The 72,089-nt window shown below is 33.9% G+C and overlaps 4 protein-coding genes across 7 annotated transcripts in view; 1 reads left to right on the top strand and 3 right to left on the bottom strand.

The window, feature by feature from the left end:
• Positions 1-335, bottom strand: part of LOC111365349 — a 9,641-nt gene extending 9,306 nt beyond the window's left edge. For both annotated transcript variants that reach the window (XM_022985828.1, XM_022985829.1), the window contains exon 1: positions 1-335. This exon is cut by the window's left edge and continues 426 nt beyond it. In XM_022985828.1, the coding sequence (XP_022841596.1) occupies positions 1-6 (6 nt within the window). In that variant the 5' untranslated portion in view covers positions 7-335.
• Positions 336-13,705: 13,370 nt separating this feature from the next.
• On the bottom strand, positions 13,706-29,159 carry LOC111365348 (testis-expressed protein 2-like). The gene is made up of 7 exons (XM_022985827.1): positions 28,645-29,159; positions 24,573-24,799; positions 23,397-24,072; positions 21,773-22,133; positions 16,150-16,244; positions 14,715-14,909; positions 13,706-14,439 (listed from the first exon to the last, which is right to left on the bottom strand). The coding sequence occupies exons 1-7, from the start codon at positions 28,819-28,821 to the stop codon at positions 13,879-13,881; spliced, it is 2,292 nt and encodes a 763-aa protein (XP_022841595.1). The 5' UTR covers positions 28,822-29,159; the 3' UTR covers positions 13,706-13,878.
• An 8,959-nt stretch (positions 29,160-38,118) lies between these two features.
• On the bottom strand, positions 38,119-41,777 carry LOC111365347 (probable methyltransferase PMT18). 3 transcript variants are annotated; one of them, XM_022985825.1, is made up of 7 exons: positions 41,634-41,777; positions 41,504-41,560; positions 39,903-40,613; positions 39,595-39,805; positions 39,222-39,519; positions 38,663-39,130; positions 38,119-38,577 (listed from the first exon to the last, which is right to left on the bottom strand). In XM_022985825.1, exons 3-7 carry the CDS (start codon positions 40,605-40,607, stop codon positions 38,349-38,351), a joined length of 1,911 nt encoding a protein of 636 aa, XP_022841593.1. In that variant the 5' UTR covers positions 40,608-40,613; positions 41,504-41,560; positions 41,634-41,777; the 3' UTR covers positions 38,119-38,348. The 3 variants fall into 3 exon arrangements, with proteins under 3 accessions (XP_022841593.1, XP_022841594.1, XP_022841592.1); XM_022985826.1 differs by having other exon boundaries at positions 41,668-41,754; XM_022985824.1 differs by having other exon boundaries at positions 41,504-41,761.
• Positions 41,778-69,834: 28,057 nt separating this feature from the next.
• Positions 69,835-70,436, top strand: LOC111365687. Its single transcript, XM_022986221.1, has 2 exons — positions 69,835-69,951; positions 70,056-70,436. The coding sequence occupies exons 1-2, from the start codon at positions 69,835-69,837 to the stop codon at positions 70,434-70,436; spliced, it is 498 nt and encodes a 165-aa protein (XP_022841989.1).
• Positions 70,437-72,089: the final 1,653 nt, after the last annotated feature.

The following is a 72,089-nucleotide window of genomic DNA, read 5'->3' as shown; positions in this document are numbered from 1 at the left end:
AGCCATTTGTACCCAAAAAAAGACCTATATCAATGCAAATATTGATGTATAAGATGCAATTATACAGACCTATTGTTTCAACGGAATTGGATATATGTTCATCACTTCATTATCAGCAGATCCAAAATCCCTAATACTATGAACTGAAAATTCGCAAACTCTGGCTCTCCTTCTCTCACTCTATGAACACACATTGTGCACTGTCACCTGTGTGGAATTGAATCATTCCGGTTGAAGAGGCCAGGCGGCCCACGGGATAGCCACGTGCCTCCGCGGCTTGCTGACCAACTACTGTTTTTTTGGTTGTTTGCATCGACCCTTGATGAAATGCCAGATTTTTTGGTTGAGGTGACAACTTTAAATTGGCCGGTTTAATTTATTATTATTATTATTTTAATAATCAAGCCCCTGTTAGTTCCATTATTTAAAATTATAATGAAAGAAATAATATTTTTTTTTTTGTAGAATATGTAGTTAAAAATGAATGAAATTTTTTTAATTTACATGTAATATTACTTTATTAAAGAATATATGATTGATAAGTAGGGAGAAAATTAAATTTTAATTTAATGAAGGGTCAAACAAGGGCACGTGTCAATTAGCAATTTGTCAAATTGTTGGACTAAATTTCATGTACATATAACTTGTTTGAACAATTCCCCGTTGTCAGCACCTATTGGGCCTTTTTTTTTTTTTTTTTTTTTGAGTGAAATTCTGCCTTATGTCCACCAATAAACAAATTATGTCAAACCTATCTGTACGTGTAGCATGATTCCACTTGTTTTGGGGTCAAAAAAGTTTTTTTCACTGCTCACTATACCTTTCACAGTCTTGTTGAGCTTTAAAATTTTTAACAGTCGAAACTTCAAATTTTAGAGCTATTGAGAAATAATGTTTAAACTAAAATCCATCCTCTTGGATCATCAGTCACTTAAGAAAATAAATCAATCCACACTACTGGACTCGACAAGAACTAGGGATGACAATTGAATGAGTCGGGATTGAGTCAAGTCTATCATTCACATCCCACACTCCATCAAATATTTTTGTCTCTTACCCTGCCCCTATAATTGCTTAAGGTGGGGGCAGGGCGGGACGAGCAAATCTCCTGCCCAGTTTTACACCCCGTTTATTTATTTTATAATTGTTTTAGGTGGTGAAAATCGATACTTTTATGAAATTGTAGAAAATTGATAATTCCTCTAGAAAAAATAATAATTCTTTTTTTTTTTTTTTGAATGATACAAAACTTAGATTTTGAAATAAGCTTTAAATGGAGCGAGTAATAGGAACGGGGATGGGGATGGGGATGGGAAGGGCATGAATTCTCTATCTAATTGAATACATGGGATGGGGACGAGTATGAGAACGAGGACAGGGGTCTAGATTGTTGTGGCGGGGCTGGTAATAGGGATGAGGACCATGTTTCCTGTATCTGTCACATCCTATCTCAGGGCAATGGCCCCACCCCATCCTCGCCCTAAATCTTGAGTGTCCAATATAAAGGGTATGGTCAATCACTATAGAACTCATGGACCCGTTGAATTTGTAATCATACCTAACCAAATTGTAGATTTTCGACAATAACAAACTCTAGACATCTCCAGTGTCACCAAGCAAGTAAATATTTCAAATGTTGTAATTGGTAAAGACAACTCCGTGGAATCCTCCTTGAGCTATCCGGAAGCAATTGCTACTACCATTCCTCTTTTACATCAATATAAATTTCAATCCACTCTCCAAAGCATATGAAAGGAAGAGAAAAATATAATTTGTATAATCCAATAATTAAATCAATATAAGCATAAGATTGGCTTATTGAAAAATGTGTTATAGAAAACAAACATCAATGCAGGTTTCGTTTATTGAAAAATATGTCAGTAATCTCTCTTACAAATATTTTGAAAGATAATATGAAAGGACAAAAATTATATAAAATTATTTGGCCGAAGAAAGATTGTCATCAACGTGGCCTCATTGTTGGAAGAACAATGCTATATAACACGTATTTAGCACTAGTTTATGTGGCAACATAATGATATTTAATGATAAGTCTGATAAAATATAGGAATACAAAAAACCATTTTATTGAAAAGAAACAAAAACTTTTGCCAAATCCTTTCACAAAAGTACAAAAATCCTCCATGTTGAAGTCGAAGAGAAGATTAGAAGCAGAAGCGTACCTTGATCCATAGATGTGAGTGTTTTGAATGGGTTATGATCTTTCAATTGATACGTAATTCCTTAGAATATTCTTCTTTATTGATGGGGATGCAGAGAAAATGAAATCGCGTATAATTGGGGACCATGACCCCATGATAAATAACTGCATTATACAATTATCAATTTTATATTATTTCAAATTGGCCATTCATCAATTTAAATTAACCTCTTCCGGTCTTTGCACTTTATTCTCATGACATTTAATGCCCATTAGTCCAAAAATTGACTTTAATGAATTACTTTATTGACTAAGTCTTAAAGTAGCACCACACATTTTAATATATATATGTGTGGCCCCGTCGTTGGATTTTTTCCAACATGGATTTCTCTCATAATGGATAAATCATGTTTGCCAAATATTTATTCCATTTCTTAGGTTAGAGATGCTTGAACAGTGCTATGATATACTTAGGGTCTCTTTGATATGACTTTTACTTTTGTTTTTGCTTCCTGAAATGAAACTTCGGGTGAAAGCTACTTAATTTTTGTTTGAAAACTAATTTTCAAAAGAATTTCATATTCTGATAGTGCTTTTAGCCCCTGTTCGGTGGTCTTAAAATTTAAAAAACATAGTTTTGAATAGTATTTTTTTAAAAACATGTGTGATTTAAAAATAAGCAAAAGATTTTGATTTAACTGTAAAATATTTTATTGTATAAATATGTTGTTAAAAATGAATATGAGAAATAAGTTAAATGAAATGGAAGGAAATCAAATAGGAGCTTAGAGGAAGCCAAATTTGACTAACTTCCTCTAAAAGCTCATTTAATTAGAAAGACTTTCATTAAATTAGTCAAAAGTTTCAAAATAATTTTTGAATCTCAAAAATCATTTTTGACTTTTCAAAAGTCATGTGAAACTAACCCTTAAGTATTATTTGTTCTTTGTATGATTTTATGTTTCACAGCATGCCATATAGCAACCAATCTATGTGAGTACCACATAGATCGATGCTAACATTGGCGGATCTAGGGAGACTGGGCTGTGCTACAACCCAATTCATAATAAAAAAAATATTTTTATTTGTGATTTTTTTTGGCGTATTAGCCCGTCTTAAAATTTTCTCTGGATCCGCCCCGGTACTAAGCACCATTAGTATTCCATAGGATTATTCTTTGTTGAAATTACATCTACCCAGAATTTTTAAATGCACAATTCAAAAATCAATTTTGAAAGTGTTTTCTTTTTAATATTATACTAAAAGTACTTTTCAATTAAATTAATCTATATATCCTACCTACCTCTATCCACCCAAACCCTAATTATTTTCCTTTCCTTCCCTTTACAGCTCTCCCTTCTCTCTCTTTGAACGCTGGTGACCCATTCAAACTCTGACGATCGATGATGAAGCAACTGCACTAATCGATGCTGCTGGAATCGATGGTGCTAATGTTCACCGTCATGCTACTGCAAACGACAATGTTGTTGACCTAATGGTTGACTTCTCGTTTTGATTATCACAAACAAATTGCGCTTAATTTTAATAAATTAAATTTAAGTGTTGTTAGTAATTATTGAAGAATGAAAACACGAGAATCGAGATCAAGAATCATGCACATGGACGAACAACCTTTGGCGCCAAATGATGAATGCATAAGCAAGATTGAAGATTGACAAACATGGAAATGAAAATCGAGTCTCCTCAAACATTGAATTGGAAGAAAAGATTGAAGACCTTAGAGATATATGCATTTTTGTACTCAAATGTAAAGGTATAACTCTTCAATGTTTCACATCAACTATAGCTCAAACGATTTTTGTGCATGACACTTTTTCACAACAAACCATACTTGCATAAAAATCATTTTCAAAAGATAAGTATTCAATTTTTGTGATTAAATCTCTACATAAATACTTATCTACACAAAATAAATAACAATATCCTTCAAGCACGTTAGAGAAAATTCATTACGAATGAGGAAAAATAGAAGGGGCAAAAATTTGCCCATTCGAACTTCCGGATAGTTCCAACGATCGAATTTATGACCGTTTTTCAAATGGTTAGTTACCCTTTCGGATCCCAAGCAGGCGTCCAGATCTCGTGTCCGGATTGGCATATTTTTTGACCGTTTGATGGCTATAAATATCCCTTTCTCTACCTCATTTCAAACAACCATTATTGAGCATTTAAGAGAGTTATTTATTGATCTTTTCCACCTTGTTTCCAATCATTTATTTCTTAAAAAACTTTTTGAGTAATCGAACTTTACAAAAATCATATATCTCAACTAAAGTTTTTCATATAACACTTGAGCTATATTTTTTGTGAGTTATTGAAATGTTAAACCTAACTTTCTCTTGATTTTTAATTAAGTTCATGTCATTAATTAAGAGAGAAGCTTTTAATTGTAATTTCATTTTATTTTTTTTGGATTGTGGGTCGGTTGAGGTCCCGAAAAGTTCAATGGTGTAAAAGGATTGGTGCTCCTTTTTGTAAGTTACTGAAAGCGTTGTAAGAGTTATATTGCGCCACAAGTCAATCAAATTTAGTGAAAAAGGTATTGCTCATGATAGAGAACTTGGCAACAGAGGACGTAGATCGTGATTTGGATTGAACCCGTTTATTACATTGTTTTCGCCTTCCTTTCACTTCTACTTATTTGACTTGCGTTATTTTGTTTACATTTTGATTACTTGGTAATTGCTTAAATTTACATCTTATTTCGAAAAATATTTAAATAACCAATTCACCCTTCCTTTTGGTTAGTCGTTATTGGGCTTTCAAGTGTCACGATGCAGTTCGAACAACAGCGTCAACTGCTGCTACAACATCAACGACATCGGTGTCAATACTAGGGGATTTGGAGCTTTTAGGTGTTAATTTTTCCTTTTCCAGTAGCTATGGCACCACCGACTTCGGCGCCAGCACTATGGGTTTTGGGGTGTTATTTTCTTCCTCTTCTCGATTTGATCCGCTTAGTCAGAGTTTTTGCAATGGTTTTGATGTTGGTTGTTGGTGGTTACTTGTTTTCAACTATGCAAATGGTTGTTTTTAGTGGTGGTGGTGGTGATGGTGAGGTGGTAGTGGCGTTGGTGGTTTTTTTTTTTTTATTAATGGTGGTACAGGTTGTTGGTGGTGGGTTGCAAAATGGTGACGGTGGCGGTGCATTTCTGTTGGAGTGGATCGACGTTTGTGTCAGGATAGAATGAAGAGTGTTTGTAACCAAGTATTGGTAGTGGATTGGAATTGAAGGTAAGGTGAAATATTTAGTGCATGTGACCATATGCTTATCCGTGGTCAACTATTTAATTGTGAACTAAAAAATCGGTAATTTGTTACTGAAAATAATTTGTAACCGACTAATTTGAAAATTTGTGAGTTGCGACCTATAAAAATTGTGATTTGACCAATAAATAAATTTTTTGATAGAAGAATAATTTGTGACAAATTAATTATGTATGTGATCAATAAATAAGTTAAGGCTTCTAAGTATGTAACTGTGACCATTAATTGTATAACCGAGATCTTGAAATTTGAAAATTTAAACTTATTATCCGAATTTTGAATTTGCCTATACTTTACAACCGAAATATAAATTTTTCCCTTATTCTTTTATATTAGAATTTTAAGGTTAATGAATTCCCATATGCAGGCCGTGTTACACTGTCTGCCATAATGGGCCACCACAAAGGTTTGTTTAGATGGAAAAAATCATATTTGTCATATTATAAAAAACTATTTCATAAATTACTATAGCATGTTTTATCTAAGATATATTAAAAATTAGAATTGAGAAGAAACTTTTGATTACTAATTTTATACTTTACATTTTGTTCTAGGTTCAATATACCTTCATTTATCCTTATATTTTTAATTTTACATCTTTATGTTTATGGTCAATAATACTCTTAAAATTAAATTTATTTAAACAAAATTCAATTATCATTAAAATTAATATTACTTATTTTTTAAAATTAAGTCAATTAATATCCACCAAACACTATTATTACTAATTATCACTATATGATTAATAAAAACTTATATAAAAATAAAATAAAAATCATAACGATACATGTATAATCAACGTGAAATGGAATAGACTATTAAGTCAATTAATATTAATATATAGAATTTATAAAAATAATAAAATTATACATACAATTTAATTTTTTAAACCTAATACTACATATTAAAAGAATATTGCATTCCTAAAAGATTCCATTGAAAATAAAACATAATCATTAAAAAATTTCGCTAACTAACATTCATTTTTTAAGTATTAGATGAAAAATCGTTTTCTAATAACCCATCAACTCTTTAATCACCATTAATTTACATTAATTTGATAAACTATGAGACAAAAAGTCAATTTTTCAATAACTTGTATGTATAGATGATAAACATTTGATTTCACATTTTACTTTTACATGTTTATATTTATGATGAACAATACCCTAATATTCAATTTATTTCAATTATTACTAATTATTAGTACATAATTAATAAAAACATTATTACATACAATTAAAAGAAATTATAATAATAATATTTGTACATTTATTAATATTAATAAATAGAATTTCTAAAAAAATAAAATTACTTACACAATTAAACTTTTTTCAAACATAATAATACATATTAAAAATAATATTGCATTTCTAAAAAATTCTATTGATAATAATAAATTCAATACATAATTACAATCTTTAAATCTTTTATTAATCAAATACATAATTATAGAACATTTCATAGTCAATAATATATATATTTTTTATTTATATTTTGCTTTAAATTGATATTTTTGGATAAGAGTTTTATACTAAATGAAGGAGATAAATGAGAAAAACTATATGAGAACTTCCTCACTCTTCAAGTCTCAATTATGAATTTATCATCCATAATCCATCACTCACAGATCACATGTTGAGATGTGTTTATCAATTATTTTCTTTCCTATCTTACTTTCTCTAAGCAATTATTGATGTGTAACATGTTAGTAACTAATTATCAATTTATTAATCAAAATTAGTAACTAATTATCAATTTATTAATCAAAATTATATTAATTTTACAATGATAGGAAATCCAAATGTCATCTCGCTTGATCGAAACGATGAACAATCTTTTTTATAGGACACAACAACCAATCATAGATTTTTTATTTGTAATTTTTGTTTATGATCGATGAACTTTTCAATAGTGTAAATTATGTGAAGATTTATGATATTAGATAGTTAGTTTAGAATTTATTTTCTACAAATACTCTATTTTCTAATTGAAATTTGCGTGCATCCGGTTATTAATTCAATACAAAAATTTTCTTTGTTTGCTCAACTTGAATTTTGTATATTTTATCCTTGTGATATTCATTGATTAATGATCATGCTTTTCTCCTTATTGTTATAATTGTATAGTGCATGAATATTAGTTTTGAAGAGGCGGAAATTCTAATACCACATTTCACGTGCAAGGAATTTATATAAATATTATTAATTAGTCTGAAAAGCAACTTGATGCTTATTGAAATTTGCATTTTTTTCACTTAAACAGTGGAAAATTATCGAAATCTAAAATTAGATTCTTCCAAATTTCAAGCAATCATATTCTAAGAATTTTGAATGCTTACAAGTTTGATTCGATACACATTTTTAAAGTATATTTAATAATTTTTGAGCTATTAATCTTATTGATTATAGCCATTTCCGTAATTTACAATCACTTAGTATTGTTACCATTAATTTGTAGGAAAAATCTAAATTTTTTTTAACTAAATTATGACTACTACTTATTAAGAATGCTCTTGAATGCATAGCCTCCCAACCTTTTTTTTTTTTTTTTGGAATATTTGGTTTTGACATAAATTGTGTTAAAAATTAGTTAAGTAAATCATTTAATTGCATAATGAAATAGTTAAAGTTTTATGTCCTTTATAGAATTAAAATTATTAACATTTTTAAGCATGAAGATCTTAAATTTGACTTAATAACTTTTTTAATTTATAAATTCTTTTTTTCATATTATATTATGTGCAAAGCACGTTTAGAAAACTACTTTTAATTTTACGTTCTTAACAATTATTTTATATTTTTTATTATCATCCCCTTTTGGCTTTCACAAGACTATTTGAAAAGAATTGTATGTCTCCAATGATAGAGAATCTAATCGAATCGAAATGAATCAAATATATTTACTTGAATTTAGCAAACCAAAGAAAGAGACTAAATGTGTCACTACTTTTGACAAATTAAATGAGGTCTAACTTTTTATATTTTGTGATTTTGGATATATTTAATGAATATAAATTATGTATCAATTTTTGCACTTTAATATTCACATTAAATTTGACATACTTATTTTCAAACGGATCATATAAGAACTTTGTTACGTTAGAGTAAGAGATTTATAATATATTTAAAGTTATCATTTAAAATAAAGTAGAAATGATAAAAAATCAATTTTATGAATTTAAGTATGTCAATTATTTGTAGAAGTGGTAGAATTTAATAATTTATTGACATGTCTACGTATTGTCAATTCAATTCAATATTTGATAATTTGATAATTTTAGTTCTTCATTCTCGAGGTATGTTCTTTTTTGTTTTTTGTAATTTCATTTCATATTTGATTCTCATTTTTTATCTTTTGTATGGAATCTAAATACAAGTCAATTTTATCAAAAGGAGTTCCTAAATACATTGTTGTCGATATCCTACCACATAAATTATATTGAAAAGAAATCGTACAGTGATGCCCTTAAAGAATATATACACATCCAATGATCTTTTACAATTGAACAAGAATGATTTGTCGTGATTTTAAACAACATATTATCCATTTAAAAATAAACATTGGACAACATGTTGGTAAATAAGTTTTACTTCTTCGTATCACATTAACTCCAACAAATAATGAAGGCTATCCATTCAAAGTCAAAAGAAAATAATTTCGAATACATCTATGCTTGTGATTACCACTAACAATACTCAAGGACAAACAATGTCTACTATTGGAATATAAATTTCTAAACATGTATTATCTCATGAACAACTATATCTCGCACTTTTTGTGGATTTTCAATGCAAGCAACAAAAGTCTTGGTAAAAGGCTCAAAACAAAAAATAAAAAGAAAAGAAGTTGCAGGACATTGACAAAAAATATTGTATACAAAGAAATGTCACTCTAATAAAAATATTACATTTCAATTTTTTTTTTTTTAACTTTTCACATTATATACATAATTTCATAAAAAAATATTATTCATATATATTATTTTTAACAATTTTAATTTTTTCTTTAGCAATATCAATTACATCAACTACTTTCAAAAACATTGTTAGTACTTAAAAAATATTATGCATATCATTCATCTGATACATAAGACGTGTAACGTACGTGCTTACTATTCGCATATTTAAAATACTGCGAAATAAGCAAATGTTAACTAAATCTACTACCTTCTACAAATATATCCATTTTCTATTTTTGTAACTGATGATTTTTAAATATCTCGACATTACACTTTACATTCAATGTTCTTTCCCCAAGTAAAAATCAAATTTAATGTGTAACCTATGTAGCATCATCGATGTTGGAATTCATACACGGATTTCTCTTCCCCATTATCTATCTAATCGATTTCATCTTTTGCTTTTTCTGTTGAGTAGTCATTTTGAATCAATTTTTGGGATTATTGGGTATTTTATGTCTTGTTTCGTCTGAAGCAGATTCACACATACAAGTTCATAATGTGTGTGATTATGAATTGGTAATATTTATTTGTTACTAAAATCCATGTATTTCCAAATTTAATATATGTTTTTTTATGTAATTGAAGCGACTTCAAAGTCTGATAATTTACTGGAATGTGAAGAAAATAAAGAATTCCCATCCAGAATTTTTGCCAACTGAAGCATTTTACAATGAAAGTAGGGTGGAATTTGAAAAGGAAAATAATCAAGCTGTCAACCTGAAATTCCCACAGAGCCGCAATCAAATATGCCAGAATATAATCCTAAGTTGGATCAAGCTTTCAATCAAAGACATGTCTGAAAACCTAATATGCAAGGAGGTCTTTGATAAAGTGTATGAAAACTTCTAACATACTGAGGCAACCTCCTAAATCTAAAGTAGTTGTAATTCCCTTGATGTATGACTTTTGCAATGTGAAGACTCACCCAACTTCAAAAATCGAATACTCCGCACAAATTCATAGCATTGCCAGTTTCTGAAAAAGATTTACTCGGAGGTTTACATTAGACAATAGCCAGAGTAGCAAAAGTTCCATTCATATATACATATATGGAAGAGGCATCAAAAAGCAAGATACGGCCATTGCATTGCGTTAACAAGTACATAGGATTTTTTTGGATGTATCAAAAACATTATCAGATAATAAAACCCAGAAAATATAGACCCAATACGTCCACCTAACTACTCTTTCTGTCCCATTTATATAGACTAATTTTGTTTTTCACACGGATTAAGAAATCTTATTTAATGTTATTGAAAGAGTAGTTTTTGTCAAAAACTTTCTTCATTTACCCTTATTCAATTATCAACAGCCAGTAACAAATTATTGTTGATGGTAGTAAAGAAATTGAATGATTCGTTATAATTAGACAAATTAAGTAAGGGTATATTAGTAAACGAATAAAAACAAAACATTCTCAATAAAAAAAAAAAAAACTATATAATTGAGACAAGAAAATAAGGAAAATCAACCTATATAAATGGGAAACACTACGCCATTCAAAAAACCATTAAACTGTTTGAACTACACTAGGGAAACACAACGCCATTCAACTTCCTATCTCGTGGACGCCTGATAAGTGTGTTTTTACATGATTATTAGGTACTTTAACGAGCTAATTATTAATAAATTGAGCGGATTGCTATTCGTGATTGTGTAATTATGATGTTTGTAAGCCAAAATCCATATTGGAGGAGATAAGAGCTAAAGGAAGGAATAGAGGACTAAAAATGCAAAAAAAAAAGGGACTTTGAGACCAAAGTGTACAAGTGCTGAAAGTTTAGGGACCTATGGCTACAATTTTGGAGGGGAAAAGTGATATGAAAATCAAATTTTGAAGACCAATTTGTACATGATCCAAGTTGAGGGCTTTGTGTGCAATTAAATTGAATGACTAAGTTGGAAAAAGAAATAAAGAAAGCCTGCGCTCGCGCACAGGCTGACTATGGCACGCGCGAAGGAGACTCTTTGTGATCTCTCGAGGCCAAAAGCATATAACGGTGTGCGTGCGCCGCTTTTCGACTAGCCGAATTTTGCCTTTTTCACGCAAATTTCGAGATCTCCTCTACAATTTCACTTGAGACAATTTTCGATCATTTAAATACCGATTTGTTGGTCATATCTAGGACAACACCCATAGGAGAGCACTTAGAAAAGCACTCAAGGAGAGAAGAAGGAAGAATATCTAGCAAAATTTGGAAGTTTCAAGGAATATTCAAGATTTCAGTCTCTTATTTCTTCAGGGGGAAAGTGTTATATATACATAATTGTTTACATAATGGTGTCCATAATTATACGTGGCACTAGATCGAGCCTTTAATTCAAATCTCATACTTGCACATCAACGAACGGATGATTGCCACATCATATTATGAACACCATTATGTACAATAATTATGTACATGTAGAATTTTTCTTCTTCAAGAATATATTCAAGGGACGATCTTCTTCCACTATCTTGTATTTTTCTATTATCTCCATTTTGTGATGGATTCTCTCTTTATTTCCTTTTTGTGCTTCTATTTTACTATGGGCTAAGTGTTTAATGTTGGAATTTATAATGTAACTTGACCTAAATTTCTTTAATGTCAATATTCATCATTTAATGCTTTAATTACTATGTTATTGTGCATTTATTATTGTGCTTAAATTTTCGTCATGTATGCTGTCAATATATGATTGAATTAAGTGGTTAGTGCAACTATTGAGAAATTGTTGTGCATTCCTAACCAAAATAATTAATGCCCTAGGCTGTTTTAGGAGATAGAGATATATTCCAAAACCCTAGGTGATCCATTGAGTTATTTAATGCAATTGGTTGGATTTTTATCAATATAGAGATATAGTAGGTAAAACCAATCGATTAGGGTTAATTTCGCTCAAGAGAGATAATTAACTAAATTTGAAAAATCGAGTCTAACAATGTAATGATGTAATTTGCATTTTCGGATTGTTGCGATGTTAAAGAAACGACGTTTAAGTGACATCGTAAATTCCAACTCCTTTATAAGTCAAATTTCCTCCTCTTTCATAATTGTTATTTTAATTGATCTTCAAATTCATTTTCATTTCCTTTCCACATATAAAATCTTACTGTGTGTTTTCAATTGTTAAAATTGAGTCAACAATTGTATAATAAAAAAAAAAATTCTCCTCGAGGGATCGATACTCGGACTCATAAGTCCACTTTATTGCTTGAACACACCCGTGCCCTTGTAGTATATAATTTTAGCGAAGCCATAATCACAGTAAATATTGAGCTTAGAAATTGTACTAAAATAGTTTTTCCCTAATTTCAGTGGCGGCTTGTAGTGATGATAGCTCCGATTAGTGTTTATATGAAAGATTTAGCCCTATTCATGCCAAAACAAAGATCCTGAAATGGATTTTGAAATAAAAATATGCGTTACAGATTGCGCTAAATTTGTAATCGAAAATCTTTGGGATGGTTTTGTGATTTTGATCAATCAGGAATCATGTTGGAATCGATATTGAGATACTATGAAAGAACCAAGATTGGGGATTTTTGAACGACCCCTTCGTACCAAGGACCTACTATTATTAAAGGAAGAGGAGGAGCACACACATATACATATGGAAAGGACGGTTTGATGGGTTACATTTAAACATAGAAATAGGGATATGGCATGTTTAGTGGAGTAAAATCAGTTACCATAATTAATTCCTTTGGGAGACGGGTAATATTTACATTTCATTTTTACTTCATTATTGCAATAAATACTGAATATTCATATGTTAAAAAGTAATTTTAAAATATGTATTAGATAATAGGTAGATGGTGCAATTTCCTCTTGTTCTCAACCACTACATTTTTCAGAGGACAGGGTTAAAAACAGGCCCGATTGGAGAGGTGTCGGCAAGGGCAGGCGCCCCTCCAATGTGGCGCCCCTGTTTTTAACCCTGTTGGGTGGCTGACACCTCTCCAATAGGGCCTGTTTTTAACTCTGTCCCCAACCCGAGACAGGGAGCATCACTATTCAGAGACGTACTCAAATCTGTATACAAAACAAATCGTTCGTGTACAGAAGGAAGTAGATTTAGAGACAGGAATATAACAAAAAGAAAAATTCTACTCGTACATAATTATTGCATATAATGGTGTCCATAATGTGATGTGGCAATCATCCGATTGCTGATGTGCAAGTGTATGATTTGAATTAAAGGTTGGATCCAGTGCCACGTATAATTATGGACACCATTATGTAAACAATTATGTACATGTAGCACTTCTCTAACAAAAAATTCTATGGTTTCTAGATTAAGGAAGACAATGACCGAATATTCAACTTGATAATGTCTAATATGTAAGGTAATTTGAAGATTCATCACTTCTTTCCTGTTATTACACAATTTACGAAAGTGTCAAAGTATAAACTCTAGAGATTATAAAACCTTGTCACCCAAAAAAAAATAAAAATTGAAACCCGGTGAAACCATTCATTTTCTACGTTCCCCTCATCTTGTCAACAAAACTTCTTCCTTTCTCTTCAATGTGACGCCTCTTGACTTCAAGCTTTTCTCCCATCTTCTTCCCCAACCCAAGCATTCGTTCTCTGGTCCCAATTCTTCTAGGTTTACTAGAATCATCTTCATCTGAAGTATCATTCTGTCCCTCTACCAAGATAAGCGATTGAGATGGCAGCGGGTGAATATCTTTTTTGCCCTCTGTACTTATCGGCACAATGTCTTGTGGAGTGTCCTTGTCTAACAAAGGGGCTCTGAGTTGTTCTTGGGAAGAGTGGTTATTCAAAGTTGATGAATCTATGTGTCTTGGGTCCAATGATTGACTTGTTAATTCTGTAGCACGGTCAACACTCACTGATTTCTCATCCCCAGGTTTGAAACTGGGTGCTTCTTGTTTTGTGGTCGAGCCACCAGCATTATCTTGATTATACCACATAAATGGAGCGAGTTTCCTTGGGACCCAGTCATCCTTCTCTGCTAACATCCAAGGAATGCAAGCACTTTCACAATTTGGAAGTACCAAAGTTTCACGAATTGCTGCCTGCAAGAAAAATTTTAGTTTCAATGACCACAAACTTTGAGTACTTCCAAGTCAAGCTTCATAATAATATTACAGCCACGTCAGCTTAGGCTCCTAACAAGTTTGTGAACTGTTTACTGAAATACACATCCATATCTAAGTCTGAACCAACCAGGTTCTTTTTCAAAGAAGAATCCAGTAAATGAACCAATGCTACATCAACTGCTGGACACTTTCATAACAACAAATAGCTTAAATGTTGAAAATGTGTACCTGTCATGAATAAATGATCTCACCTTGAATCTACTGATCAAGAACAAAGCAACACGTCCACTTGTAATTTTGTGGTCCCCAACAAAAGACTCCAAGTTAAATTCAATATTGGGCATGGATGTGAACCCAAACCATATCCGATCAGAAGGTGGAGCCTTCACGTAGATCCGCATTGTCCCACGAAGAGAAGAAACCCTCACCCCTAATGAGATAGGAACCTTCAAAAATTAAATATTAACTAGGTTAGAAGAAAGATAAGCATTTCAACAATATCCTCCGCTTTAACTGCTCCTAAAAACAAGCTGCATATTTACTACGATTACTGCATGTATGGAGTTCTAGGAAACTCAGAGACTAAAGTATCTTATGATATACTATCATCTATCAATCTCTCTCTCAACTCCTATCACCTCCTTCCCATTCTCAGCTATGTGCACAAACACATATTCTTGGTTACAATTCCCACTTGTTTTAAATATGAAATTTAGTGCAGAGATAAGTGTTCAACTTTCGCATTTCAACCCCACCCATAGGTAATCCAAACATGCATAGTGGTTTGATTTGAAGTTAAACTTACAAGTTTTTAGCTGTTTTGACTTCCACAAATCCAAAATATTCTTATCTAATTCCAAACTACATATAATATTTCATAACTAACCCACACATAAAACAAGATTTTCAGATCCAATTTTCTATTTTTCTCTTTCTTCACGTCTATCTAAAAATGTGACAGCTGAGGTACCTACCCATCAAAATAGGGCCCTATCCAGTTTAGATTTGAAAATATGTGGTTAAGTCATAGAAGTTTAGATAGGAATTTCCAAAATGGTGATGTGAGGAAGTTAAAGACGGATGGGAAGGTTTTAAATTTATGGAGAAACCGAAGATACTGAAAAATAAATTTGAGATTGGGACAAGTCTTAAAGCTTGTTTGGCACAGATTTTTCCAAGGGAAAAATGATTTTTTTTGGAGAATTTGTGGTTAAAGAGAGGAAAAGTTATTGGTCCCATAGAATATGTGGTTGAAAATGATTTTGGGGAAAGATAATTTTAAAAAAATCTTTGACAAACAAGCCTTCAGGGGATCTAAGAATAGGAAAAGACAGAATTTTGGTTAGATTGAAGAGTTGGACAAATTAGGGGAAGAGGGTGATTTAGATGAGACCCTAAAATCAGAACGGATTCATTCGGAAAATAAAATTGAAGCGGTTTTTACTTGTAAAATTACATGCCAGTGCAGAAGAAACTGGTGAGATTCCCAGCTGATTATTAAAGCACCTTCAGAATAACATAAAATCAAAAAACATTAACATTTAAAGTAGAAAAATAAACAAAGATGCTGACTAGGTACTTCGTGAGAATGACCTCAATAGCAAACTTCTGGATGATAATCCTAGTCTTGTAAACTGAATATGCCACAATCAAAATAGCTAATCAAGTAAGAATGAAGTTACAAACCTGTTGAACCTGGTTGGTTATAGAACGTACTATAGACTTCCATCTAGACACTTGAGATGATGCATGTGTAGTGCTTTTGGAGTTTCTAATCTCATCTGCAAAGTTAGAGTTGAGATTATGGTACCACATTATAAGGGAGATTGATATATCATCTTTGGATGAAACACAAGTTTCTGGTGTATACAGAAATCAGAATAAAATGAAACATTAGAATCAAGTCAGTGGATCTAATCACAGTAGATATACATAGGAAAGTAGGAAACTTTTTTTAGGCTGATAGCAACAGCAGTATTTTATTTTCTGAATCAAACAAAATTAAACAGAATAGTAAGATTTATGAAGCACTAAAACTTTCTCAGGCCTGACATATTAGGGTTGGACACTTGTCCGCTATTTGTAGCCATTTCTTTTATAACTTTCTGATGTGCCAACACACACGGACACAGTTGTGAGACTTTCTCACTTCTGAGACATTTCCAACATGCTTCCACAGGTGTCTCCTTTTGTTTCTAATTATTTTACTGCAAATTTTATTAATGAACATTTACACTACTTCATTAAGATGCTGAGGAATTGGTTTGGTTTTCATTTTCAGATACCTTAGTGTTATATCAAGAGCAGCTCCTTGATACAAGGAAGACCAAAGTAAGAGGAGGAATATTTGTGGAGAAGCTATTGGTTCATTTAAAGATGTAGGAGATATTGAGATCACGAATGAACCATCCCTCCAGGTGTGCTTTTCAGAGATGATAGTGTAAATGAAGTTGAAGTTAGTGATGACGAGGCAGTTGAAATTGAGTCTAGTGGCAGACGATGTTCTTGGTTGGCACAGGAAATCATTTCCCGTTCAATTAAAGCAGCATCTGATGATGATAACATTAGGTAATAAAGCCAATTTATTTCTTTTTCATTTTTGGTATATGGTGACTGGTGAGATGGGTATGCTTTAAACATGAAGCTTATGGAAATAAAGTCAGCTTATTTTGCCAAGCTAAAATGAGTTTAGATATTTAGTTTCATGATAATGTATCTTTGACAAACTGTTGAAAGTCATATGTAAATCTTGATTATCCAACACAACTGAATTTTTCTTATCATGCTATGTTTAGTTTAGACTTTAATGCTTAAATTTTTTATCTTAAAGATGTATATATATTGATTCTTAATATGAAAATAATGCTATTATCTTGATTCTATGGATACGAGTAAGATTCAACGTCATGTCGTGTCCTAGGTTTTGGAAAATTGGTTGGTGTCATGTAGTATCCATTCACATGTATTAGTTCTTCTTAAGTAAAGATGCAGGGAATTTTGGCTTAAATTATTGTATAAAGAAAAGTAGCCTCAAGTTTGACAAAGAGATGTCCTCTGAACTTCCAAATATCAAGAGAGGTGTGATGGATTTGAAATAACGTCTTTGATACGCCAATATTCATACAATATAATACTCCGTCTCACGAAGATAGGATAGCTCCATTTTCACACAGATTAAGAAAATGTAATTTGGGACATACGAAAATAGAAAGCAAGCTTATCTTTATAGCACGGAGGGAATATATATTTCATTGTGTTCGAAATCACATTTTAGAAACTTCGCATGAAACCTCAATCTACAAAGGGATATATATGGCTGGAGTTCACTTTTAATTCAATAGACAAAGAATTTAAAAAAAAAATGATAATAATAATAAAATAAAAAATATTTTATGAATTATGAATGTATTGATAAAGAAAAATAGAGTTTGCTATCTGTACCAACTGCCATCACAAATCACAGATTTTCTAATCACTTCATGTCAACTTTAGATGAATAGATACAGATTTCTTAATTCAGGGTGCAATGTTTTAATATACATGACTTCAAACCCTAATGCATATATGGGGCAACTGAGATTAATCAAACAGGTAAGTTTTTTAGAACTAACCCCTAAATCCAAGATATCAATCTGCAATTTCTCCAATTTTGGATGCAGTAAAGCTGGGCTTCTTTTGCACTCTATCCAGCTTGATTCATAAATGAACTAACATTGATGGAATAGAGTTCGACTCATTTGTTAATTGAAGCTCGTTGGGACTAGGTCATTAACAGAGTATGAAATCCGACATCCTAAAAAGTTTAATATTCTCCTTTACAATCAGATTAGGAAAAAACATTTGGTTGAAATAAAGAGCCAACCATGATTCACACTTTCTTCTCTCTAGTTCATCCCCTTCATCAAAAAATATGTGAGTCGTCCAATCGCTCATTCCTTTGCCACCATCCCTTTCTCTCTCTCTTCCTAAAAACATGCCTATGTTTACTATACCAACTAGAATTTCAGAACAATTCTATGCAACAGTCAGCAATATGGAGGCTGATCTGTCTTTTTCCTTCAAATGAGAAAAGAATTCACCACAGAGTAGAGCTGTAAGCAAGAACCGTCAAACCGGAAAATCGAACCAAAACCGAATTTTAGAAACCGTTGGTTTGGTGCCACGTGGACCCGGTTAACGAAATGGTTTTGAACCAAACCAAATCGGTCAAAACGGTTTGGTTTAGGTTTAAGAATTTTAATTGTGGTTTAAAACCAAACCGGACGGACGAAAAAATATATAAAAAAAAATGAAAAAACGAAATTTTTTGAAAATTCATCCAAATATATAAAATTCAATAGTTTTGTCATTTGTGGGTATTTTTGTCAATTTCTAATTTTTTAATACAAATATATTATTATTATTATCCAATAATCTTAATTTATATATAATAATCTCAAGACTAACAAAATCTATCAAATGCCTTTTTCCTCTTCAAAATTTAGATGAACTCCAGCCGATACCCAACACAGTCTCGAGCCACCTGCACCACACACTTCTTTTTCAGATTTTTTACGCCACTTTAAAGTTGAATTAAAATCCATTATACCAAATTGGAGACAAATAGATCATAGACCTTCGGTGATAATATTTGCTACGAATAAAATTTCAGATCAATAATTTTTTTGGAGCAAACTAAGGTAAGAATTTGAAATTAAATGCATTCCATAACTTCATTCAAACGTAAACTTATGTAATTGTTATGTTTAGATATTATAAATAATTGCTTTATTATTGTGGTTGGTTATTCTTTTTGTTTAATCAGTATCCTTTTTTTCCAATATGATGGTCACGAGGTCTTGATGGACATCATTATATTTGTTGGGCCTTATATCTAGTTTAGTAGACTTGTATTGTAACGTTATTGTATCGTCATTAGCCTAAAAAGGTAAAAAATATATATATATATATATATGTTTTAGTTTATTGTGCTTTCACTTTCATTTAATTGATATTTAAATTTATAGTAGGTCTATTTAGCCCCTGTTTGAGCCATATTTTCCATATCATCATAATGAGAAAATTGACCATTGGAGAGGAGGCTGGGTCCCACACATGAAACAGCAGGTCAACAAAGGCGACTGAACTTGTGGGATAACGGTCCAAATTCAAACAGTGGTTTAGTTTGTTTTAGATTTATTGCTAGTAAGATATAAATATATATTGAATTCAATGAATTAATACATAAAAATAGACGGGCAAAAAAATATATGGCGAAACCGACAGTTTAAAACCGGACCAAACAGTTAGATTTAGGTTTGAGTTTTTTTCAAACCATTACCGTTAGATTTAGGTTTGAGTTTTTTTCAAACCATTCAAAATGGTTTGGTTTAAGTTTGAATTTTTCTTAAACCGGCTTAAACAGTTTAGTTTGAAAACCTATCAAAAACCGGTACAACCGGACCGCTTACACCCCCACCACAAAGGGATGCCATCTTAGTAAATGAAGAGTTTAAGAAGTAGTGAGGTCATATGCTATCTACTACCTACTTCCTTTATCTCCAACAGAAATGCAAGCGAGCATCATACAAGCAATCACTCTTTCCATAACATCATACAAGCAATCACTCTTTCTCACACATAAACTTAGAAATTTATGGAAAGCTGAGAAAGATGGAATTTTACAACTGCATTTAAGCACGTGCATTGGATACTTGACCAAAACTCACGTTTAGAACAGGAGATTGGAATTCTGGATCAAGCACATACCTAAGCAAGCATATACAATTGACTCATTCAGAGTTAAATAGTTTCTAAATTAGTCGCTATTCTACCAGAGAATTTAAAGGAAGATTTTGTGCCTCAAAATTCAGATCCTGCCCTATTTCCAATACAGTGATGAGGGAGTGAGCGTAATTAGCTTGAAAGAGGAATAGTTCATTTCGGTGTCAAGAAAAGATTCTGGTTTAACTTCTAATTTCATGCTAAAGGAACTACCCTCCTTAATCAAATCTTTGGAATATTAACTTCCATTGCCACTGGTTTTATCAAAGATAATCTGGGTCCAAACTCCAAACACATATTGTTTCTCACTAGTCATAGCTTCTCTAGAGAACCAAGTTTTCAAACCAATAAATGGTTCAAACATCAATTTGTGATTGATTTCAATTTACAGAGAGGGCGAAGTGAAATCCGAACATGCAGCACTATAAATACACACTAGATTACTTTATATGGGCTGCATTACTACATGGCTCTTGGACTTTACACTGATAGCTTCACATGCATGGGTAATGGAATTTTTATGAAATATTTGCACCAACTAGACATTTAAAAGCAAATATCAAACACCGAGACCCTAAAATAATAAAGTATGTTTTTCCTCCAAGAACAACTGTTTTATTACCATCTTTTTAAGGAAATGCATCCAAACATAATTCAAAAAACATCCTATTAGGAAGATATATATATATATATATATATTGAACAACAAGAGATAAAATAAAGAACCAAGAAAAATACTCAAGCTACTTGATAGACCAGCACGTTAATGCTTTGGTTGGAAACTTTTCTATGCCATTAAGTAACATAATGCTAGTCAAATGGACAAAGCTAAAAAAGAATTGTTACAGTACTCCATTATACTTCTAAAAGAAATTCTAGGATTCGCCATATCCCTGGTGAACTAAACGCAACTATGAGTTCGACTAGAACTATTATTTATTGCTATTATATATTGTGCAACCATGCAAGTGACATTTTATTGTTTTTGTGTCCATTTCAATTAGATTTGTATTTCTATTTGAGAGAGTTCATCAAGTATGGTTTTGAAACCTGTAAATATCCAATAAGGAAACTATTCAAATTGATCAAATTTGAATCTGTCTGCCATGGGAAATTTCAAGTCATGTTGCCTCAGGTGAACTATAAATCTATTTCTGTTTGGTTCCAAGTCAACCACAATAAACATCAGTTCCAAAACGATCAACTATTTTTCCCATTTATCCATCATTGTAATGCCAAACCATCATTCAAGCAGAACCTTCAAAAATCTATACAAAACTTGCATTACAAATAAGTGTGACTAACTGGAAGGGCTGGAGATTCAGGTACCTAAAGTAATGTATAAACGCTAAGCTACTGCACAACTATTCACACATCATATCTAATGTTTTATTTAACAGATATATTGATTTCATCAAAATTTAGAGCAAATACTAGTTCAGTCCCAAAAAAGCTCATATATCAAGGCTATAGTTGTAGAGCACATCAAACGCAACTAGATTGAGTAAATTTTAATAAGGAATTAATTAATGGTTCTATTACATACCTAGGATGGGATCTCCTTCATCTTTTTCCTCTACTTCATCATTTGTCTCTTCAGAAAGCTTCAATTGTTTCCCATAATATTCAATACCTTCCAGTAGATCAGAGGTGACCTCACCAACATCGCTTAAATTCGAACTAGTTTGCTCTCCTTCAAGTTCAAGCTCTCGAATTTCAAGCCTTGTTTCAATTTCAAAAACCATGCCACCAGAATACTCTATATCAACTTCCAAGGTCCAAAGCTCATTCGTATCTGAGGGAAGGACCCTCATTGCAAGAATATGCGGAGGCAGAGTACCAGGATCTACAGAAGTACATGTGACTTCACCGAGGTAATTGGGACATCGCATGTTGGATAGTGCTCTCTATTACAGTGCAGGATGTACGGGTTAGTTGTGCAACAAACAACAATATACCCACACAACATCTTCCGGTATACTGCATTACTATGTCACTTCATGAGAGCCATTTGTGGTAGATTTTCTATACAACACATTGTAAGAATGACAAAAATAATAATAATAATAATGCAAAACATTTATTAAAGGAACCTTTTAATACACTTCTGTCTCAGCAGTATGTTGAAAAAATAGAGAAAATATTTTACTTTTGCAGACATTACATTATTACATTGACATGCCTTTTAGTTGACTTAGATTTACAGAGAAAGCTGATATGTACATCAAAATTACCATAGGATTTTATGCATTGCAATACCAATAACAATCTGCATAAAAAGACCCTCAATGGTCAGATACCTAAATGATAATTCAAATGAATAGAAAATACTCTTTACCTGAAAAGCATTGGTATGAAAATTGAGCAAAAAAACCTCCAGGTTGACTCAACTATGAAACGGGTATTTGATATTGCAAACATTGAGCATGAATGGAACTCAATGAACTAGGTCGGTCAGGACAATCAGTATGCACCTTCACTGGGCTTCAGTAACATCTATGGACCAATTCAAAACCAAGCAGGGCTAAGCACCTGGGTGCCGCACTCTTGAAATGACACCAAACTGTTATTTTGCACTATCTGTGTTTGCTTTTCTCTCTCTCTTTTATTCGCTTTTCTTTTAATTAGAATTATGTGTTTATACATTTTTGCCCCTAGAACACATAGACATGTGAAAGTCAGATGTTATTTTAAGAGAAAATTTGGCAGATATTGTTCACGAGGGCTAACTGTGCACCTATGTTGAAAGATTGAGGACCATCTTGCTCCTATTTGAAGGTTGGCAACCAACTTACAACTCAGTCAATAGGTTGGAGATCAAAAATTACAACTTAATGACAATGTTATATTAAATGGTTTGAATGGAACAAGGGAAATTTTTCTATTCATCAAATCTCTTGCAACATTTATAGTCGACACAGTTTCCGAAAAGATTTTTTGATTATGAATAATGTAGTTAGTCTACGATTAATTAATTTGACGAAAACAAGAACATATAGTTATAAATAGAAAACTCAAGAATTATATAATTCTTAATTTTAATTGAGTGATTATTTATATATCACTTATGAGAGAAAAACATATATAACATGCCAAAAATTTTGTGCATTCACATGTAAAAGAAATTACTTCATTAATATATCACTGTGGTTTAAATAGATACGACAAACCTGAATCCGGTTTTGGATGGAGTTCCTAATCTGCAAATTTCTTTTGACATCAAAGAACAATCGTGATATTAACAAATTCAAACAAAGTGTTCCTTCGTCGCTAGAATTCCTGTGATCAGATTCCACATCATTTATTCCAGAAATATGAACTCTGCTTCCTGGCTCAGTAGTATTAGATGTTGATAGTGTATCATCAGAAGAAACACTAGAAGGCTTTCCTGTTGGGACCAATTTCACTAGGCCAGGAGCCAGAACTGAGTCTTGGAATGAACAAGACTTCTCACTCAACTTTCTTTCATCACGGCCTGAAGTTGAAGTTCCACTCGCTATATATTCTACTCCACTTTTAGAAGCCTTCTTTGCAATTTTCTTGAGGAACTGACGAACCTTCGATGAACCATCAAACTTAATAGGCTTATCAAGTGGTTCAGCGCTGAAAACCCCAGCGGGTTTCATAAAAGAAGGATATCTGGTATTCAATGATGTCAGGTAATTGTGAAACTCTATTTTCAACTTGGTGAACCACTTAAGCTTTTCTTCATCGCAGGAAGCAAGGCGGAGAGCTTTACACCAGGACTCCTTCTCCCAAGACGTCTCAAGATAAATGTAAATTATTTTACTTCCCCTATATATTACTGAATCTTTGCTTTCCACTTTAATGGGATATCTTTTTGCCCTATTATAAGAAAAAGAAAAAAAAAATTCATACGTTACCGTTCTTCCAGGAAAATAATACTGTAGTCATGGAGAAATATTACACTGTGAACCAATGGCATGCAATATACTGCAGGGAAAAAAATTCTGGTCAACCTAAAAAGATGTACCCTGTCAGAATTAAAACCCAATAAAAGATTGAAAAGGCTGCTAAGGGCCATTTAATATTTAATAGAGTTAATCAAGCCAGCATGAACCTATCAGAACAAGAACTTTGCTACTTGACTTAGTTAGAATAGACTCTCTTTCTCAAATGTAAGCCTCAAGCAGCATATTCACTGAAGTATATGATTTGATTCAATGGATTTGAAAATCCATCATTGAACAGTTAACCTTGACCAGGAAAATCATAACTTAAAAAGTTCCGTCAGGAGTACACGAAATAGCGCATAAATAAAAGTACTTGATTCTAAGTTAACTGAAATTTCTACTCCTAAAAGACTTTCTAAAATGTCAAATCACCATTTTCTTGAGGATGAGCTTGTTGCTGATACAGCTGCTATTGTGCATCCCTCGAGTGAAATATCTACTCGGGAACCATCCGTCTCAGTTAGGATAAGACAGTGATCCTTAATTTTTGCATATTTCTGGACAGGAATGACCTCCAAAAAGTCCTTTTTCCGCTTTTGCTCCTTGTCCAAAAGCCCGGGTTTTGGAACCTTTTCCAGTTCTAGAACCCATATAGCCCCCTGAAACACCCAAAAAGAAATGATAAATTTGAGGCAAAGAAATGTGGATAGATGAAATTTACGATGAGCATGTAGACAAAATGTCAGCATAAAAATGATACTTTGTATTCGTTCCAGAATACCTTCCCCTCAATCCCCTACCAAAAAACAATGCACGTGATAGGGGGCAACAGATGTATGAACACAGCAGAAACAATGATTATTACATCATGACAAAAAGAATGAATACTAGTACAATAATGATGCAGATTTTTCCTAAGCATTTGTTTGGCACAGATTACTAAAAATCATTTTTCCTCAAACTCATTTTCAACTATACATTTTCCCAATAAAATAATTTTGCACCCATAACTTCTCCATACTCTTTAACTACACTATTCTCCCAAAAAAAATAAAAAAAAATCATTTTCACTTCAAATAATCTCTCTCAAACAAGCACTAAATAATGATCATGCATCGAAATTGTGTAGTCATAAGCAATAACAAGAAGTAGTTTAACATTTCTAATTTTTGCCCTTGTCCGGACCCAATTTTCTTAAATCATTTTTTTCTCAAGTTCATTTTCAACCACACATCTCATTGGACTCAACTTTTATGAAAACCTACTAAATCTTATTTTTAGCTAAACCAAAAAGGGGCTTTCTATTTCTAGTTTGAAAATATGCATGGACCATCAAAAGGCAACTGTTGAATACGAGTTGGAAACGAGCTCAAAGAAACTAGATACTAACTCTTAGTATTAACATTTATGCCCAAGACCTGAACCGTCACATTTGAAATACACATATTCCTGATATGTTGAAAAAATTTTAAGGGCATGTTTGAGGTAAACTTTTTCTTTTTGAAAATGGATTTTGTGAAAAGGTATTTTTTCGGAGAATGCGTGGATAAGAGGTATGGAAAATTTATGAGTCCACACACAAAATTATTTTATTGGAAGAATGTGTGGATAATAATGAGTTTGGAGAAAAAATAGTTTTGAATTTGTACCAAATAGGGGATAAAACAAATTATTTATTTTATTGGTAATTGAGGGGTAAAAGGTAATAACAAGTGATGAAATCGAGAAGTATCATATATTCAATCTCTATTTGTCCAAACACAGAAATTGAAATTCTCCATTTCCCTCGAAAAATAAAGGAACTTGGTGAATGATATTTCTTCAAAAGAAGAACGGTTCACATATTGTGTTGAAATGTATTAAATAAAAAAAGCCAAGGTACCAACATTTGGACATATGATGCTAGTATATATGCGTACACATATTCATCAAAAGAAAAAAATGATGATTTATATTGTTGAATGTCAGATATAACATATCCATGTTAAAAGGTTGAATTTTTATATGAACACGATATCACCAGAATAATATTTGCTACCAATAAAAAATGAAATTATCTAATTTAGATAAAATCTGGTTTATGCATCAAATGAGAGCAATTTCAACTCTTTATCCATTTTGGTATTTATGTTTCTCCATTAAAAATGTGCCAAGCACGATAATTGAAAAGAATCTTGCAGGTTCTAGGAAAATATTGATCATATTTTAAGAAAGACAAAAATTCAAGAGATGATCAATTACAAGAGCAGTAGACAAAAAGTTTTCAACTACATAAAAAATATAATAGTCAACGAAAATTAATGGAAAAACTACAGTAACACCTTGCACATCCAGTAATGGTGGAAGATGAAAGAACCAATTAATCCCACAAGCAATGGGGTGGAAAATAGGCTTCTAAAACTTCTAGCGTGGCTTCCAAGCAGAGTAGACCATGGTATATAGCCATATATACATGAGACATTAGCTTCCTTGATAATCCTAAAACCTCAGGACCTTGTGTTAAACAAAGCCTAACAAATTTTCAGGGAAGACAGGGACTAATCTGGAAAACCACAAACAATCTGGGATGTAAAGGAAGAAAATATGTGTTTACGCGTAAATGCGTTGTCATTGTATAACTAAACATCAGGGGGTAAAATCTACCTTGCAGAAACTCATGAATAGATCACATCGTCCTATTTTCTTATGAAAATGTCTTAAACTAAAAAAAGGCATTTAGATTTGCAAACAAAAGTTGTCAAAGGAAAGGGTCAAGGACTCGCAAACAGTCCCTGTAAGGAAAGAATAATTAGCAGAAAAATATTCAGGAATCTACTATCTAAGAAAAGAAGATGTTATGAATCAATCAAGCAGAGCATAGACTCACTACTTATGGAATTTCTGATCATTGACATTGTGGTAGAGGTAATGTCTTCAGAACTATGAAATGGAATTTTATAAGCACCGTGAAGAAATGATGGGTTATATAACAATATGCATCATATATATTTCTGTGCCATGATATGTGTTTCTTTGAACATCTCACACAACAAGATTTTTAACAAAAAATTTGCTTCTACAATGAAAATTTATGCATCACAATGTCCATGCTGTATTGTTTCCGTACCCCAAAGCTGTTACATGATTACATTAATAACCAGAGTTTTGAAGATTACTTTCTATTGAACCAATTTTCTTCCAATTTGTTTGTGATCAACTAGTTTGTTTACGGATGGTTAATGAACATATTAATGCAACACAAAAATTCAGTTTTTATCTAAGATCAATTGCAACAACAGAAATCCTAGTACCTTAGATTTATGCTGTCATGTGTTTTCGTAATTGGTTTGGAAGTTGTTCACTCCATCCATTCCACACTAAGTATCTCACTTAGGTTCGGTTTGATTTAAAAATTGAAGGATATGTCTAGAAACGAGAGAACTATAAGAAAATAGCATTATCCAAATAATTATTTTGTACCATTTTTAACTAAAGTGAGGCTCATTCTTTGAAAAGGTGAACTCAGCAGATATCATATTGTTTGTTGAAATAATGGGCTCCCCATGCTAAAGATGGTAGTTCAAATATGATGGTGGTTTAAGAAAGAAAGACAGAATTGTTTCCTGTTGAGCAACACTATCTCAAAATTGAAATGCTGATACTAAAGTGGAACAAATTGGGTATAAATTTTCTTCCTTTGGTGTTTTATGATTTGCAATATTTGTCTTTGTTGTTCTTCTACAAAGATTCAATATTTCACTTTGATTAGAATTTACATCATTTAGGTCTAGGAACATAAACTCTGGTTCTACTACTTTGTCTTGAGTTTAATATTAATAAAATTCGGTTGAGTTTCTCTCAATTTTTTCTGCACGACAAACCGATCTTTAATTTGTTGTTCTCCACTTGTTATCTTTTTACAGCAAGATTTATTCTCTTCCATTAAGAACTACAATGAAATTTCAATCTGAAGTTTACTGGTTTTCATCACAAACATAAACAGAGGTCTTTTTCTTTTGATCTGGACCATTTACGCACTTAGTCATGGTCACTTGGTTTCAAGATGGATGTTTAAATTAGCAGTTGTGCTAATGTAAGAGGTATTGGACAAGCTTCGTTTCATCCATTTATTCATGTTCCAGCCTTGTTTAAGGCAAAAGACAAGTTACATCAATGTCAAAAAAAAAAGGATGAACACAGGTCATAGGATTTGACTCTTCTCAAAATAGTATTCAGAAATGTCTATTCTAGTTAAGCTTATTATCTATTTTTCACCTCCATAAGCAATCAAATACTTGCTTTTAATCGAGCTCAATGTAAACAGGTGGTGGTTTCATATCTTCTGTTTTATTATCAACAAATACGTGAAGGAAATTCCCACATAACGGTAAAAGCAAGAGGTGTATGAAGATCAACTCATCGAAAACCTTACTCATATAAATAATCATTGACAAACATATATTCGTAAACAATTCATACCCCCCAAAATTGTAGATATTGTACGCGCGTAACATAGCTAAATTACCTGAATGTTGTATAAAGTCGGATTGAGGTCGCCTGCCGAAGCTGAATCTTTCTCTTTCCCTTGTTCTTTCGCAACTCTCTGATTTATTAAGCGAATCAAAATCCACAGTCCTACTGCTTCCATTACAATAACAGTGAGAGCCCCAAGAAGAAATGCTGACAACAAAAGCACCACCATTGTTAACCCCCCACCCCCACCCCCTTCTTTTCAATTTCAATTTCAATTACTACTGTCAATTTCCTATTACGATTATCATATGCAAATCTATCTATCAATCATACAACAACAACGCAGTACATTTAAGGATTTTTCCAACTTTTGCATAAAAATGAATGAAGCAAAGAATCAAATTAACGCATAGTTAGTGCTGAAATTTACGGGCTCGTTAGTCAATTGATTAAGTGGGAATTCGAGAGAGAGGGTTTAATTTTGAACAATTACTTGTAGAATGAGCAAATTTGACTCCCTGTATTAAAGTAGGTAACTGACATTTCCGACTATCCAAAATAAAAAATAATTGTTTGAACACTACGTACAAGTTCCTGAATCGTCAAATCGCATAATAGAATTGAAATCGCTTTTTATTTCTAACGTTTTGATTTTGAATCTAATTAAATTGTAGTTTAATTTAAGTTTCAATATTTACAAACAATTTTAGAACGAAAAATCATTTAAATAAATTGAAAATAAATTAATTTAAATTTTATTCTAAATTTTATCAACTCAATTAAAATAAAAAAAATATCATAATTAAAAAGATACATTCACATTAAATATATCAAAATTAAACTGAATACATAAATAGATAATTATCCATCCCAACTAATTAATTAAATATTATCCAAATGCTCATTAGTTATCACACCTGTAAATACAAAACACTCAAATTGAGTGAAGTATTGAACGATTGTTACTATACCATATTCATCGACCATGTATTACAATTAAGTAGACAATTAATCTAGATTTTAATACAAACGCACACATTTCTTTTCTTTTTACTAATTTTCTCGAATTTAGGTCAGATTATCCAACTTTTCTTATTTTATTTGTAATTGTTTGCTATTTTTATTAGTATTTGTGTTGTTTTGTTTTAATTAGTGTCGGATTCCTTTAGTTCTTGTTTGTGCCCCATTATTTGTGGATAATATATTATGGAATAGTAATTGATGTTGAAATGTGTAGTTAAAAAATAAAGAAAAAGTTTTTGATTTACGTGTAATATTATTTTAAAAAAGAATGTGTGGTTGAAAATGAATAATGTAGAAAAATAATTTCATAAAATGTGGAAGAATGGGACACAAACAAGCACTTAAATTTTTAGCGGAAATGATTTTTTGTTTATTTACGTCTCAATTTTTTGGTCAAGTCACTCAATTAATTATATACATTTTAACTTAATTTCTAGAATTTACCATTAATTGCTAGAATAATTTAGTTGATTATTTGAATTGTTGTTTTGAAGATTTGATCAATAAGCCTTTCAAAATATTGCTTCGGTGGAAATTCAATACAAATAAATACAAGATTGTCCTCCAACTTACTAAAGTTGTGTAGCTATTCAAATATCCACAATTGTTTCTGAGCCTGCATTTCCTATTAGTGTTTGGATTCTTGATTCCTTTAGGAGTTCGTTAAATGCAAATACGATTGAGATGGTAACTTGTCATAGAAATTGGTTACATAGTAACAAAGAACATATAGTGATTCGTCATTTTTTGAATATTGCGGAAGCATTGAATTATTCACTAAAAGTTATAAAAAGTATTATCATATTTGATCTTTCTATACATTTTATTTTATTAATTATTTTATATCACATAACTATAATCAATGATTTTATGTATAATATTCTCATCTTTATGAAGGGAACAAATAATGTCTTACAACTATAGATGTTGCGCCAATTAATATCGACTAATAGATTAAAACGTTTCTACAATGTTGGTGCATTATAATTATTAGAATTCTAGAACTTTTTTAATGATATTTATTTATGTTTTAATGCGAAATTTTAGACTAATATTATAATTTAATGTATTCCATATATTTTATTTTTTCTTCATTAAACCATAATTTTAAACCGAACTAAATTGAAAAAAGAGGTTTAGATTGATTTGCTTTAAGAATGATAGTAGTTTGAAAAAAGAACAATGTTATACACACTGAATTTTTTTATCGAATTTTTTACTCACTGCTCATAATAGGAATGGAGACCACAAGCCGACATTTTTTAATTCACATGGGGCCCGCCATACATTGTGAGAAGGGGGATACCGCTCAATACCCCTATTATGTACAAATGGAAATTTCCTTGACAAATTCAGACCACTTTAAATGGGTTGGTTTGAAAATTTATAGAAATCGTACAAACCAAACCATGTTTATCCCTACTGTTTGGTATTACTAAAAACTCGAATTAAAATCAAAGACAAGTCAACAATTAATTTTCACTACCTATTCCATAGGACCCACAACTTTTCAACTATACGTTCCATCAATTTATATCAAAACCTTTAAAAATTAAATTTTAGTATCTGTCAAATAGGGGCCTAGTCTTATTTATGAAAAACTTGACAACTATCTTGTTACCAAAAAAAAAAATAAAAAAAAAAAAAAAAAAATAATAATAATAATAAATAATATATATATATATATTGAAATTTTACATACCTAACTAGAATGTTTTGTAAAAATGGAACGTCACTTATAATTTAAGCTTATTTACTAAAAGAAACATACATTTAAAATTGAAATTTCCTTTTTACATGTTTACATACATTATATGTTAAAAATCAATATTTTACATGAATAACATGTGTGTTACTGTATACATGTAAAGTAACATATATAGCCTATGTTTGCTTCCCATTAAGCCTATGTTTGAATTTCATTAAATTACATTATATTTTTCATTTTCATATTTTCAACCACACAATCTTCTATAAAATAATATTACATGTAAATTAAAAAATCTCTTTCTTTTTCAATCACTCATTTAAAAAAAAAAAAAAAAAGAACACTTCCTCCCATTTTCATTTCCAAAAAAGGGGGCCAAACGGGGGCTAAATTACATTTTATTTTTATTTCTCTTATTTTCAACCATACAATTTTTGATAAAATATTATTACACGTAAATCCAAAACTTTTTTTTTTCAACAACTCATTTAAAAAAAAAAAACACTATGCCACACATTTTCATTTCCAAAAAATGGGGACCAATAATCTTTTTACTTATTATTTATTTTGTATGATGAAATATTTGTTATTCGTTTTATTTATTTATTCTTACTCTTAAAGTGTTATTATCCAAATTCCCAATTCACTACCCAACTTTTTTTTATTCCACAATTACTAACTTCTCTAAGTAAAAAATAAAAAAAAACCATAAATCACTTAAAATCCCACAATTTAATGTCAACTCATTCAATTTCACATAAAATTGCCCAACATTCTGTATGCCCATAATCAAGCCCAAAATTAGCCGATCAATTTCACAAAAAAATTGGAGCCCGATTAAATTAGCATTTCCTTTCTCGTACTTCCATGATACATTTCAATAATATTTTCATTAAAACTGACTGTTTTTAAATTGGTAAATGATTAAGTGACATGTTGTATTATGTAACTCATTATGTAAAACTTGATATACAAGTAGCAAAGTCATTTTTAAGTGAGATTATGCTACTTGTACATAAAAATAGTTCATAAAGAGGTATATAAAATAATGTGGAGGGAAAAAATTGAATGAAAAAGCTGATTATGTTTTAAATGGGCAAGTGATTAAGTGACATGTGGTATTATGTCACTCATTATGTAAAGTTTGATGTATATGTAGTAAAGTCCTTTCAAGTGAGAGTCTATAATCTTTTCGAGTTTTGCTACATATACATCGGAGTTGACACTTCAGTGTATACTCCTCTCACATGGGAGATTCCAATTCTATTGTCGTGGGACCCATCCCTTCATGTGGGAAGAGTGTACATCGGAGTGTCAACCTTGATATACAAATAGCATTTTCCATAATCTTAATTTCTTAAATTCGCTCTGATCAGCTTAGAAAATGTGTCACATGTACATGGGCCATAATCACCCCAAATTGATGTTGCACCCAAAAATACGCTAATTATCATTTTCTTCAAATTTTATTTTTATTTTTTATTTAATTTTTTTTTTAAGAACATAACGAGCTATCTGAATATGTTCTAATCAGGCTACTTTTCACTTAAGTCACAAATACTTTTTAATTTGTGCCATTATTTAGAACATTGAAGCTTTCTATTATTGGTACAAATAACCAAAAATCATTTCCCCTTTTGATACCAAGTATATAATGTATCATATTTCACTCACAAAAGACATTGTGACATATACAACGCTTTATATAGCACAATAGTAACATGAAATAGTCAACAAATTGTAAAATATTCTTAATAACATCACATCGCATGTAACATTTAATAAATTATATACGCGTCATATATAACATATAAATTTCACAATGCATCAATATATAACATACAATTTCACTAAGCTTATGCAACTATAATTTTTTTTTGCTATCATATACTTCTTATTTTCTTTTATATATCACATTTTACATTATATTATCATATACAACAAATGGCAACCGCATATACATAAAAGAGATGGCCGTAAAACTTTATCACACATTATAAATTATTTGTGCCAATTCAATAAGTAATGATACATCACGTGAAATTTCAAAAGTAGAGATAATATATCATGGTATACACATTTCTAGTACTTCACAGTACATGTTATATTATCATATTTATTACATAAAATGAAAACTAAGCAAGGTAATATGTGGAAATTAATGTTATATTTGAATATCTAGATTGAATAACGTCACAAATATACATTTAAATATATCAAGAGATGCGACATGCTTAAAACTATATTTTAGATTGTATGATGAAGGCATCTTTATATTAATTCCTCAAATACTTGAGTGTATTGGTTGGAAATTTCGAGTCAATTATAATCAAATAGTAGAATTATATTTGAAGTTCTAAATTGTATAAAGTCACATATATACATTTAAATATATAAGGAGATGCAACATCTTTGACACAATATTTTAGATTGTATGATGAAGGAATCTTTGTACAATTCCTCAAATACTAGAGTGTATTGGATGGAAATTTCGAGTCAATGAAAATCAAATAATAGAATGTACAAAAAAAGAAAAGAAAAATTCAAATTAATACCTCGAATTACAGAAAATAGAGACACGAGTAATATGCTCCTATTGAATCGGGTGAAATAACAAATTAAATATAGATATTTGTGAGTTTATGGCAGTAATGTATTCGCAATTCCATGTGATTTTCCTAATGAAACCCAAAGGGGCCAGCTCTTGGGCCATGCATCTAAAATCGTAGACTAAGTTGATTAATATGCTATGGGTGTAAAATTATTTTGAAAGAATATAAAAAGAGAGAAAGAATGTTGTTTCCTTCTCTGGTCCTTGTCGTATATATTGCATTCAGAAGGTTTAACAAAGGTTATTGATCCAGTTGAAATTTTGACAAGTCTTGAATTTGTAGCTATTTATTTTTTATTTTTTAACAATTCATAAATATCCTTAAAAAGTTCACTAATTTCATATTTACTTTTATATTTTTTATTCTTGTAAATTTTTTCACAAAATCTCGACAATATAATATCGAAATCTTGACAAAAATGTTATCACATAATTAGAAATTTTGTTGCAAAAGATAATTTTGCAATAGCAATATGTTTACTACAGATGTTGTTGCACTATATGAGTCACATAATTTATTATGCGACAACTTTCAATCATTCATCTATTAATAAACTCACAATATTATTTATTTGATGTAGAAAGTGCAAAATAGAAACAAGATATTTATCGTCATATGTCATAGCAGCGTGTATAAATCACGAAAAATTAAAAAGCAACAAATCAATTAATTTGTCACAATAAATAGTCCAATAATTTTTTTGTGAGAAAAATGTTTGTTGCAAATACTACTATAAAGTTATAACATTTGTTACATATTCTATTTGGCAACAACATATGGAGTGCTCGTTATTGTTATCGCTTTAACAATGTTCATTGCATGTTATCTTTGTACCTTTTTTTAAAAAAAAAAAAATCAGATAATTCATGCAATAACAATGAGTACTAAATCAATCATCTCAAATTCTTTCATACACTCTTATTGGGAAAAAAAAAATAAAAAAAATTACTCGTGTAGACGAAAATAATCTACAGCTACAATTTGTGTAAAAATTGTTAGTTTGATGCCTCTCGGGTAGTATTTTGTAAAACGATATTATAAATTAATATTTGATCATTCACATGTTATAATTTGAAACAATTATCTAAGGTTCCATGATCATATAAGATGTCACAAATTGTATACTCACGGTTTGAGTCAGTGTTCTTATTGAGATTTGTCTAAATTTGGAAATAAGAACAATAATGTATTTTGATACACATTGAAAGGGACTGTGTAGATGATTCATTTGTGGTTGTTCGGAATGAGACCCTATTCAATTATCAAACAAGTCACCTAAATCCCGAGCGAGTAATGTACCTTTGATTGCTAGTTCAAGTTCTTTGAAGTACTAATGAGCGAGGTCTTAATTAGAAGATTGATCTCGATGCTTTGGGAATCGGAGCGAAATAGTTAGAGATCATATACTGGTAATAATGGAATTCCTTAATCATCATGATGAGGATCATTGCTTCGAGGCATTTCTATAGGCATTTGACATAAGCTCAGTAATCCGATTATGGGATTGTTAGACTCTATGTTGTGATTAGTTCACAAAGGATTAACCTTATGAAAATGAAATTTGGAGGGCAATACATGTTGAAAGGGCAAAACTGTCATTTTTAAATATTGACGGTCAAATAAGGGTTGACTTGTGGCATGATGATCGGAAGATATTGTTATCGGATTATAATTTGCTTCCATAATTATTACTCGACTCAAGAGTGCAATTTCGACTTTTTGGCAGAATCGGTTGAGATTAATAGTTGCATTTTAATTGGTCAAAAGTTGACCTAATTAGAAACATTGTTTGGGTCTTGTGAGTCCCGTTAAGTCTCTCTCTTAACTCTAATAAGCCCCTATTTAGCTCAGATTTTAATATGAGTTAAAGTCAAACTATCAATATTAACCACTTCTTTCATGGGTCCCACAACTTTTTAACAACACATTTTCAAAACCTCTATTAAAAGCTACTAAAAATCTAATTTTAATCCCCACCAAACACCCTCTAACGGTGTGTGCCTTAATTGACATATCACAATAAAGTTCGAGGAAATTTGTGCAATTATGTAACGCCACTTGAGTATTATAAATATGCCCTTTGTAGACACATTTCTCAAGGTTTAAGGATTAGCCATATTCTCTCATATTTCCCAAAAGTGAGACACCTAACATTTGGTTAGGCTATTAAAAGCTCATTCAAGGTTATTGTCTCACCCTTATGTGTGATTATTTAAAAACAAAATCTAATGATCTCAATGTGATCTAAAATCCATTACTCACTTGGCTTTAATTTTCAAGGGAAAATTAATTTCCTCTCATGATAATTAAATCCAATAACCAACAAAAAAAAACTAAACCTACATCATTTCTTGTCTAGGAGACCTCGGGATCAAGTTCCTCCATCATTCAACAAATGGCATCATGAGACCAAAAAGAGCGGCATCATAGTGGATGTATAGAATCTATCACGAGAGAATCCACATTCGTCAAGGGTCTATATGACAAGATCGAGAACATCAAGCTAGTAGACAAGGTAATCCCAAAATGGAAGGAGATAGACTGAAACTGATTGAGATAGATTGAAGATATTTGTATCCTGGTATAATCCTCTCAAATGCAATGTATGTTAATGAAGTTGTAGAACTACGTGTGAAATCATAACAAGAAAAAAAAGTAGCAAAAATGGTGCTAGCTTGTGATAGAATAAAATAGTCTTCTTTCGTTGAAATGTATAGACCAAGCTATGGATAAAAAGGATACCTGGATTCGTTGATGTTATTAACTCATCTATCTGGTCGTGTTCATATAAATAAAGTGTGACAAATAAAATACTACTCAAGGCCCATTGAAAAGGAAGTGTCATCTTGTGCTGCGAAAAATGGAAGAAAACGCTTACCATTCTGTGTTCCAAAGGAGAAGAACTTTGGTGGGGACGGTCGTAACGTCCTACGTGGTGCGATCGTCCAATGGTGAGCCACCACCTCATCGAGTGGACCACCCTCACCCAATGAGGTGAGGCCATCTCGGAACTTGACCAAAGTTCTTCTCGCTCCGAAGGGGGTGCATTTGCAGAGCACAGACATGAAAATAAAACCACAATTTGAATTTTGGAGAAGAAATGCAAATATTCATCAAATTAATTTATTTATGGTTATGATACAAAGTTGAGTTCATGTATGATTTTCTCATTTTAACAAGCGGAAGTTAATTTATGTACAGGAGAAATAGTTAAAATCCGATCAGCACATAAATTCAAAGCGAAGGCGAGGAATACACACTTGAGCAAAATCACAGTACGAGGATGCAAGGAAATCGTACAAACACGACAACAATGTTCTAAGCCTAACATGAATGTTCCATGATTTTCTTTTTCAAGAACTTCATTCATACAGACAGACATCCTTATCTTCTGGAGTAAACTTTAGATGCTTAGCGTGATTGTGAAATCCACAATGCTGCATTTAAAGGAAATTATTGAACACTAGAATCCCTTCTTTTTATAAAGTGAGATGATGATTGGTGACCAGACCAGGGAATTCTTTTATATATGTGATAAGTGGTCACAAATGTTACCAGTTCCAGTCCTACAAATATATACACACTAATAGTAATAGACATAATTGATGTAAGATTCAATTATTAGTGTCCGTCCAGAATGCTTCTATTGGGCATAGCATGGCCTAGGACAATATAAAAAATGTATTTGGGTGAATCATCTTATCTTTTCAACGATTGTATAGTTCATTTTCTCTCCTCTCTACTCATATATCATGTTGTACTGATGCCAATCCAGTGTACACTACGCTACTCGGGGTTGGACTCGTTAGCTGTGTCTCAATCATCAAATCCGTGAAGTCTGCCCATTCTATCTCCCTTCTTTCAAACTTTAGTGTCCTATCAGTATCGTGACCTTAAATTGACCATTTTTTAACGCCACATCAACATTTCCCGGTCCTTATCTCATCGAACTACTTGATTTACAAATAGTTAAAACATGAACATTTGAATTACACTGTGCTTAACCTGTATCAACCTCAACTGTAAGTGTACCAAGCAAGAGAAATTGATATAATTTAGCCCCTATTTGACTCCCACTTTTTTAAAAACTCATTTTTCCTCAAACTTATTTTCAACCACATTCACTCATTTTTCATATTTTTTAGCCACACGTTGTTCAAAAAATCACCATTACAAAATCTATTTGTCCAAAAAAATGGAGCTCAAATAGGGGCTTAATATTTAAATCAAGACCAGCTTTTCTATCCTGACTAACCGGCTGAAGCTGAATTATACATAGATGACAAGTAATAAATTTAGAAGCTAAAGGAGTTTTCTTACAGGGAAAATCAATAACTTCTACAAATACAGAAAACGTGCCTTGTGGCTGAGAATTTTGGTGAGCATCCTTATCTCAACTTGAATTCTGCAGGACTAGCGCTGTTCTTGTTTGGCTTCACCAGTCCAATAACTTTTCTTGGCTAGGAGAATCTTCTCAGGGTTAAATGGTCCACTTTCATGATCCATGATTCGACTTTCCCATCTCATTCCGTCTGTTATACTTTTAATCTTCACCAAGACTTCAACCACATCTCTGAATATAACAGTCCCTTCGGGTCGTAGGATCCTATCCATCTCAAGGAGAATGTATGTAATGTCACACCTAGCAGGATAAGCCAAACACAAGTTATACTCGATAACAACTGAAAAAACAGTTCTTTATTAAAATGAGGCAGATAGCATTTTACCTGTCCTGATATATGCTGAAGACACCGCCTGCGTGAATGAGATCATATGTTCGTGGATATGTTGAGAATGCTTCACACCAATCTTGATATGTACCAATGAAACCGCGCTCATAAATCAATCCTAATGTGTCAACATCTGAATTTGTGGGGACCACATTCATAACCCATACTGGGTATTTCATCATGGCTGCAGCGAATCCACCAAAATAAGCATTCATGTCCATTACATTTCGATATTGTCCTTGATGTAATTGACTAACAACATGTTTGTAATGTGCCACACGACCCTTCCACATTTCGTTATCCTGTTGGAATTTCTCAACAGTGACACCTGGGATTGATCCACTGCTAATTCTTGGCGGAACAGCAAAGGCACGCTCTGGCCATTTCTCTAGTTTGCCTCCCGCGACCTCATCAGAGCTGCTTACCTCTGGCAGCGAGGTTATGCAAGTTTCCATGTTCTTGTACCTTGTTAATACAGATGAAGTCATATACATAAATCAAAAATTAACATTTGTAAGTCAAATCATATGATCAAATAAAGATTTTCAGTAGGTACCAAGCTGCATCAGCATTGTCCGATTTGCAGATATGCGGCGTACGATATATCTTTTTGTTCTTGATACACTGGACGTGATTGAAAGGTTTTTGCCACACAGAAAGATCTCCTTTTTCAATCACTTTCTTCCAACAGAGTCGTTTAGCAACATCCTCGATTGAATCTTGCTCCTGCTTCAAGTCTTCTTTGGTCCTCTCCCAACCTCTCCAGTATTTCTTCCAACGAATCGGAGGGCCAGAAAGTATCCAATAACCACCGGGCCTCAAAATCCTATCTACTTCAGTCAGATACATTCCATCTGCAAGCAATCATACAAAAATATTTCTTATGGATTCATCCCCTTATAATATAACAAGATCTGTGAACGTCTTACCATTGCTGAACCACGGGATAAGGCACCGTGAACAGTGAGCCATATCAAAAGCCCTCGCAGGATATGGAAGTCTCTGTGAACCCATGATGCCAATCATAGCTGGAATGCCTCGTTCTAATGCAAACCAAACCTGTGCTTCATGTGTATCTCTTGGAGCAAAAGACATTGCTATTATGTCCCTCTTTAGCAAGTAAGCACCCCAACTTGCAACCTAAAAAGTTCAAAATCAGAAGTATACTACAATTAACTTGCGTGGTTTTTTATACCTATAAACAATGAAATATTGTTCAAGATAGAGATGTACTTACTCCACAACCTGTATCAACAGCAGTTCGAATGGTTCCATCACTAAGGGGGATAAGTTCATTAATATCATCAATATAAGCATCAGCACCACGTGGAAACATCGTGCCTCCCCCAGGAAATCTGAAGCGATCTCCTTCGACTTGGATCCAATTCTGATTTGCTTTCTCTATACTAAGCTCCTTGTGAGGGATGTTAGCATACCATGCATAATCCCGGCTCTGTGGCCATTTGAAAGGGGCCTTGTAGTTTGGTGGGGCAGGTATAAGGCAGCGGATTAACTCTTCCTTTTTAGGGCAATGCCTCTCTCTATACTTCATCATCTTTCGATCAAATTTCCTACCCCTTTGTCGATCTTGGCATGGAGTGTATTCACTGAATGACATATCACATGGCGGGAATTTTTGCGATTCCTCAGAACTGTTAACTTCTAACTGATGATGGCTTTCAAAGTCTAGTGGGTCTGACACCGGTTGTGGATCCCAGGATGATGATGGAACCTGTTCATTGCTCGTCTTCTTAGTTGAACCAACATCACATCCAACTCTGGAGTAGAGTTCAGACTGACTGGTTGGAGCACGAGAACCCTGCCAAGCCCCAAGAACATAGAAAAACACACATAGACCACTAACAACTAACACCCACATGAGACGTTTTCTCTTTAATTCCCGCAGTTGAAGCTTTGGGGATCCACTATAATCCTTTCCCATTTAGAACTGAAAACAAATTTCTCTAATAAATGAATTGCAATGATAAAAAGGAAATTATTAGCGCAAAGGATGATAGCTTCATTTTGTAACATAGCATTAGTATACGCCAAACTAAAAATGTCGCCCCGCCTTAAAGAAAAAAGAACCAATAATTATTTCTATAGCATTCGGACTTTGTACGTGGCTCTAGGCATATTTTTGAACTACATAAATCTTGTTCATTTGACCTTCCTCAATATTCCTTCTGATGTTGCCTATCTTTATTTGGACAAAGAGGAAAAGTATACAAGTTTTTCCCAAGACAGCGTCAAAAACTCAAACGAGCATTGGGTTCCAAGATTGGTGAACTCAAACGAGCCACCATCCTACGGGACATTCTACAGGATAGAATCCGAGATGAAAATATTGACTAACATATAAGGACATAAATCTACTCATCTTAAATAATATTGACATTTTAAGATGAACCCAAGTCTTAGACTAAAGATTTACATTCCATATGACACGTAAAAAATTCGTATAAGCGAATCTAAATAATTATGAAAGAATTAAGGGACTACAGAGTGATCCTATCATTCCTATTGCTACCGGTAATTGGCATTGTTTAAAGTTATGTGCAACGGCCAAGTCCATAACCTCAGATTCAATAGTAGAGTATTCTTCTAATCTCCTTTCCGAACCTAAAACAGAAAAAAAATTTCAAAAAAATAAAAAATAAAAGAGGAAATGATATTTGTTTCGTATGGATTTGAGTTCTTATATACTGCTATAGATCCCATAATGAAACAAATTATTAATTAAACCACAAAACTCAAGAGGTCGAAGATACAGACACAATTCCTCTGATTTTCAACATATGCTTAAAAACAGCAAATCAAGAGAATCCAGTGCACTGTACCTCTGTAATAAAAAGTAATATCTATACTGCATCAATCAACGATGGCTCCTGTCTTCTGCAAAACCCAGAATAATTCCAAATCATAAATCTTTTTAAAAAAGCAAAAAGAAAGAGAAAATTATACCAACCAATGACTAGGGAATAAGAAAACAGAAGCTAAACTAGAGTGATGTGGGAGACATGATAATGAATGGGGCTCATTACTCCCCACATAACATCTATTTTATATTTGGAGAAATGTGGAAGGAAGAGCGTGCAGTATTGGACTTGGTCGAAAAAGGGACAAAGATGCCTTTTTCTATGTGTGAGATGGTGAAATGATTTTTCTAACCACATATTCCACCTCCACATGTGCCTCTATTTGCTCTTTGCCCCACGTTGGACCCACTTCTGTTTCAAACACCCTCAATTTGCTCTTCAGATTTGATTTCATAATCTTCATGCGACTCAAAATTAAATTTCGATATCTCACTATAATTTTATGGCCCCCCATTTGATCCTATTATTTCAAATTTTAATGGGTGGAAAAATATTTTTTTGCAGGATAGGTGATTGAAAAAGAAAGGAAAAGTTTTCAATAAACAGGTAATATTATTGTATGGAAGATTGTGTGGTTAAAAGAGGAAGAGAGAAAAATAAATTTTAATTTAATGAGGGTCAAACGGGTATATATGTCCAGGTGCGAATCTAGGGACTCGAGTCAGCACGGGCGGTCGTTGATCATCTACTGTCGGCCGCAATAAAATATTAAGAACCCTTTTGATACTCGATTTTTTTGCAAAAAATGCATTTTAGAATAGTGATTTGATGGAAAACGTGTGACTAAAAATAAAGAAAAATTTTGAATTTACGTGTAATATTATTTTATTGAATAATGTATGGATGAAAAGAAAAAATATATTTTGAAAAAAATGGAAATAGAACAAAGCCTAAATTATAAATATAATAATTATTTTGTTTAAACTGAACATATATAATTTTGTTATAAGAATAAACAGAACTCATTAAATGGCATTGTTGCTAAGATTTGTATAATTCAAAGGAAGAGTGCAAATTTGGATCTTTAAAATTGTTTGCAATAAATCAGTCAAAACTTAACAAATATTATTTTGTTAAATTTAATATCACAATTCAAAGGTACCATAATGGTTAAATTAACAACAATTCTTACTTGAGATTACAAGTTTGAACCTTCATTGTCCTATTTTGGTAAAAATTATAGGATAAAAATAATACATAACAAACCATTGACAAGCCTCCGTTTGACACTCATTTTAATCATTTTTACACATAGCGACATGACAATTCATGACAAGGGGTCAGAATTGAGTCAGAATGTATTTTTTAAGTGAAATGCCATTGAGAATGGACTGTCTATTTTGCCCTCGGATTTTACTTGGAAATGTACACGTGCCACCCAACACACAAAAATTTAAGGGCATTGATAGGGACTTAAAAATATGGCAACCATCACTCCCATTTTTTGACGCCATGCGGAATGTATATTGTCAGAATTAATTGAAAGTTGTATTACCTTGGGATCCACAAATGCTTGAAAAGTGAGAAAAAATTAGCTAAGAATGGGGCAAACAGGCCGATTCGAACCCAAGGCGTCAAGTTTATTCACACGAGTTCTCACCAACTGAGCTGCAAGGAATTTTTGAAGATAAAATCAATTACCAGAAATATAAGGTAAAAATTTAATATACGGTTAACAAAAAAAAAATTTCTCCCACCGGATCCAGCTAGGGCGGCCGCCCTAGCTGGCCACCACCTGGATCCGCCACTGTATATGTCATATCTTCAAGTATATGGTAACTTATACCGTGAAGGAAAAGATAGGATTCAAGTGTAATGAAGGTTGAACTCTAACCTTTAGGGCCCCTATCGTTCCGCCTCTAGAGCTTTGTGAAGGAGATAAATCGCGGGGTGTGTTCCAACAGGTCAGGGGACAAGAGTTGCCTAGTTGCCTGTACACTACGCCTACAAAGAGTCCAATTTCATGTCTTAAGGAACAAGTGTAATGTATTTGCCTTCATTATTAGAATATATAATTTTAATGGGAGTAGGTATTGAACTGATTTTCCACAAGACGTTTGACTTAAGGAAAAATGTTGCAAATACTATTTCCCCATGTTTCGATCTAGGCAAAACAAATGTATTATTTATGTCAAATCAATAAAAAATGTGTGGTCAAAAAATAAGAAAAATTTTTGGATTTACTTGTAATATTATTTTATTGAAGAATATATTATTAAAATAATGTCAAATCACTATTGAAAAATGTATTTTTTTGAAAATAACGTGGCTCGAATAAGCCCATATTTTTGTGGGATTGGTAAGGAAAAAGCACAAACAAGGTGCTGAACAATTTTTAAGGAGGGTTGTCCCAATCGTTTATGCTAGCCGTCAGTAGTGGTACGTTTACATACATAAGCAACAGCAAGTTTGGACACCGTAGCTAGTAACTCAGGGAGAGGGATACACACTATCTCACATTCGCATCTGAGAAGTGTTGCCTCTGTGATTTGATCCTTCACAAAAAACGAGATGAGTAAAACTCTAGATGGACAGTATCGTGCTTGGTAAAATAGTGAGCAGAAACTAAGGCCGTGGTTGGTTTGTCGTTTTCGGCCCATTTTTCGATTTTCGTTTTCGAAAACGCGAAAAACGCGTTTGGTCCTACGTTTTCGAAAACGCATTTTCGAAAACGAGTTAAAATTTATAATTGAAAACGCAAAACGACTTTTTATCGTTTTCAGCGTTTTCAGTTATAAATGTCGAAAACGCTCAAAACACGGAAAACGGGCCGTTTTCAGGGAAAGTTAAAAATCATTTTGAAAATAAAAATGGAAAATACAAATGCAAACCAACCACTACCTAATTTTCCTTTAATGTTAGGAACATAAAGAGTGTCAAGAAAATTAAAGACACAAATGGAGGGGCAAAGCTTAATAAACCAATGTGCGAGACAGGTAAACCTGAACTATTACAATAACCACCTCATCTATCCTAGAATAGTCTAGATTAATTGATAGATTGGACAAATATATAGTCATATCATATTATGAGAGGCAGCAAAGTCAACTAGTCATTTTGTGTCTTTGCATTTTACTGAGGTTGCACAGTTTGCAAAAACTTCCTGAGTGGATTCGTTTCAGTTTGAATGCTTCAAAGGTGCGGTACATTTTTTTTTTGTTTTTTGTTTTTTTGTAATTAATTAAAGAAATTTTTTTTCTGAAGAAGAAAGTTGAAAAAATTATGAAAAGGGCTAGAGATGATAAGACTAAACATTTGGTGGTATTGCGATAAAGACATCGATTATTTGATTTATGTTTGACTAAATGTCACCAGTCGGCAACAGGCCAAGTTTTTGTTTTTTTGCAACATTGGATTGAGGCGGTGAGTTACTCTTGTCCGGGCTGGAGTTCAAAATATCTATTGTTAAATGCACGTTATGTACTATTGATATTGGATACCATATATTTTATTTGATAATGACCGTTTATAAGAATTTTATGAAGTTGGATTTGATTCTTATGCTCATTATCTAGAATGATCCAAGGCACCGATGTGGGCACAACTTGCATCTTTATTATGAAGATTGGTACAAGACTAATACTGGTTAGCCTTTCTTTTACTGGTGAGTGGTGAGAAAACTCTGAATTAATTTGATGCCATGAATTTCTACTTTTGATTGTGTTTTTGGTAGTTTTTGTGCATTTACATATATATTAATTTGTTTATATTATTTGATTATATATTGACAAATGACCCCATTATTACGATAATTGATTGTCGACGGTTAACTTTCGTTCTAGTTGACCTTCGATCCTAGATTCGCCACTGATAACCGTATTGAAATTCTTTTATTACCTGGTAGTTCTTTTGTAATTCTTCTTAATTTCTGATTTGGTATTGAGAAGTGGATGCATAGTGGGGTAGGAGGTGATAAAGACAAGTACTTATGTAGTGAATCTCAGTTAATTCTGGAATGGAACCTGCTGCCTGTATAGGCTCTGTTTTCACAGGGCCTGTATAGACTACACACAATACATGGAGGGGGGGGGGATAATTTTTTTTTTTTTTAAAAAAAACCCCCACTCCTCCAACCAGCATGTGAGGGGCCTGTACAGCAAGCAAAATCCTTCTGGAATTATGGTAAAAATTAATGGCGATGAGTTGCTTTTCCATGTAGAAAGAGATGTTAGTGGAAATAATGGATGGAGACTCCAAAGCGAAAGACAAGGCTCAGAAAATAGTCTCGTTAGAGGTTGGCCCAAGATGCCATGTAAAGTAATATAGACCATTGTCACTACAACTTCGCACACATTTCATTCCAGCAGTGATTGTGTTTATATAAAGCTAATAGTTTAGTCTAAATACAGTAATTGACTAATTACAGTGCTACAGATATAATCCCTGATTTCAGCCATTGAAGCCTTGATTTGTGAGCAACAATCATGCATTGACTTGTCTGTTGGTTGGCATTTCTTGATTTGTGTTTTCCTTAATAGGTATAGCATGATTTGTGGCATCTTCCTTCCAATCGTGCTATATGGCCAGACTCAGTGACAGAATTATTTCTTCCAGACTACACTTGATTGATTTTCATTGAAAGTTGGAAAAACAAAACTCAAAAACACTAAATCATGAGCTGTCAGATAACCCTGTTTTTCTTCCATTTTTTTCCTATTTGATTAGCATTTTTCTCTTCTTTAATAGCTAATGCTGAAAAATTATAATGATGTGTCAAAATTTAATTGAAAGATAAATTATATAGGATATGAGGATGGTGCATTCGGACTCATGACAACGTGTTAAAAGAGTGAATTTTCAAATTAATGCAATTGAAAATTCAGTGAAATCTCAATTGATCGCTAACTTTAATTTGTCTCAAAGTCGCTAAACATCAACTTAGTTTTAATTCGATTATTAAACTTCAATTTAATTTTGAATTTCACTGCTTCATCACATGCCATCTCCCAATCTGATAAAACAAACTAATTGGCATCACACTACAACAAATGTTCCATATAATTGCTACATAGTATACCAATTTGCCACAGCCAACGTCATAAAAATGTTAAAACAAACAGGTTTTTTAACCTTTTAATCTATATAAATTATCGAAATCCTCATTTTATCATTTTTGTTTTTAGCATGCCACTTAGCAATTACGTGGAAGACACATAATGTGACAATGATAAATTTGAAACTAATTTAAGGTTTAGCGACACAGTTGAGATTTCACTAAAATGGCCACGAATGGAACTTCTCTTGAAAGAATTTATAAGTAGTTTAATCTATAAATATATAAAAAAGAGTAGTCAAAAAATGGATAGTATAAGTGGATCCATCGAAAGAGTTTTTGAAATTGAAATTTGACCAATAATAAATGATTTAAAAAAATCGACAAACGGAGGCTAAAACTTTTGAAAGGCACATAAGATAGAAAAGACACTACTAGCTCTCAAAAATAATTTATTATATAAAAATTTAATTAGAGCAATGGCTTAGGTCGAAGAGAAATGGAGGAAAGATGAGATAACGTGAAAGTTGGGGTGGACCCTGTGCCCCTGTACAGGTCCTGTGCAAATGGATCTGTGCAAGTAGCACAGCTGTTTTGAAATTTTGCGTAAATGTGGAAAAGTAAGAGATCTGCATTGATTTGACAGTAGCAATAATTATGAACGGAGTAGGTCGAGAAGCTTGATTTTAGGTAAATCTTATTAGTTTGTGGATTAGATGCATACCTACTAAAATAAAATACAAAATTAAAAAAAAAAATTCCAGTAAGTTTTGGTTGGAATCCAGTTTTCTTTAGGAATTTCACATGACACCATTATAAATCATTAAAAAAAAAAAGGGAGAGAGATGGACAAGTGTTGGTCCCATGAATGACCACAAACACAAAATATAACAAAGCAAAACGTGTGAACATTAAAATTTTTAGTCCAATGATGTTCAGTAAAAAGAACTACTCTCCATGTTGAACATCCACAGATATAGTTAAACACCCTGAATCCATAAACAACCAAAATCCAAAATGTTTAAGAATACAATAGCTCTACCTCGCTTGACACATTGTGTCGTATCATAATGAACTTAGATGTTAACTCTTGTTGTTTCATAAATCATACACTACAAAAAATTACAGTATATCAGTTCATCTATAACTTGCGATGAATGTCATCTATAATGTCTTATAGCATTTTTTGAAATGTTATTGTATGTGATATTATTTAAAGTCGTACTTCTTTTAATGCGGTTTTTTGAATGCTATTATAAAGTGCCATAAAAAAAACTTTTAAATAGCATTTTACTATTGTCATGATTTTAGTATTTATAGCATTCTTCTCGTGCAATCTATAATTTTGGCTTTAATAACATTCTTTAATCATCATGATACATCTTCAATAGCATTCTTTTCTCATCATATTTTTTAATATTTATAACATTTATTGAATATAATATATCATTTTCAATAGTATTTTTTTTATCATAATGTATGCATATTAAATAGCATTCGTAATTTGTTAATTATCAAATGTAAATATTAAATAGCATTATTTTTTGGACAAAAAATATGAACAACAAAAAATATATGAACAATAAATTTCAAAACATGCATCATTATTGTCTTGTAGAAATACACAAGTGTAACTGCTCAATAGTGAAACCTAGTTATGTTTTGTACACGCATCAAATATGAATAAAAATATATGCTTGAAAAGGTAATAAATTAAATTAAATTAGACCATCTCATTCTAGTTCTTCAAAAGAAAAATTCTCAAACTCTTGGAACTTGTTTGGAGTAGATATCTATCAAACCAATGGTGCATTTTAAATTTGAAAATGAACATAGTGAAACAACTTATTAGATTGTAAAAATAATGTAAAGTCGCCCCTCATGAGGTGGTCGAGTTGGTGAAGTAGTTGAGCGCGGAGGTCTTTGGTCACGTGTTCGATTTTCCCTACCAACACTTTTTCGATCGAGCTTGTTGCACTGGGCTTGTCTGGTGCGGTTTACCTGACTGGCGTGATTTGCAGACTATTACGTCAGCCTGATGATTTACCCAATGCGCACCCGAAAGATAACGGATGCGGATTCTCCCATAAAAATAAATGTAAAGTCAAAAGGTAAATACAGCACAACAGTCACCTCTGGATGCCTCAGGAATTTCCAAATTAATTTAGTTAAGAAAGCACCAACTAAAAATAAACATGACTTTCTAAAATTGTTGCATTTGCAGCTTAGATATTGAAATTCTTCAGTTAATCTTTGTGTAATAAAAAATATTTGGATTAATGTACAAATTTTTTTATTATGTGAATGTATAGTTAAAAATGAGTATGAGAGTTAAAGAATTTTGTTTTAAACGAAGACAAACGAGGGCTTAGTACTAGGTGACTTTCGAGGAGAGTTAAAGAATTTTGTTTTAAACGAAGACAAACTAGGGCTTAGTACTAGGTGATTTTCGAGGCTTCCCTGTAACATGAATTCATAAACAAGTAAACTATGATCGTCCTCACTACAATATCCAATCTATTTCACCATATTAGATTGTCGAAGTTGCCCAAGGAAGTTGACCTCCGTCTGAGACAATAAAATAATATATTGACCAGCAAGGAACTTGAAAGCAATTTCAAGCGGAAAAAGAAAAATTAATAGCATTCCCGTTAACGGCATAAAATGCAACAGCAATATGTTGGGAGGAAAGAACTCGCGAGCCATTTACGATGTCCTTGAAAGCTTTCCTTACTAAAGACCTAAACAACAGCAGGGAGAGATTTGAGGCCAACCCTAGCAATCTCATATATTTAATCATTATAGATGGTTTCAAAGTATCCTCACCAAGAATGTAGTTAGAACAGAAGCTCTTTGTGATGGTCCCGAGCTCAAACATGGTGAAGGCAGTAACATGGGTATAAGGCAGGGCATTCTTGTGAAAGTCCTCAAATATGCGGGGCATTGAAAGATCTCTTAGATCTTATGCGGAGCGATTGTGCTTCTTCTCTGAACTGGATTCCTACTGGGTAATGTAGTCATGTACTGTGCAGTATTATGTAATGTCAGTAGTAGTATCTAGTAATACGTCGGTAAACAAGGAATCGGTGTGAAAAAAACTTAGCAATAGATACAATCTTATTCCCCTCCAAATCTAATTTGAGAAACTCTATGGTAGGAATAAGAATTAAATTGAAAAATAATATTGACAGGGAAAGAAATGTGCAAAGCCCTAGATCTGGTAATAGAAGAAAAAGTGAAGAACAGAACACAATGATGGTGAGCAATGGAAATTTTACGTCTTTGATAACGAGTCGCCAGGTTAGCAAAACAAGCCCACAGTCTGAGGCACCGAAGCAGTATAGTAGCATAGTATGAGACGAATATCCGAAATAGAAGCGTCGACATGAACAAGGCCTAGCCACATGGCTAGAAGATACACTTACTGGTGGGCAGTCAATGCTTCGACATAAAATATGGATCTTTTTAAACAAAGATTTGTCTAAAATAAAATTTTATGAATGATGAATTTGATATCTCTACAGCAAACGTTGATGTGTCAGTTCAAATCTAGAAACATTAAGAGGGTGTTTGGAAGTCATTTTTATGTAAAAATGCATTTTGAAATAGTAAATTGATGGAAAATGTGTGGTTGAAAAATAAGGAAATTTTTTTTATTTACGTGTAATATTATTTTAATGAAGATTGTGTGGTTGAAAAGAAAAGAGATAAAAATGCATTTTGAAAAAAATAGGTACCAAACAGGGCCTAAATTTTTGTCCACCTATGATTTGATAGAAGGACATCTACAAAGAGACGCTTTGGACTAGCAAATGAAGCTACCTGTTCTCTATCCAACGATTCTTCTTCCATCTTATCTCTATAAATGTAAATACTTGTGATCTATGCCTTTGTAGGGTAATGTAACTTTACTATTAAGAATTCTCTATTTCTCCTCCCATCTTGAGATAATATAGAAATTTCGACGGTTCCCGCTATCGAAATTAGTTGAGTAAAATTATCGCCTACTAACTTGATCGTTGGATTATTCGTGGCCGCAACCACCATCACTTGCAATGGCCACAAGTGACTAACCGTTTGTGCCAAGTGTGCATGGAGGAATATACGTGGAGTTGCTTTTTGCTGGCCACGTGGAGGTCCATTTTCCAGGGTCAACAGATTGGTATCAACTGTGGAAAATCCACACTGTTATTCCAATCACTTGATTGACGTAAAAAAAAAATTATCGTAAAACCCAAAAACTTTTCCCTTGAAGAAATTTTTTGTTCTTGAATAAAGAACAATTTAAAGTTGGCAAGAATCCAATCATTAATATGGATTGCTGAAAGGTGACGAAAATCAAATTCAATGAGTTCAAGTAACAAGGACATTAATCCTAGAAGAGTAAGAGAGGTCTCTGAAGAAGAGGTCATCCGAACAAATGTCACTCATCAGAGACCACCACCATTGCCATCTAGGTGGAGGAGCAGCTACAGAATTAACTGCTGAAGTTGCCCAAATAGCTACCAACACGGAAAAATATTGCAGTAGAAAATGCTTCCATGCACGAGCTTTTCATGCAAGTTCATGGTCAGAAGGGTTTTCAAGAGCCCTAGACTGCCTACACCCAACTCCAAGAAGAAACGCAAATTCAAAGACATTCTAGCTGCCAGAGAGAAGCCCTTGTCGAGTGAAAAGTAGGAGTAGATGTCTTATCATACGTTGCGAGGACTTGCTAACGAGCCTCAGCTACGAGAGAACCTTTCCCAAATTATGAACAGTAGGGTTCTATCAGCACGTTCGACAGGATATGGCAAAATCCAAGGAATAGGAACCAATCCATACATCAAAGGCTCAATAGGAACAAATGTCGAGCTAGGGGACTTAAGCTCCCCAGTTTAGGAAAAGCGAAACCTAGTAGATTAGGAAAAGTGATGAAGAACATCCCAACCCCAGCCTCTACATCAGGTGAATGGGAACGACTCTAAAGGTCTATGTCGATCTTATGAGCTTGATGATGATGATGACAACTTCCATTTTTCTCGAGAACTTCACAGCTTCCGGATGTCCCCCAACTTCATACCTCCCAAGATCCCAAAGTATGACTGAAAATATGACCCGGAGAAGCGCCTTAATAATAAGTACAAAACATATATGAGTTTGAGGAAAGCTTTGTTAGCCCTGAAATGCCGAGCTTTCCACTTAACCTTAAGCGGAGTAGCAGATGTCTAGTATAGTAGGTTACCATACTAAGCATTAGGAGCTGACCAAATTTGAAGAATGCATTTTTGAACCAATATCTGTCCAGAAGGTAATGAGAGGCTTCCATTCAACGTCTCCAAGACACAAGCAGCAAGAGAAACAATAAAGAATTACCTGCGCATTTCACCAATGTAATAACCTACTGTGAGCAAGTTACTGATAGAGAGGCCCTTTCAGCCTTGAAATGAGGCCTCAACATAAATACCTTGTTTTGGAGAGATGTGCTTATACGAGTTGTCGCAATTGTAATGCCCCAAATCCACTGCACACATATTTTTTTTAAAAAGGATTTGAAGTGTTTCCAAAATCTTTCTTTTATAGTTTAAACAGAATTTAATAATGATGTATAAATTTTTGTATTTGATCGATAAATCAATAATGTGAATTCAACTATTCAAAATAAAAATTTAAATTTTATCTAGCTTAAAATACTACGAATTAAATTGCCAATTCAACATGTCAAATAACTTAAATTCAAATCTACTAAAATAACATGCACGAAATTAAACAAAAAATAAAATTATTCTTAAAATAGACGTTGGCAATAATCCTTTCTAAAACTTTTATTTGGTGACCCAATGAGCATCACTCGGTCAATCCGTCACGCATCCACACGACCAGTTCTAACCTTAGTAAGAGTGAGTAATTTAAAAAAAAATACCCTGTAAGAAAAATATGTATATTCTTATTAACATTATATAAATATAAAATGACACGGCATACCGATATTTCTTAGATTTAGAGCAACTGGTAGCGATATCCAATAGTTCAAGGAATTTTATAAGAATTCATATATCCCGTAGGATTTACATACTTGACCAAACGGTCTATGCCATAGGATTTAACATAAAAATCAACCGAAGACCTTAATATAATTCATGTCAAAATCTATAAAAATATCAAGAAAAATAAGAATTAACCACTTGCACAATTCTTACCTCAATTTGACACCAAATGAATATGAAAATAAAATGCTATTACTTTTCAAAAGTATGTGTGTATAGACGTGTGAAATGCATGTAGGTAAAGGAAAGTTTCTCACATAGTTTATATACATATACTTGTATAAATTGTGTGACTATGAATCAAAAACGTCCAAACAAATTAAATGGATTGATTAATTTTCAAATCATTCATGGTGGCTGTTTTAGTGATGGGACAGTACGGTTGAGTGAGAGGTTACAAATATTAATTAAAGGAATGGTTCGTGGTTTTTCAAATTCCAAGAAAACCTAAGTCTTTAAATTATTATTATTATTATTATTATTATTATTATTATTATTAATAAAATATAGGATTTAGAATACTTTTCTTTCTATCAAAATAACTCGAATATGACTAGCTCAAAAATTATTTCTTCTTAAACCAATTTATGTTATTTAGCACAAGCTACAAAATGAGTATAATATCGATATATCTTTCATCAACTTTTGAGATGCTTAAATATTTGACCCAAATAACTCATGATAAATTTTACACGTAAATAAAATAAATAATTTATGCAAATAAAAGAATTACGTGTATCACTTCAACTTTTGGGACCTTAGTGTGACAACAAAATTGGCACAGACTGTTTCATCTGCTAAATGACCAACAATAAATTTAGCCCATAAAATTTGGGGTGTTACAGCAATGATGAGAGTTGACATCGTCAATGAATAAATTATTACTTACTGGAATAGGACAGCACAGAGGTTCCAGCCACCCCAGAGGCAAATGGGAAGAGGTTTTACTCCGCATTTGGCTAGCAAACAATGGACTCAAGCTAGACATGTCGTGGCTCCCAATTCAGGACAAGCTTTGGCAACAGATACATTAAATACAGTACCAACACTCGCTTATGAAAATGTCGGCCGCCCAATACCAATAGCGAGGCGAAAATACCAAAAAAGTCCAACTCCAAGAATAGAGGAAGTGGAAGAGAATCTAGGCCTAGGTCCACGGATAAGGTGCGACAATATTGTACATTCCATTGGTTCTATGGAAATGATGCAAGTGAATGCAAAGATGCTCCGTGATCTACAGAAAGGAGTAATCCTCGAAGCACAAGGAGGGAGGGTTGGCCTCAAGATAATCCCAATGACAAATCTCTCCTCGAAGAGATATGAGACGACTCGTGATGGAACATTCACCTCGACGAAGGAGAGATGAGGATAAAAAAAGGACCTGAGATGCGTAGAGGCAGAGAAGAGATCAAGCCACACCACCTATTCGAGAGATTGACACGATTATTGGAGGATCCCATGTAGGAGGTAATTCTCAGAATGAGCATAAAAACTACGGCCCTGTTCTCTTTACCGTTTTCGGGCCGTTTTCTGTTTTCGATTTTTCAAAACGATGAAAACGTGTTCTCTTTCCCGTTTTTGAAAACGAATTTTCGAAAACGAAAAAAAATTTGTGAAGAAAACACAAAACGACTTTTTTGTCATTTTGGGCGTTTTCAGTGTAAAACTTGAAAAAATTGAAAACGCGGGAAACAACTTTTTTTTTTTTTTTTTTGAGGAGGTGGTGTGGTGATTCTCAAAATTTCAAAAAAAAATTAAAATTAATTTTTTTTTTAGGTGGTGTTGTGATTCTCAAAATTAAAAAAAAAATCATTTTTTTTGTTTTGAGAAACTAACAAAAAGAACGTATTTTCAATAATTTCAAAACAAACACTCAAAACACAAAACTCAAAATGAATTCAAAACTCAAAACACAAAACTGAAACACAAAGAGAACACCCCCTACGCTAGAGAGACAAAGAATCCACCCATGGCCAGTTACATTGTTAACCATTCCCGGATGGAAGGTGTAGTTGAGTCAATTACATTTACTTAGGACAACGCATTGGTAATAAGAACTATCTAGCTCGCAATGGGTTGACATGCATGCTCGTTGACAATGGAACTTTGGTAGACATATGTTTAGCTCCACTTATGACAAGATGCTTGTAGATCATGCGTTCATACCCATGAATGAGCCTCTATACAGATTTATTGGCAACAGTATCATCTCATGAGAAAGGATTACTTTAGTAGTTGAGATGGGCACGTCCTCATTTGTGGTTCACCATTTGATGGAATTTCTAGTAATAGATCATCGGTTTGCTTACCACGAAGGCTTGGGTAGACTTGCCTTAAATGAGTAATGGGTTGTTACCTCGATTCACCATTTGTGCATAAAGTTTCCTATTGAGCAGGGTATCACCATTGTATGAGGCGATCAGATGGAGTCGAGGGAGTGCTACCTTAACTCCTTAAGAAAGGCAGAGTCCTGAAGTGTGAATGTGGTAATTACAGATGTCGAGATGTTCAATGTCCCTAAAGAAGGGATTACCCTTATACAAAGGAAAGATGCTGAAATGTCATGTAAAGAACTTCAAATCCATTTCTTGAAAAGGAGGAACCAAGCTCTTAATCAAACGGCAGTGGTTGTGTCTTGTGTCAAGATGACTTGGAATTACTGTGTTACGACAATTGAGTCTAGGCTTTGAATCTCCATTCAAGCCATTTCTTCCATACCCGATAATTCATTTATCGCACACCATCTGGGTAAATGGATCCCCTGCAGAAGAGACCCCTCATGACAAATTGGACCTTTGCATCATCGAGTCCAAGCCACAAATGGCTGTAATGGAAGAACTGGAAAGTTTTCTGGCAAACCGTTAAGACTCTTCCCTGGTTCTATAAGTAGGAAGAGATCTACTCATGAGGCAAAAGAAGACATTAAAAGTTTTCTACAAAGGAACTTTAACATCTTCACATGGAAACACGAAGACATGATGGAAATAGACCCAAGGTTTAGTTGTCATTGCATAGATAGAAGATGCTAGCAATCAACACAGAAATGTACCAAACACTTAAGGAGGAATGCAAAAAGTTGAATCGTAACATTAGAGAGAACATATATCTGAAGTAGATTTCTAACCTAGTATTAGTTAAAAAGCCAAATGGTAAGTGGGTATGTGTCCCAATTTCACAATCTTAAACCAAGCTCGCCAAAAGGATAGCTTCCCACTCCCAATAATAAACCAGCAGGTAAACTTTATGGTAGGGTATGAAATACTTAGCTTCATGGATGCCTAATCAAGCTACAATCAAATGCCCATGTTCTAGGAAGACAAAGAGGACACCTCATTTATTATAGATAGGGGTTCATATTGCTATAAGGTGATGCCCTTCGAATTAAAAATGTTGGGATACTACCTATCAAAAGTTGGTAAATACGATGTTCGCTAACCTTATTGGCAAGACCATGGAGGTCTATATAGACAATATGTTGGTAAAAAGCCTCCGAGTGATGGATCATGCGAAACACTTGGAGAATACCTTCAAATTTTGAGAAAATATAGGATGAGGTTGAATCTAATTAGGTGTGCATTTGGTATGCCCTCTGGAAAATTCCTAGGATACATAGTTAATCAAAGAGGAATTGAGACAAACCCCAAAAAGGTCAATGCCTTAATTGAATGAGATCATCTCAGAAATCCAAAGAAGTCTAGAGCCTTAACGAGGGAATAGTCGCACTCAATCGCTTCATTTCCAGAGCCATGGTCAAATGTCTATTTTTCATCAAGATTCCTAAAGAGGGAAATAAGTTTTAGTGGACATCGAAATGCAAGGAAGCATTTAAGGCATTAAAGAAACACTTAGGGAAAGCTCTCCTTTTATCCAAGCCAAAGACAGATGAGCCTTTGCTACTTTACTTAGTTGTTTAACGAGGTAGTCAGTTCGGTGCTTGTAAGGGAAAAATGTGCACACCAGCTACCTGTGTATTACATAAGCAAAGCCCTTATACCAATGGAGGCTAGCTATCCAGATATGGAGAAACTCGCTCTCCCCCTATTCACAGTATCAAGGAAATCGAGGCCATGCTTCAGGCTCATACTATTTACTTATTAACAAAATTTTCCCTAAAGCAAGTACTTCAAAAATTTGATGCCTTGGAGTAATTGTTAAAACGGGTGGTCGAGCTCGATGAGTTCGATTTACTATACAATTCCTGGAATGCTAACAAAGGACAAACCCTCGCAAACTTTGTGGCATAATTTGTTATAGCCCCCAAGATGAAGATAGTTATGGAACAATCTGAGCCCTCCATATGGAATCATTTGTTGACAGCTCATCTGAAGAAATTGGTTCTGGGACAGGGGTCATTTTGGAGAGTCCGGAAGGACATAAGCTCAACTGTGCTATAAAATTTTAATTCAAAGCCTCAAATAATGTTGCTGAATATGAGGTAATTTTGGTTGGCCTGCGATTGGCTAGAGAAATACAGGTCAAAAGGTAGCTCATTAGAAGTGACTCTCAGCTGGTAGTAAGTTAGGTCAATGGCAATTTCACTACTAAGGATAACGGCATGGCTGCATACCTAAAGTTGGTTATGGATCTTCTTCCTAGCTTTGAAAAGTTCGAATTTGTGCAAACTCTTTGCCTGAAAAACATTCACGCTTATGCTCTATCCAAACTAGCCAGCAATAATTATTTTAAACTTCTCAGAGGGGTTTATGCTAACCATTTCGCTAAACCATTAATTGCAAAGGGGGATAATGTGATGTGGATTGACGGTACCCCGTCATGGATGCAACCCATCATAGCCTTCCTCAAGAAACAAATCGTGGCAGCCAGTAAAGCTAACGCCCAAAAGCTTCAAAAAAGAGCTGCTAATTTTATGCTAAAAGATTATATTTTGTATAAAATAGAGCTTTTCGTCACCACTCATCCATTGTAATGGAGGAAAGGAGGCCAATTACATATTAAGGGCGATTCACAAAAGGATATGTGGCAACCACTCTAGAGGGCTAGCATTAGCATATAAAGTACTCAGGTAGGGATACTACTGGCCCACTTTAAAAAAGACACGTTCTAATTTGTACAAAAATCTGACAAGTGTCAACGCTTCTCTAATGTAAAGAGGCAACCATCCCAGAATCTCACAATGATATCTAGCCCTTGGTCGTTTGCCAAGTGGAAAGTTGATTTTACAGGTCCTTTGCCAAAAGGAAGAGTAAGCGCTAGCTTTGCTATTTTTACAATTGGACTATTTCACAATATTGGTCGAAGCGAAACCTCTAGCTAAAATCACTGGGGAAAAAAGAGCATAATATGTCGGTTTAACATTCCCCATGCTATTGTGTCCGACAATGGCAAATAGTTCATCAATAAGAAAATTTGAGATCTATAAGACGAACTGAAGATCAAGAAGCATTTCTTAACGCCTCTTCACCCCTAAGCAAACTGTCAAGTTGAAGCTGTAAACAAAACGATCAAGTTTATCCTGAAAAAGGAAGCTTGACACTTCAAAAGAAGCTTAGGTAGATGAGCTCCCCCAGGTTGTTTAGGTTATACATACTACCAGCCGAAATGTAACGGGAAGCCATGAGTCTGGTAAAGGTAGGAGTGTCATCGTCGCATTTATTTTACAAAATAAAGATCAACAAACTACGGAGGTGTCGAATTCCTAGAAGAAACAAGAGATGCCTCTTAAGTGAAGTTCGCTATATACCAGCAAAAGATGAGCTACTATAATGCCAAGGTCAAAATAGGACCTTTCACCTAGGCAACCTAGTAATTTGGAGGGTATTTTCATCATCAAAAGAGCTAGGCATTAGAAAATTGGGGCCAAATTGGGAGGGACCGTACCATTTAAAGAAAGAGCAACGACCTGGAACATTTAAAACTGAGAACATGGAAGGAAAGTTCTTGCCTCATTCATGGAATGTTGAACATTTAAGGAAGTACTACGAGTAATAGATTGTTCAAGTGCATTTATGTAAATACTTTCACGTTCGCGAAATGTTATTACCACTTATGCCTCATTACTTTAGCCTTCATAGACAACCTATCCATAATTGGGACAACATGGCCAAAGATGAGGTATATAAAACCTCCACTCCGACAGGGGAGACGCGCAATACCCCCAATGGTCGTCCCAATGTACCTTTGGAAATGGCTCCTTGGATATAGGCCATTCACTTCAAGAATAACCCTTTGTGAAAAATGTAGTGACAATACCTGGATAGTTAATTATTATGTGCAAAAGCATAGACTATGAGTTATTAACAAGACAACCAAGTTAGTTTGTCATTTGAAGAAGTATCCATACTTGGAAAAATACATGAAAGCATAAATGTTTGTTGTTATTTGGAAGAGACATTCACATAAAATGAGAATGATTACATTAATAAGAAAGATGTACAAAAAGAAGGACTAGAGCCATTACAACGAAAAGAGAAATAGCCTATCGATCTACTGGCACAATGGCCCCATCCTCAGCAGTAGCCTTGGCGTTTGGAGCCTCTTGAGCTTCATCAACAGCATGGATGTTGAGGTTACCCAGATAGGTCCCCCAAACTCCTCTTCCAAAGTTTACATGTCCAGGTCTAGGTTGAGCTCCCTTAGGCGCTCCAGTGTCAACTGGGCATTTCGAGAAGTCCAGTAATTGGTAAAGGTATCACAGAGCTCGGTCTTCTTGAAGTTGTCAATGAAGTTCTGGATCTTCGTTTTTCCAATAGCCTTTGCCTCGGCCTTTAAGGACCCAATTTCTTCTACTTGGGACTTTGTCAGCCGCCTTAGCTCTGCCTTTTCCTTGTTTGAGGACTCCAAAGCCTCCACTGCTAAGTGATGGCGCTCATTAGCGTAGTCCACTCGCCTCATCAGGGCAACCACCTGGCGTTCAGTTTCGTGCAACTCTTTTTTCAACTGCTTTGCCACCGCCTTGACCTTATCCAAATTGCTCTCAACCTCGGCTCTATTTATCTTAGCATCTTCTGCTTTGGCCCTCTCCACACTTATTGCATCACCATAGTGGAGGGATGTCTCCAACCTTTGGACAAAGTCGAAATTATTTGCTCGAGGATCCTTGACTAGGCCTTCAAGCTGAATGCTTGTGCTTAGGGCTCGGGTAATGTAAACACTTTTAGCCAACACTAGGTCCTTAGCTACGTAGAACGAGGTGTAATCCCTCCAAACGTTGGTCCAATATTTATTGTCAACCACGACCACTGTGGTTGTTTCAGGGGGGATTGCCTCCAGTACCTCTTTCACCAGCTCTTTTGGATTAGCTCGCTAAAAGTTCTACACCTTATCTAAGCTTGGCATTTTCCTCCTCGACGAATCTGATGCCGGAACCTCCTTTAGTGCCTCAGAAGTGGTGGCCTCGAAGGCAATAGTTGCCTTGCCCTTTATTGGATGGGTAGTTTTCGTCATTACTATCCTAGTTGGGATATTGGATTGACGAGATGGAGACCTTGCCGCAATGGGCCCCATAGAGGATGACCCAGCCGTCTTTTTTCCTTCTTCCTCAACGGCATCTCATTTTCCTCCTCTTCTTTGTAGGAAGGAGCTTTTTAGTGGCACTCACCAGATCTTTGGTCTACTTCTTATAAGTAGCCGATGAGGTCTTTAACTTACTTACCTCGACCATCCGTCATTGAATGGTAGCGAAATCCAACTTCAAGGATCTCTTCTTTAGGAAGTCATCTGCAAAAAGAGTAAGTGTTAGAACTTCAATTTAATGAACCCATAGCAAGAACTAACAGTTCAAATTTACCATGGGGCCATTAAATCATTGCTGACGAAGTGTTTATCTTTTTTATGAGCTCATCGTATGACCGACTCTTATGCGAGAGTTGGTACATGATGCAAATGGTGTCGAAATCCTACATTGATAGCTTGCACCAGGATAATGCACCGACACAAATACAATGATTAGATGATGAACATAATGAATTAAACATAAAACCAGCTCCTAGGGTACTCATAAAAGTTGAGAACTTCTTCGGAATAGTCAGAAGTGCCAAAGGGTTACCCTTAATTGTGTCACACATTCTAGAAGCCCAGCACGAGAACTTTTTTAATCCTTAATTGAAGTTGTTTGATTGACCACGAATGGAGTGTAAGCCCCTCCACAACATCAGGTAGCACCATCCTTTCGTCTTATCATCCATCATGGTTACTTTGGGGATGTAAAGGGTTTACAAATAAAGGTATCGTCACCCATAAGAGGCTTCTCGCCATAGCATCTATGACCCCACAATTTGGCTCTATGAGTTTGGTTTCAATTTGGTTGGTGCTAGGCCATAGGATCTCAAAACGAAGAGAAAGAATGGATGGATAGACAACCCAAGAATGGCCTCACTCACCACCACGTACCCAGGCCTTAGGTAGCATGCTTGGTCATCTGGGATCTTTTATTTCACTCTCAACCTCGCTAAGTCACCAATCCTCATTTTCGAAGGATAATCAAAAGCCCTCCAATGAACTGAAGTATCTATCGGACTATCTGACCTCTTCTAAAAAAAATTTCCCCTTAATTATATTGCTAGACACCTTGCCCGAACCCAACACCATAGGTTCACTAAGCCTAGATATTACTAACTTATCCCCATCACCTCGTCCAGCATCTCAGAAGCCATTTTTCAAGAAACAAAAATGAAAAAAAAAAATTGTTACAAATGTATTGCCTAAAGTAACAAATGCTATTATAAGAAGGTCGTCAAAAACTTCAAAAGCAGGGTCGGAATGCAAGAACTTCGTCGAAATTTTTGTGTTTGTAGAGGGAAATTGTGATTCTGTTTTTGCCAAAAGTTTGTATAGTGAGGCAAGTTCCTTTTATAGAAAACCTTCATCAACCATTACCAATAGATAATACCTAGTCCTATCTAGGTTGTCCATTAATTTATTGATCCTCACCGTTGAGATCAAACGTAAAAAAGGCTCAACGGCTGGAATATGGTAGTATAACATACGGACTCATGTGACGCGTCTCCTCGAGCCTCAACAATAGCTTTCCGTGATTAGTAGTGACAATCCCAAGTAAAGCTTTTCTTGGGAGCAAACAATGGTTCAATTGTATTACTTGAAAATATACAACAACCTTTAAATCATTAGCACGAATTCCAATGCAATGCCTCGTCCTATAGCTAGGACACAACCTTGCCACTCTAGCTTTTACTAAAGCTACTACTCTCCAAAGCCTTGCCTTACAACTAGGATATTGCCTTTGCCAATCCAGCTTTTACCAAAACTGCTACCTTCCAAAGCCTCGTCCTATAGCTAGGACACTGACTCTGCCAATCCAGCTTTTCTCAAAATTACCACCCGCCCAATCCTCTTCCTATAGCTAGGACACCGTCTCTACCAATCCATCTTCTGTCAAAGCTGCTGCTCTTTAAAGCCTCGCCCTACGACTAGACAACCACCTCTACCAATCCATCTTTTTTCAAAGTTGTTACCCTCCAGAGCCTCATCCTATAGCTAGGCCATCACCACTGCCACTCCAACTTTTTTCAAAGCTACCACTCGCTAGAGCCTTATCCTATAGTTAGGACACCACCTCTATCGATCTAGCTTTTACCAAAGCTGCTACCCTCTAAAGCCTTATCCTACAGCTAGTACATCACCTCTGCCACTCTAGCTTTTACTAAAGTTGCTACCCTTCAGAGCCTTGTCCTACAGTTAGGACACCTCATCTGCCAATCCATCTTTTTTCAAAGCTACTACCCTCCAGAATCTTATCCTATAGGTAGGACATCGCCTCTACCAATCTAGCTTTTAACAAAGTTGCTACCTCCAGAGCGTCGTCCTACAGCTAAGAAACCATTTCTACCAATCCACCTTTTCAAAAGCTTCTACCCGTCAGAGCCTCCTCCTACAACTAAGACACCCTCTCTGCCAATCTAACTTTTCTCAAAGTTGCTACCCTCTAAAATCTTATCCTACATTTAGGACATTTCTTTTGTCAATCCAGCTTTTCTCAAGTTGCCACCCTCTAGAGCCTTGTCCTACAGCTAGGCCATTGCCTCTGCCAATCCAGCTTTTACCAAAGCTGCTACCCTCTAGAACCTTGTCCTACAACTAAGACACCGTCTTTGCTAATCCTGCTTTTCTCAAAGCTGCCATGATAAGAACGTAAAATATGATATTTTCCACTTTTAATTGTTGCATTCGTATGATTATTTGATGCCAAAATATATTCATTATACTTATATTTTGATTCAGTTGCATTTTGGTGGAAAAGATGGAAGATAGAAGAAAAGAGCGAAAAATGAACAAAATCGAAGTAAGTGAAAGTTCAGGGACCAAAATGTAAATAGTCCAAACTTGTGCTTAACCTTATGATGAAGATTCAAAAGTGTTAGATGTCAAGCAGATGAGGAAAGAGGTCAAAGAGATGAAATATCGTCAAAGTATGATTACACATCAATTCCTAATCGAAGAAATTACGCATCGATTTTTAGCCTCATATTGGGACCCCTTTTTGACATGACATACGATCGAATTGGAAGATGACATCTGAAGAAAAGTTGTAGCTCTTTGAGTTTTCTTTCCAATGCAACTTGAATCACCTCAATTAGACATTAGGAGGAAAAGTTATAGTCAAAATACTAAAATCTATCCAGCGGAGAAATATTTATATTATGTGTACGCATAGGCCTGCAGGCCTTGCGTACATGAGACTCTAAAAATCCACTACTAAAACCTAAACAAGTCTACTATGCGTACGTACCATTAGAACCATGCATATGCATGCTTTGTTTAATCTTCAGTTTCCTAATTTGATACAACCACTTAAGGAAACGCGGTTTTCACACAATTTTAAGTCCTAATTCGAGGGAGAATGCCATTCTTCTCCTCCAAGTAGAATTTTCTTTGGTTTTTGGCTAAAGAACACTATGAGGAACTAAGGGATTTGGTGAATCCACGAAGGAACTCGATTGGTATCGATGATTTTAACGTCCTTTCACGCATGTAATTATAAGTTTCATTGTTAAATGATTTTAAGGTTTGGATTTCCTGTTTTCATGAGATTGTTTTGGGAGTAATTCAATTCTTATTAGATTTGTTATAGATTCAATCAAGCCTTTTCTATTAATTGATAAAAAATAATCATTGAGTTGAAATTTCAAGCGTTATTGTGAGATTGATTTAACGTTTATTAGGTTTCTCATAGATTCAATCATATTTTGTCTATTTTGGAATTAAACTATTCGTTGAATTTCAATTTCATGCAATCTTATTGGTGTGATTCTTTACCATTATATGCTTTATGTACATGATTGTTTTTGTATCTGATTTCAATAGAATTAAGTGGGAAGTGTGTTGTAGGAAATATGGATTTTAGAATTACTATAAGATTAAATTAGGTTTCAATGTTATATTCTCCAATTAAAGTTTGATGACAAAATCTTTAATTGAGTACATAAATGTGTAGTCGACATTGATTGATCCGAACCAATCGAGAAAATTTCGACGCTTCACTATTTCACATACTGATATTTAAACCTCATTTCGAATTGATAAATTGTTTTATACAAACCATGATGAAAATCCTAGCTCGATAAATCATTTGAGTAACTTCCCATCTCCCTGTAAATACGACACCCCAAAGCTGTACTACAACTACCACGTTATACTTTGGGAGTAATCATGCCACCAACCAGACTCTCATCCTACATCTAGGACACCCCTCAAAACTGCCACGTGCCAGATCCTCGTCCTACATCTAGGACACGGCCTTTACCAATCCAGCTTTACTTAAAGCTACTACCTCCAGAGCCTCATTCTACATCTAGGACACCGCCTCTACCAATCCAGTTTTCTCAAAGTTGCCACTCTCTAGAGCCTCGTCCTATATTTAGGACACCGCCTGTCTCTCCAGCTTTTCTCAAAACTACTACCCTCCAAAGCTTCGTCCTACAGCTTGCCTTTGCCATCCCATCTTTTACCAAAACTGCTATCCTCTAGAGCTTTGTCATCCAACAAGAACTGTTTGCTATAACCATATGTAATTCCAAGAATTATATGAATATTCATGCTTGGACTTAGGAGAGTGATGAGCACCTAAAATTTAAACATGTTTAAATTCTAGTTCGTTCAGCACAAAGTCCACTTACTATACAAATATCTATACATGGAATTGGGGATTATTGTCACGCCTCTACTAACGAGTCGCTAGGTCAGCAAAACAGGCTCGAACTCCGAGGTGTCTAAGCACCTAAGCAATATAGCAGCATAGTATGAGGAGAATGACCAAAGTAGATAGTGTCGGCATAAATAAGGTCGAGCCACATGGCTAGAAGACACACTTGCTGATGTATAGTCAATGCTTCGGCATAAGATACAGATCTTTTAGGCAAATATCTATCCAAAATTAAATCATATGAATGATGAATTTGACATCTCTGCAACAGTTGCAAATGCGTCAATTCAAATCCAGAAACATTAAATGCCTTCCTGTCTATGAAGTGATAAATGGACTTCTATAAAAAGACACTTCGAACAAGCAGATGAAGCCACATGTTCTCCATCTAATGGTTATTCTTCCACTTTTTTTCTTTATAAATACTTGTGTTCTATGCCTTTTTAAGGTACTGAAACTTCACAATTAGGAATTCACTATTATCCACTCATCTTAAGATAATATAGAAATTCTGATAGTTCCCGTTACCAAAATTAGTTGTGTGCAATTATTGTTGGCTAACTTGATAGTCGAAGTGTTCGTAACCCAACCACTATCACTGGGAATGTCCAGGAGCCACTGGCCATTTATGCTAAGTATGCAGGGAGGAATATATGTGGACTTACTTTCTGTTTGCCACGTGAAGGTCCATTTTCCAGAGTCTACAGAAATAACATCATATTCCTTCCTAGTGCCACAATTGCCCATCTTCTTCAATAGTTGTTCTTTAGCTTCTTAATTTTTGTCTCATTCTTTGGCAGACCCAGCCTCTCTTTTAGTTTCTCTCCAAAAATGTTTTTTTGTTTGTGAGAAAATTGTAACTATTCACAGTTAACTTGTACTCGCTCCCTATAGTTCCTAAAAAAAAAAAAAAAGAAACTGGGGATGAGTATGAGATGGGGTAGGGAACAGGGGTAAATGAGTGAATTGCTGGAAAAATATATTGGGAATGAATCGTATGAAAGAGATGCAAGATAAAAAAAAATAAGGCATAAAAGCTAAAGTCAATATTTGAGTAAAACATGGAGATAAGCACTTTGGGCTGCTTAATTTAATGGACCTTTTAATTAATGTTATTATAATAAGTTTAGATAAAAAAAAATCATTTTTATTTTATAGCATTACCATAAAAATGCTATATTTGAATGTTATAAAATATTGTAGTGATATTAATATTTTATAGATTTAAATAATCCCCAAACTTATACAAATGTAGTATTTTGGTTCTCATCTACTGGATTGTATTTAGTAGAAATTTTGAAAATTTTCTTGATTTCTTTCTCTAAAATAATTTTGATGATTTGAAATTTAACCTTTATATCTTTAGTTCTATCATAAAAAACAGAATTTCTACTTAAATGCATAGTACTTTGTGTGTAGAGCAAAAACTAACATTATTCTCAACAAATCCAATTCCATTCATCAAACATTTTAACCAAATACCTTCTTTTTACAGCATCTATAGCTACAATGTATGCAGCAACAATTGAAGACAATGCTACAACAATCCATTATGTACATTACAGAGCCCACATAATTAGCATAAGGAATTTTATTCATTCTAATAAGCTCTTCTTCAATTTAGGCAAATGTTCTATTGGCATTTTAGAGTGACTGACTAAAGGCAAGCTCACAAAATTTTCTTCAAACATTAAAAAATCTAACACCTAAGAAATATAAGTTTGTTGATTTAAAAATAACTCATTTCCTTTAATTTCTGTTTAATTGAAGTAATTTCATAAACATCACTCTCATCCAATAATATATCATCCATCTAACAGAAGATAACAAGAATTTGAACAATATTTTTCTTCAATATAAAAATATGAATAATATTCACTTTTATTGAAATCAGATCGTTTTATAAAAGTACAAAATCTTTTATACCATTGCTTAGGAGCTCGTTTCAAATTGTGTAAAGATTTATGCAAAAGGCATATATAATTTATTGTTCTTTTTGTTCAAAACCAATTTTTAATCATATAAGTCTATTCATCCAAGTTACTATTCAAAAAGACAATTTTTACTCTATTGTCCAATTCAAAATCAAATTGTGAAATCAAAGATAATAGAATTTTTATAGAAGTACATTTAACTATATGAAAAAATATTTTATTATAGTCTATATCCTTCCTTTTGAGTGAAACCCTTAGCAACCAACCGAGTCTTATACCCCAAACTATTGCCTTTGAATTCACCCTATTTGATTTTATAAATCCACTTACAACCTTTCATTTTTGTTCCATTTGGTTTATTGACTAAGGTCCAGATTTTATTTTATTTTAATAAGAAATGCATTTCATTCTTCATAGTTGCAAGCCAGATGTTTGCGTCTTTTCCACTTACGCCCTCTTCAAATGAATTAGGCTCTAATTCAAGAAAGTTCTATTTATTATATGCGGAAGTCAAATTCGCTTAACCAAACCTGGTTAATGTTCTTGTTCCTCTCTTGGCTTTATCCCGAGCCAATTCAGACTCAGAATTCTCAGTGTTCAATTTCAGGGCATTTTCTTCTATTTAAGTTTGTTCTTCTTCAATTTTATCATCATTTCTTTGATTTAAATCTAAAGAAATGAGAACAACTATCTCAATTTTTAACCAGACCATTATTATGTACTTTTAGAATTTTCTCCTTTAAAGTGTAAACAACTAATTAAAAGTTACATTTCTGCTTATTATGACTCTGTAGTCTTTCTTATTTTTAAGCTACGGCCTATAGCCTTTTACCCCTTTCCCATATCCCAAGAATATGCCTTTAATAACTTTTAATTCTAATTTCCTTTCACTCTGATGTGCATAAACAATACATTAAATATTTGATTAACAAGATGATCATTCCATATTTGATCAAGTTTTTTTGTACTCCAGTGATTTAGTAGAGCATTTATTAGTTAAGCATGATGCAATCTTAACAACTTCTCCCACCAAAATAATTTTGAACCATGAATTGATTAACATCTAACATTTTCTAATAAAGTCCTAGTCATTTATTTATTTTTGGCTAAAGAATTTTATTGAGTATATGTAACAGATTTGTGCTTAAGAATTCCCCATCCCGCTTTTTTTTATAGAAATTATCAAATTCTTCATTGCAGAAACCAATGCGAGTCCTTAAGTTCTTATTAACCTGATTTTGAATGGGATGTCTCCAATTTTCAAAATTCAGGCAAGTATCGAACTAATTCTTTAGTAAGATAACCCAATTCTTTCTAGAGATATTATCAATTATTATGAAGAAATATTTAAAATCCAAATATACACACACAATAGCTGGTTCCCACAGATCAATATGCAAGTAATCCAAGGGTGGAGTATTTCTGTTGATCGGCCCAAATTGGACATCCAATTGCTTCGATTTGAATTATCCGGAGAATGGAACAGATAAAGACAGTTGTTTTTTGTTTTTCCAAAATGCATTATTCACAAAAATGATATTTTCATCAAAAAAAAAATCTCTATTCTTCCTAATAATGCAAATTATTCACTTATACGGCCAAATCTTTTATGTCATAATTCAAATTTGTCATTTAAAGATACTGCAGCAACTAGTGGATCACCCACCAAGAGTGCAACCCTTAAAACATAGCTTGTGTCTGAGCCCCATTACATTTTGGTTTCAAAATTTTTTATCCCCAAGTCAAAGGTATTTGATTCCCTCTTCTTACAAAGACTGCAAGCACATGGTACACTTATTTATTACACACACAAAAGGTGAAGACAATTGACGTCAAAACCCCTGATTTGGCATTCTCTTTTACGAATTTACCCTTCAATAATAACCTACTGCACCCTTCCCTGCAAAATCAATTCCCCATTGCTTTCCTCCTCCAACTGGTCTCTACAATCAATTTTGCAAAGAAAACGCCCCTGCTTCCTGCTGTCCATTTTCTGTGGCGACCGTTGCCGATCAAACCTTGTGCAAGGCCATTTCCTGTCGTGCCCCACATGCCGATATGCATATCTTCTTTCTCCAACGACGCATAACATCCAGGCTCAAGTTCACAATCCAATTGTGCAAGAAATTCCGATGGTTCCAATCTGCAGCAAAGGAAAATGGCCTACGACGTCGACGATTTCGATTATTATCCGAAAAATATGGTACGCTTGAAACTCAACTATTTCTCCCAACTCTCTACATTCCCATTCTAGAAGTATAGACACTGGCATGCACCATGTACATAAGCTCGTGGCGTCAGTCAACTGTAGATTAGGTGGGCCACGTACAGTGTAGAACACAACACTGTCGTCGACCGTACGTGGTCATCGATATGAGCTTCTGAAGCTTTATGTCACCCAAATCACTTGCTCTACGATGTACTGAAAATTCGTTGTTGTGAGAATTATCCCCTTCAATACTCCTTTTTTAATTGTTATGACTTGAATGTTGTTTCTATCGCAAGTGACATGCCTTTGTAAGTTAACAACGTCGGAGTGCCAGGTTAGCGTTCATTACATTAGCTAGAACTCTTTGAGTTGTTATTTGTGCTTCTGCTTGCTATATCTTTTTTTTCCCCATTTTATTTGTTAATTTGAGTAAACATGTGCCTCACTGTTAAAAATTTGCAAGATCGGTAGGACCGGGCACCAGCTTAAGGTTGCCTCACTTGGTATACCAGAAATTGGTATAAGTTAGTGGCTTTTACCGAGTATAGTGGAACTGTTTCCTGCCTCTTGGAGTTCAAATTGTAGGCTGTTGTTCTGTTTCATGAAAACTATTTTCCTTGGTCAATATAACTATTTCTGTTAAGTGAACTAAGGTTGAGGAATATCGACCTTCGTGTTACTAGTAGTTTTTATCATATTTATATAGTGGCGTAACAATGTATTTGTAAAGGCTCTTCCTTCCTATTACACTCGTGTTATTGCAAAATTCGGATGCCATGTAGGGTGCATCATCAAACCCTAACCTCGAAAAGAAGTCGAAGGCTCGAAAGTGTGCTAGATGGAAACCTCGAGAGCAGAAGATCTTCATGTCCGTCGCCAAACACGTCACTATAGAGGGACACCGTCGGGAAAACTGCTTTTCGTCAACCGGGTGGGAATTATGTGAATTGTTCAACAAAAATGTTGGGAAGGACTGGACTATCACATAGCTAAAAAACCATTGGGACGCTATGCGTACAGACCACAAACTACTGTTTGAGATGCTCCAGTGCACGAGAATAGCTTGCGGTCTTAGTACTGGGGGCAGAATAGACACGTTGGAATGGTGGTGGAAGCAGAAAATTAAGGTAATGATAGACTCTAATTTGCGTTATACTCGCTTTTGTTAGAAACGATTTTACATGCGAACAACTCCATAATGTCGTACTAATGCTCCCGTGTTTCATTGTAGGAGAACCCTCGGTATGGAAAGTTCAAGGATAACGATAGCACTGAAATCTACCATAAATACAATCGTCTGTTTGGAGGTAGTTGTGACTCCATGAAGTACGTATTGACATCCATGAAGCTGTCTCAACTTATGTTTGACTTAGGCGCCAACTCCGACATGGATGATTTGAACGACATGTTACCTGTCAATGTCGAGACTACTGATTCGAGCGATGGCCCGACGCCAGGAAGAGCGAGCTCATCGATGAATATCTCCCTTCAACGAAGCAACGAGAAACGTAAAGGAAAACATGCCAAGGGGAAGCGAAAGAAGTTCGGTGCGAGGGAGGTTTCTGAGTCGGTAGATAACCTTGCTTGCACATCGAGGGAGATGCCACAGTGATTCGCACAAAAGAAGAGGGTCGAATGACTCTCCATGAGTGCATCGATGATTTGCTTTCGACTGGCCTCGTTGAAGCGGGATAAGTTGCACATGTTTGCGTTGTGGTTCCTAAGGAATTTCAACAACCATGTAGTGCACAGTGCCGCTAAAATGCTGAATTTGAGGTATAAGTGGATCACGTATTACTTCGAATGCGACCAGATGCCAGGTTTCGGGAGCCGATAATCGTGCTTCGATTGTATGTGCCGTATGTATGACTCCATTTTTACGCGTTGATATTGTAGTTATCGTCCGTACTGCTTGTAGTAATAATATTTTGTTGTTCCAGTTCTTGCATGCAACTTTTACGTACTTTGCTATGGATGTTTTAGTGATTAATACATTGAAAATGGTTACATGTGACTGGTTTTCATGCTTGTCCAGAAATAATTCATTCCTGTGGACTTCACTACTACCTAAAGGCTATTAATAGCTCTTGAAAAGCAAAAATTTTGGCCAGAAATACTTCGTGCCCAAAGACTCTATTATTATGTATAGTCAAAAAGTCAATTCCTATAATTTTTAACTATATCAATAATTCTGGAAGAGCCAAAACTTTAAACACGAATAATTTGGTACCAAAGACCCAATTATTATTTACAGGCTGTCATTCAACTCCTTCAATCTTGAAATATGTCCATAGTTGTAGAAAAGCAAAAACTGTTCCAGAAATAAGTCCTTCCCAAGGACTTCATTATTACGTAAGTAAAAAAGTCTACCCCATAAGTTTGAACTATGTCACTGGTTATGGAAGAGACAAAACTTCACATGTAAATAATTGGGTACCACAGAATCCATCACCATCTAAATGCTATCGTTCTACTCCGACAATTTTGAAATATGTCAACAGCTTTGGAAAAGCAAAAAATTTTCCAAAAATAATTCCCTCCCGAAGACTCCATTATTACCAACGTTATGTCAGTGTACTCCATATAATTTTGAAATGCGTCTAAAGTTCTGGAAGAGCCAAAACTTTGAACAGAAATAACTTTGTACCACATATTCCATTATTACCTAAAGGCTGGCATTCAACTCCTAACATTTTGAAATATGTCAATAGCTCTGGAGAAGCCAAGATTCCCGGCATGATACAGCGAATATTTTACCTTGTCAGTGCACCTTCTGCATGCCTGCTACTGAAATCAATAATTGTGGGCACTAACTATTTGCTATTGGTTATATGCATTGCAAAGGCTTTGGCTATAAAAAATGGAAGTGCTAATTGGCAAAATATCAGGTAAAGCAATTGTCATCCCAATCATAGTTGAATTTTGACGCTTCCACATATAGTAAGATTTTTCACGTGCCGTGGCCTTGCTTCGAGGAGATGACAAACACGTCCGGTTCGCATACGTTATCGGAGATCGATTGTGACCTCGTGTCCAACACTTGTTCGGATGACGGCTCGGATGAAGACATATTGCAGTAGCAGGAGGCGGATATGGTGTCGTGGCTACAATATTGTCGTATCATTGAGCGGATGGTATGCCAATACCTCGAGGCCACCGGTATTTATTTCCTACCACACGAAGCGGCCATATTTTCATGTTGCAAAATATGCATATGTATCCGCAAATGTGCTTTCAGGAGTTCAGAACGTACCCGCCCATGTGA

Source organism: Olea europaea, chromosome 17 (assembly GCF_002742605.1).
Source record: "Olea europaea var. sylvestris chromosome 17, O_europaea_v1, whole genome shotgun sequence".
Taxonomy (NCBI): domain Eukaryota; kingdom Viridiplantae; phylum Streptophyta; class Magnoliopsida; order Lamiales; family Oleaceae; genus Olea; species Olea europaea.
The sequence above is the reverse complement of the archived record's forward strand: the minus strand, read 5'-3'. Positions and strand labels throughout refer to the sequence as shown.

Bases quoted from the DNA above. Each gene is read 5' to 3' on its own strand.
- LOC111365687 (XM_022986221.1), top strand. From the start codon at position 69,835: ATGCGTACAGACCACAAACTACTGTTTGAGATGCTCCAGTGCACGAGA. The intron at 69,952-70,055 runs GTAATGATAGAC...GTTTCATTGTAG, and splicing joins GGTGGAAGCAGAAAATTAAG to GAGAACCCTCGGTATGGAAA.
- LOC111365348 (XM_022985827.1), bottom strand. From the start codon at position 28,821: ATGGTGGTGCTTTTGTTGTCAGCATTTCTTCTTGGGGCTCTCACTGTT. The intron at 24,073-24,572 runs GTGATTTGACAT...TTCTTATAATAG, and splicing joins AGCTCATCCTCAAGAAAATG to GGCAAAAAGATATCCCATTA. The intron at 14,910-16,149 runs GTTTGTAACTTC...TAATTTTTGAAG, and splicing joins TAACCAACCAGGTTCAACAG to GTTCCTATCTCATTAGGGGT.
- LOC111365347 (XM_022985825.1), bottom strand. From the start codon at position 40,607: ATGGGAAAGGATTATAGTGGATCCCCAAAGCTTCAACTGCGGGAATTA. The intron at 39,131-39,221 runs GTACCTACTGAA...TGTATTAACAAG, and splicing joins GACAATGCTGATGCAGCTTG to GTACAAGAACATGGAAACTT. The intron at 38,578-38,662 runs GTAAAATGCTAT...TTATCCTGCTAG, and splicing joins TTCAGCATATATCAGGACAG to GTGTGACATTACATACATTC.